This window comes from Crocodylus porosus, unplaced genomic scaffold (assembly GCF_001723895.1).
Source record: "Crocodylus porosus isolate Cpor-Errol unplaced genomic scaffold, CroPor_comp1, whole genome shotgun sequence".
Classification (NCBI taxonomy): Eukaryota; Metazoa; Chordata; order Crocodylia; family Crocodylidae; genus Crocodylus; species Crocodylus porosus.
In genome coordinates, this window is record NW_017728893.1 from 15,416 (window position 1) to 70,758 (window position 55,343).

At 52.0% G+C, this 55,343-nt stretch overlaps 3 protein-coding genes across 4 annotated transcripts; 2 read left to right on the forward strand and 1 right to left on the reverse strand.

Annotated features, from left to right (window-relative positions):
- The first annotated feature begins 6,644 nt into the window (after window positions 1–6,644).
- SMG5 (SMG5, nonsense mediated mRNA decay factor) lies at window positions 6,645–38,579 on the forward strand. Its single transcript, XM_019555372.1, has 21 exons — window positions 6,645–6,768; window positions 8,099–8,222; window positions 9,896–10,052; window positions 12,099–12,188; window positions 13,620–13,709; window positions 15,572–15,650; window positions 16,045–16,170; window positions 17,682–17,750; window positions 18,363–18,571; window positions 19,626–19,763; window positions 22,787–23,497; window positions 26,096–26,265; window positions 27,317–27,392; window positions 27,771–27,946; window positions 28,077–28,235; window positions 29,562–29,621; window positions 30,506–30,665; window positions 31,299–31,389; window positions 32,305–32,379; window positions 32,867–33,005; window positions 34,170–38,579. The coding sequence occupies exons 2-21, from the start codon at window positions 8,124–8,126 to the stop codon at window positions 34,251–34,253; spliced, it is 2,958 nt and encodes a 985-aa protein (XP_019410917.1). The 5' UTR covers window positions 6,645–6,768; window positions 8,099–8,123; the 3' UTR covers window positions 34,254–38,579.
- Window positions 38,580–41,501: 2,922 nt separating this feature from the next.
- Window positions 41,502–47,872, forward strand: PAQR6 (progestin and adipoQ receptor family member 6). The gene is made up of 8 exons (XM_019555384.1): window positions 41,502–42,432; window positions 43,876–44,064; window positions 44,441–44,568; window positions 44,829–45,034; window positions 45,235–45,361; window positions 46,102–46,198; window positions 46,640–46,784; window positions 46,862–47,872. The coding sequence occupies exons 2-8, from the start codon at window positions 44,014–44,016 to the stop codon at window positions 47,131–47,133; spliced, it is 1,026 nt and encodes a 341-aa protein (XP_019410929.1). The 5' UTR covers window positions 41,502–42,432; window positions 43,876–44,013; the 3' UTR covers window positions 47,134–47,872.
- Window positions 47,873–50,458: 2,586 nt separating this feature from the next.
- BGLAP (bone gamma-carboxyglutamate protein) lies at window positions 50,459–52,421 on the reverse strand. 2 transcript variants are annotated; one of them, XM_019555334.1, is made up of 4 exons: window positions 52,303–52,421; window positions 51,233–51,274; window positions 50,974–51,040; window positions 50,459–50,786 (listed from the first exon to the last, which is right to left on the reverse strand). In XM_019555334.1, the coding sequence occupies exons 1-4, from the start codon at window positions 52,361–52,363 to the stop codon at window positions 50,657–50,659; spliced, it is 300 nt and encodes a 99-aa protein (XP_019410879.1). In that variant the 5' UTR covers window positions 52,364–52,421; the 3' UTR covers window positions 50,459–50,656. The 2 variants fall into 2 exon arrangements, with proteins under 2 accessions (XP_019410879.1, XP_019410872.1); XM_019555327.1 differs by having other exon boundaries at window positions 50,459–50,789.
- Window positions 52,422–55,343: the final 2,922 nt, after the last annotated feature.

A 55,343-nucleotide genomic window follows, 5' to 3' on the forward strand; every position in this document is an offset into this window, starting at 1 on the left:
GGGGCTGGGCTGCAGCGGGGAGTCTGGAGGCGGGGGGGGACGAGGCCGTAGAAGAAAGAGGGCTGGGGGTCTGGAGCACAGGGGATGTTGGGGCCGGCCTGTGGAGGATGGATTGGGGGTGGGGGGTCTGGAGACCTGAAGGGATCTGCAGTGGGGGGGAGGGTTTAGGGCTGCAGGGGCCGAATGTGATGGGAAGAGAGAGTCGGGAGAAGGGAAGAGGGGGTCATGGGGTCTTCTGGAGGAGGATCTAGCCAGGGAGTGATGGGGGCTGCAGGTGTGATAAGGAAAGGACTTAAGGGAAAGGGGAGATGGGAAGGAGGTTGAGGGGTCTGGAGGGACCTGGGTGCGGGCTGAGGTGGGGTGTGACAAACAGGCTGGATGGACGAGAGGTCTGTGCAGGGTGGAGGGCTGGGTGTATGGGGATGAGAAGGGTTGCATGGGGGCAGAAGGGGGAGAGTGAGGTGGGGGGAGCTGTCCTCTTGCCCCTCCCTCACTTGCACTGTGGCAAATGGGGCATGCTGCAGAACTGAGCTCTATGCCCCTTTCATCATCAGCCTTCTGAAGAGAGGGAAACAGCTAAATCCTTGTGAGTCTCCAGATGCTGGGGGTCCCCAGGGGCTGGCATGGTGGGAGATTGCTGAGCTTGCATGGTTCTCAAGGGACCATGTCTTCCTCGGTGGCCCGGCAGCACATCGGGGCCGCAGTTCTGGCTGGAGGCCCTGGCACTCCCCCAGCACTGCTCCTGAGCTCTGCTCTGCTTCCCGAGCCTCCCGCTGTTCCATTTTCACTGAAATCTCTGCATTGTGCAGCAAAACTGACGACAGAAGACGTGATTCGGGGAATAATTATGGTTCTGATCAAGGTGCTTTGCTGCGATCCCTGTGAGCAGAGCACTGCCATGTGCTTTGGGTGTCATCCCCCTGCTCTGAAGAACTCCCCTAGGGACAGGGAATCCTCCCTCCTGGGCTCTCTTCCTATCCTAATTTGCTCTGAGACTGTAGCACAGTCATTGTCCCTTTCATCGTTTTCCTCCAGCTAAGAAACATGGATGGTAACCCAGAGTGGCAGGGGTGGGGATAGCTGAGGGCAAGAAGGATTATCTTGCAATCGGACATGGTGACAGAGTTACAACTAGATTCCACTCCTGGTTGTGTTAGTGACATGCGCTGTGACCTTAGGGGGAGGTAAAAGGACTTGTCTGTCTTCCTCTGGGAGATGAAGATAACCATGCCTACCTCTGTAAAGCAGGTTAGGATCTTGACGTAATAACCCAGAGGAGCAGAGACAGGTTAGATTGCTATTCACTCTAATGCCTTTGCCTATCCGTGATTGTGCCAGTCTTTATACAAGTGCATGCCTTTTGCATTCAGGTTAATTATGCTGCATGTCATGAAAAACAGGGTTGGGTGGTTTCTGTGGTAGGCTGCATCAGTGTCCAGGTGATGCCTTGTCTTCATGGCAAGGTATGTGAGGGTCTTGGTGTTGTTTCAGGCTGTGCTGAAGCACCGTTCATCATTAAGGCAAGAGGGAAGTAAGGTTAGAATCGAAATTCCCAGGGCCAAATTAGCTCTGTGGTCACTTGAGTTTTTACAGCAGAGGGATTTCTCTGCTTGGCCTTTACGAATTATTTTTTTACGGTAGAAAGCCAAGGCTGTTAGGCAGCAGACTGATTTTTCTCAAAGAGTTTATAAATGCCTATGTAGCTGAGGGATTGCTTCCCACGTGGCTGGTACATCTGCAAATGCAGCCTGTACCCTAAATGGAGCCCACAGGCACATCACTCCTCTGTTTGACCCTGGAATTGAGTGAAATGTCTAAGTAACTCGCCTTCCATCTTGATGTGCTGCTCCACGTCCATTCTGTACAATGGCTCAGGATGTGGGCAGTGGGGAAAGTTTCTAGAACCTTTTATCTGTGTTGAATTGTCTCTGATTTGTTCTTGCTTGTATAGTAAAATATCTTCTTTAAACTCTATGGGAATGGAATCATCCTTGTGCCACTCTTGTCTAAGCATTGAGGGGGTCATGCACGGAGTTAGGAGCAACCAAGAAGCAAACTTTAATGTCCCAGGGCCCTGTCCTAAGATGATCCATTCCCAGGCCCTTCTGGAGTATGTGCCAGTTGGGTTCTACTGCATTATCATTTACAGTTCAGATCTTCATTTGCCTCCACTAACCCGACTTCACCTGGATGCAAAGTCTGAAGTGGAGCCAAGTAACTACTAGCTTTTCAGCTGCTTCTCGCTTACGCTGTCTCCTTGTCTGCAGTCATTTGGTTGTTCTGCGTTACATTATTTTTTGCATTGGTACCTCAGAGTCTGCAGTTACTCTACCAGGCACATCCTGTTCTAACCAAGACTGCCCCACTCTGTAAAATTTTAAATGAAGAGTGCAAGTAACCTGCCCTGCCACCTTGCCCGCTTCCAAAATGTCAGTGGCACAGAAAGAAGGCATTAGCTCATCCTCCTCTCTGGCCGAGAAGGACTTATTACTGGATTGTTTCCATGTTGCTTGGCGTGATATGCCGTATTTGGTTCTTTTATTAGACTGGCATCTGACTTGCTTCCTCTCTGGTTCTGATGTTCTGGCTGACAGCAGGGCTCCAATCCAGCAGGTGTTATCAGAGAATGAAGCAGAAGACTAATTTCTCATCCCCAAAATGTACTTCAGCCTCCTATCTCGCTCCATGGAAGAGCTCAAACCCTGTTCCAGTCTGTACATGACACGTTTCATGGGAAACGTTTCCTTCTGGCCTCCTTGTTGCTTCCTACCTTCAAATTGCAGGCAACAGTGCTAGTTTGTGCACCCATAAAAACACAGCCAGAAGACCAATGTCCACGAGGACCTGCCTCCTGCCATGACTGAAATTGTATCATATAAACACACCCTAATGATCGATTCCTACCCCTCTGCTCTGGAGGAAAGTGTAAACACACAGCAGGTCCCTAGAAGAAAAAGCAATCCCTAACTTCCCGCTTGGCAGCCAGTTCCACCCTGGTACCTGCCAGCAAGATCCATTCCTTCACCACTTGATGCCATGTTTGCCTCAGTGGCACAGTTAATCTCCAAACAGTCCCCTGTTCCTTCTGCTCAGGAAGGGAAATGTGGTTTGGAGCCCTGGCAGTTCCTGTGCAGCGTTCACGTGAGTTCCTGTTCCTGAGTGCAGCCAACTCCCTTCGCAAGACTGCCGTCGCCTTTTGCTCTCCACTCCCTTGCATTGTCAGATGGAAGCCGAATTGCCCATGTCCATGAGGCATCCATGTGACTGCAGTGAATAAATGGCAGGAGACCTGGGTCAGAATTTGATTGCACAGAACAGCAAATTCACACTTTTAAAAGTGGGTGTAGGGGCTGTCATATCACAGGTGCGGTGGCATCCTACTTCCGGGGGCTGCTTAGCTGTCTGAAAGCAGGTGTTTGCTGCTGCTTGCTTCCTGGCTCGTGAAGTCGGCTTTCCTTTTGAGAAGAGTCACAGTGACCTAATGAGGCTGGCCAACAGACAGCATGGGTAGTTCGTGATTGGCATGCTGTGACAAAAGATGGGCCTTTTTTACCAGTAACTTGGACAGAAGCAAGGGCTCCATGCTTTTGGCCTGCTCCTGCAGGGCAAGGCCTTCAGAGCCATGCACTTACTTCCCCCTTCGCTGCAGGGGAACAAAATGAATCAGCAGTTCCAAGTTCATGTGGTGACACTTGTGCATGTAGCACAAATGTCAGCTCCATGCCAAAGCAGTGCAGTTCAGTTCCCCTCATCATGCTCTTAAAGTAAAGCCTTTTAGGAAGTGATTAGTGGGACAAAACTGAGAGATTACAAATCAAGCCGTCCCTCTTAAGGCTCATCTTTCTAGCACACTGCTTGGGGGCAGACCAGGGGACCAGTGCATGCAACTGCCAAGTTCTATTTTTGACTTTCTCTTTCTGGCTGTGACTGCTGATAAATCTCATAGCACCCAGGCCTCAGTTTCCCTACGTGCATCTGACCTCTCTGCCTCACTGTGAGGCTGGCTTAATTCTTCCAAAGTGCTTGGAGCTCGCTGGGCAAAAGGCATTGCAGTTTTTTTTGACCACTTGCACGTGAGCCGCAACCCTGAGGGAAATAGGAGAAAATAAGGTATTTAAAAAAAAAAAATTGTTACTTCAGTGTAGCCTCCTTCTTTGCCTTGTGGCTGTTTTGATCTCCCCGCCTGTTGTTTGCATTCCCCCACCCCCTTGTTAACTAGTTAAATCCAATGAGAGATTTTTAAAGCAGGGCCAAGGAGGTGATCCTCCCCCTCTATGCAACACTGGTCAGGCCACAGCTGGAGTACTGTGTCCAGTTCTGCGTGCCGCACTTCAGGAGGGATGTGGACAACACTGAGAGGGTCCAGAGAAGGGCCACCCGCATGATCTGGGGACAACAGGGCAGACCCTACAATGAGAGACTGCGGGACCTGAAGCTGTTCAGCCTTCACAAGAGAAGGCTGAGGGGGGACCTGGTGACCGTCTATAAACTCACTAGGGGGGACCAGAAGGGTTTGGGATAGACCTTGTTTCCCCTAGTGCCCCCTGACATGACAAGGAATAACAGCCACAAGTTGTTGGAGAGTAGGTTTAGAGTAGACATCCATAAGAACTACTTCACAGTCAGGGCGGCTAGGATCTGGAACCAGCTTCCAAGGGAAGTGGTGCTGGCTCCTACCCTGGGGGGCTTTAAAAGGAGGCTTGATGCCTACCTAGCTGGGATCATTTGAGCCCAGTTTTTTTCTCCTGCCCAAGCAGGGGGTCAGACTTGAAGATCTACAGGGTCCCTTCTGACCTGACTTCTATGATTCTATGATCTGTTTGGGGGAAAATTGCTCATTTGGAGTATCCTATGGGATGGACCGTGTTGTCTATTCAGCCTCCTTTCCAAGATTGCTTTCCAGTCCAGGGCTCCACTACAAAGTCTTACCTCGTCTGTATCTGAGGCTGGCAGTTGCCTTGCACCGATTGCTGTACTTTGCAAGGAAATTGTTTCTGGTTTCAGCCTCCCCGTTTAAGCCTTTCTCTTTGCATGTCCTCGCTTGCAGGCCATGTGTGCAGTCTGGCATCTGCTTGTGCCTGTTTTGGGAGAAGGTTGGAGAGTTTCAAGATTCGTGTTTTGTTGAAAACCTGATGGGAGGGGTAAAGGGGGAGATTGTGTGCTGTCAGCAATGTGGCAGGATCCTGCTGGAAGCAATTAGTCCTGCTTGGTGTAGACTGGCTCATACTGGTCTCTGATCCATTGCTTACAGTAGTATCACGGTGCTGGAAGGGCCAAGTCCAGATAATTGGTAACCCAAGGAAACCCCCAGATCGCCATGCCAAATCCTCACCCACTGCTATGAGACCTGGTACCTGAAATACCACCAGCACTTTACAGCATGGTGCAGGTAGAAGCAAGTGGGGACCAGAGCTCTGTCAATGCCCAGCTGCTGCACCGAGAAGGAAGCATTAGCTTTGTATGTGCTTAGAAGATCCTAGGAGACAGGGAGGCAAAACCCCAGTCTGTGCGAACTTGACCCAAGGCAAACATGGTTGACAAATGGTGTGATCCTTAATGGAAGGAGCTCCTCCAGCCAGGCCCTTCTGGATTTTCCAGGTACCAGTAAGGAGCACACCTTGTTTGCCTTGAGCTCCATGTACAAAGAAGTTTCTTGGTGAATGGCAGCTACAGCACTACAAATATTGGATGTGGAGTTGCAGGGTAGGGGACAGCAGGTATCTGCTTGGTTGCTAGTTCCTGGTTGCTGGCAAATTGTTGGTGTGTGTGTGTCTGGGAAATGAGCAAAATACACATTTCCCATAACCAATGTTTCTTGCCAGCACTAATGATTCCACCCAGTCCAGGCTCTGTTTTGATTCTTGGACGGCATCTGGAGTCGGGTCAGTCAGCCAGCTTAGCTCATAGCCTGGAACTGCCATATACTTGATATTTTACACACGTGGGCATCCTCCTCTACAAGACCCAGGAGACCTGAACAGTGACTCACAGCCATGGTTTTTGTGCTGCTTGTGCTGTCGAGGGTCCCAGCTCCGTGTTGCAGCTGGCTTTGGTGAAATACTATTGTTTTTCCTAAATTCAGATGTTTTTAAATTATTTTGCCAGAAGCATGAAAATATTTAGCTTTTATAGGGCATCTTTCATCCAGGGATCTCAGGTTCATTAGGGAGTCATTACAACAGGGATGGGGAATCCATGCCAACAGTCATGGAGTAGGTTGACAAAGGAACAGGGGATAAAGGACTTTAGATCAGCAGCCCCCTGTTGTAATCATCAGAAACCAATCTGGCATCAGGATTTCTTATTAATTGCAGAGGTTAAAAGTTCATGGTGCCTTGGTAGAATCCAACATCATTTAAATCTACTGTTGGAGCAACAACTAACATTTTTTTGACTGGTCAGTCAGTGGTACCTAGTGGTTAAGGAAATGAATTACAGTGTTTGCTGTATGGCTTACATAAACCTCCTTCTATTTGCAGAAGCTTTTAAAAATAATAGGCTTGCACAAAAATGGCGGATCCCCTGGTGTGCAGTGGTATAGTGTAGTTCATTAATGATAGCCAGCCGCCTTCTCCGTCTGGAGTCATCAGTGGGAGATCCTGAATCTCATACCAGATGGTCACGTGAAGCATGTCACCCTGAAGCTCTTCTTCCTCTACTATTTTTCAGAGCGGTGGTGGAGGCAGTTCACAGACTGGACCTCATTCTTGGTAACAAGGCAGCTTATCAAGAAGTGTTCAAGCCGGAGAACATCAGCTTAAGAAACAAGTAAGGGTCCTGTGTCCCGTCCCTCCCCTTATTTTTATTATTTTGGCAAAAGTGCCAGTGATAGATCAGGGACTCTGCATTCAATTGCAGTCTAAATGAAGTCATCTCTTTGGTTACAATCTGTTCTTATAACTCTTAAAATACCTACATGCTGAAAATGCTTCATATATTTACAGTGAAATGCATAGTAAGTTTCTAGGAGGAAAGCTTACTGAATCTGTATCTAAAGATCAAAAAAAAGTCGTCAGGGTAACGGAACTGCTCTCGAAAATCATTGTTTATCAGTGATGTCCTTAATGCAGTTTTATTCTGTGAAAGTTTTGCTGGGTGAGAGCACTCAGCTCCCTGCCGTGGATAGTTATTGAGCTGCTTGTTTTGTCATTTCCCTCTCCAAAGAAGTGTTTTCCAGTCAGGCTGTGAAGTGGCTGGTAAAGGTTACCAGGCTGATTAGGGGAGTGCATCCACTGAGCCATTCTTGTGATTATTAGATGTCTGCTTTTAGCCGGAAAGTTTCTTCTACTGCTCTGAGCATGGTGCTTAATAAGGAACCCACATCAGCTTCCTTTTTCCACATCTAGAAGCCTTGTAGCAGACTCTCCTGGCCATACAATTTGCAGTGAATTAGTCGTTCCAGGCCTCCTTCATCCTGATTATATGTGGAGCAGTGTATTGGGGTGAAGTGTGGTTGTTCCCTAACTGATAAGCTGCAAGCAGCCTCATTACCTGTGTGCCCAAATACTTTGCTTCCTGCAGAGGAAACAGGATATATACAGCTTCTTCAGAAGACTGATGTGGCCTTTTTTCCCATCCTGAAGCCTGGAGGGGGCATCACCCACCACCCTCTATTGCAGTTGGACACACAATTATCTCTGCCCTTTGCAGCTGTTGCCTGTCTGAAGTGTAAGCTAAACTGTACTGTCACTACATGGTCCTACTAGCCCTATAGTAGCAGTCAAACTCTCCCTTTTCTCTTCCCATAAGGCTAGAGCCATAGGAGTAGCTGCTGCTAAATGGAACTTTGCCTTCTGTAGTGGTGGGAGGGCATGGCCTCTACCCAGAACCTCTTGAGCATATACTGACAACATTTTATAGAAGCAGGATATTGGCTGCCACGGTTCCTCTGCTTTACCTGTACCAGGTTAGGGTGTTAGGCTTATGCTGTGCCTGTGTAGAGCATAGTCTCATGTAGAGCTTAGATTATGGTTGTATGAAATGGTTTGGATAGGGATGATCCTGTCTCAGGCAGGGGGTGGACTAGATGACCTCTGGAGGTCCCTTCCAGCCTTTCTTCCCTGTGACTTTTAACAGGAGCCTCTCTCCTCTGCTGCAGGTTGCGAGAACTCTGTGTGAAGCTGATGTTCCTGCATCCAGTAGAATATGGGAGGAAAGCAGAAGAACTGCTCTGGAGAAAAGTTTACTACGAAGTTATCCAGCTCATCAAAACCAATAAAAAGGCAAGTAATCCTGCTCAGAGCTGTGGCCTACACGACAACATTCGTCAGCTTCAGCTTTGAAGAGGTCCCATCCTGTACTAGATGTTGCTGTTCTGCCTAAACCCCTGTTCGTACCATACTCCTGATGGCTGATGACACCCCCCCACACACACACACACCTACACACCTTGGTGCATGCCACATTTCTGCTGGAGGTTCTGCTGCTATGTCAGCGAAGCGCTGGGGCTGTTGCTCCATCTTGTAGACTGGCCTCGAGACAGAAATTCTCCAGCTGCCCAATAGGCAGGAATGTGCAAATGGCTGCACTGACGTGGGGACATGACCTAACCATGAGACGAATCCATGAGCTTCTGAATGTTAATCTTACCTTGGACATTGGCTCCCGGTCTCGCCTCAGGCAAATCAGTTATCATGATTTAGCCTCAGAGCTGCAGTGTCTTGAGTCAGGTTGCTTGCTTCTGTTTCCTCGTCTCTAAAATTGGCATAAGATCTTGTGAAGCAGGCATCAGAATCGATATTTATAAGGAGCCGTATAATTCTGCTTAAATTATTCTAGAGGATGGCCAGAAAAGACTCTGGAAATTCAAATTGTAACACCATGCTAGTGATGTTATCAGTTGACTGTAAAGCGAGCCTTGTTCTAATAGGAATTACCAGGCTGATCTTATCTAAAGGACTTTCTACTGTCGACGGAACTGAGATCTCTTGGAATATCTTTCAGCTCAGGAGACTAAGAATCCTCACAAATGCTGGGTGAATGGAGGGCTGCGGGACCTTTGTGAAGCAAAGGGAAGCATTGCAAACAAGTATTCTATTGCTGCCCTTAAATCTTAGTTTCAAGTTCAGAAACCTGAGTTTTGAGGCATTGTGAGCACACAGATTGTCTCGGCAAACCTTGGAGATGGAAATAGAAACTAAGATTTCCCAAGTCTTGGTTCTGTGTTTTAGCTACTGAATCGTCTTTCCCATGCAGTGAAAAACACCTTTAGGAGTGACACAAAATGATAGTGCCAGTTTCTTTGAGTGCGTTACAACAGACACATTACAGTGAGTGTTAGTGAAACTACTCTGAAAGGAATGGTTTCTTTTGGAGCCCTTGTGTGTTGGCGGGGTGCACAAATACATACTTGTTTGGGATTTTGAGAGCACAAATTGCATGGGTATTATGCTTGTCAAAGTACAGGTTCTTACCTGTCCTATATGCTGTCCCACAACTGTAAACCAAATCAGCTGAGTGAGGGAAAAACACTGCTAGTTTTTGGGGGGCAGAATACTTCTAAGGAACAGGTTGCGTGTATTTCCAGAAGCCTATCTTCAGTTGCCACATAAGAATAAGGGCGTTGGTGGCTATCTGCATAATAACCTAATCGGTGCAGAGGGTAGTTTATAGACGTTAGAGATTGTAAAGGCCAGATGGATCATTCAGTCATGCCTGGCTATACCTGTGTTCACTCCCTGATTGACTTCTGCCTCCTTGATGTTTACACCTATCAAGTGCTACTCAATATAGTGCACTAGAGATTAGTTGTTGAGAAAAAGAAAGATGCCTGGCTTGTAGGAGGCTGGCAAAAACAGACCCCTGCTAACTTGGTTTAGCTCTGGCCCAGTGTGTGCTGCCAGCAGGAATTTCAACCTGGACTATATTAACAGGTTCTTATTTTTGTTCCTTGTAGCACATTCACAGTCGCAGCACCCTGGAGTGTGCATACCGGACTCATCTAATCGCTGGCATAGGATTTTACCAACACCTACTTCTCTACATTCAGTCTCACTATCAGCTGGAGCTGCAGTGCTGTATTGATTGGACTCACGTAACCGACCCCTTGATAGGTCAGTGCCTGTCATGCATTAGCTCTTGGTTGATGCAAGAACCATGAGTGGATGACTTTGCCTCACTATTACTTGTGTCTCTTAAGATTCAGGGAATTGTCCCTCCCTGATTAGCTCATTATCTGTTCAAAGCAGAGCTCCCCCTTGGTTCTTATTGTTCTGTTGAACTTCTGGTAATTAATGAAGGAAACATGACAGGGTAGAAAATGCACTTTCTTGGAGTTAAATTGCTCCTAGAAGATCTAGTAAAATGTTCAGTCTCAGCTGATTTGTACAGGGCAGTTTGGAAAGAGCCCTCCTGCCTATGCAGATGACTTTAGTAAGTCTAATTAAAGTGGGCACATAGAGTTTCGGGAGCAGGAAATATGTGAGAAATATTGTAAGAGTAGTTTGCTGCTTACTGGGCAGTCATGATCCACTGGGAGCAGGACAGTGAGTAGGCTTAGGTCCCAGCTGCTGCTACTTAGTTACTGCAAGGAAAGGACTTTTTTTCTTCATTTTGTCTTTCAAAAACAAGACTTGTACCTTTTTTGGGGGCCCACTGTATGTGAGAAAATACACTACTAGGTTGTTTCCAAGGTGCCTGTTAATTGGCTTTTCTGTCTCCTCCCTTGCCTCATGTGCTGCATTTATGCACTTTCTGCGCATATAGAGATCAGGGCCCTGACATACAGTTGAACCCTCTTGGGAAAACCTTTGAAGCCACATTAAACTCTGACGTTCAAGACATGTGGGACCAGTGACAGAAGTAGAGGATCTCAGTCACATTTGTGAGTTCTGAATGGAAGCAGCAAACTTTTTAAAGGAAAGAAAAATAAAAGCAATCTGCTTGGACTTTGTTTCTACATGTCTAGCAGTCAAACCTTTTGGGGTTATGGTCCATTCTTAGCTGCTGGAAGAGTATTAGATCATGATTGGCTTTGAAATGTCAGGGTAAAAGGTATACTGTGAGAGACACGTCTTGGTTCTGCAATGCTAATGCATCCTTGAATTTGTATGTCTTAAATTCTGGCTGGATTTTCAGCTTTGGATCAGCGGTTGGGTGGCTCCCCTCCTTCCTTAAGGTTTTGAGGGTGTTCATGATGCTTGTCATGAAGATGTAATATTATGTAAATACAGTGAAAGCGTAATGTTGCATCAGAAGTGGAAGATGTGGGCTAGTTTTGCAGAAGGGGAGGTGGGGACTTGGGATTGATTTGACAGCAGTGGTGTGCAGAGTTGTGACTCAGCTTGTTGGGCAAATATCACTTGTGCAACATCTTCTAGTAGTCAGGGCACTCCACTGGTCATTTGGGCTGTGGGAGTTGCCTGCACCCTTTCAGCAGAGCTGAGAGGGGAAATTACTGAGAATACAGGTTGAACTCAATGCTTTTAAAAATCATTTCTGTTTAATCCCTGCTATTTCAGTTCATCTTGCTGTGCATGAAAATAGGATCCAGGAGGACTGAGTCTGGACTGGGCATGCTATTTTCTTCCCTACTGGCCCATTTTGTGGCAGTTAAAATTCTCTGCATCTCTCTCCTAAACAGGCATAAAATAGTGTTGCCCCCCAGACTCTCTGGCTCTGGGCAGCCAGTCAGGATTTGGGGAACACTATGTTCTTTGTCTGGCTGGTGGGAAGGTGCTCATTGGAGATGGGACCATGCTTCCCTAATGACAACCTCCAAGGAGTTGAGTCAAGTCACACTTAATTGCTGTAGTTAACTTAGCTCAGCTGTTTGGAAAATGGCAGGAGGAACAGAGGAAGGAGTCAGCAACTGGCTTGTTTCCTCGGGAAGCAGTTCTCCATCTGTGGCTGCTGATGCTTCAGCTACTGGGATGTATTTTGTACCTTGGGAAGCACAGGGGAGAACTACAAAAGGGGAAGGGAGGGTGGCTGCCTGAGTCTGGCATACCCAGGAGCCTTCACTGAACCTTGTAGTAATCTCTCCTACACCACAAAGGCCAGTGGTGCCCTCTGTCTCTCTTGCTGAATGGTAGGCTGCCACTTTACTTGCCAGCTGTCCTTACTCATGGGCATGTTTTAATTTGCTGTTTCTCACATAGGCTGCAAGAAACCCGTGTCTGCCTCAGAGAAGGAGATGGAGTGGGCACAGATGGCATGTCACAGATGTCTGGTTTATCTGGGAGATTTAGGTAAGAGCAGTGTCTTCTTGCAATAGAGTCTTTAATGCACAAAAGACGTTACATACATCATACTGATAACCATGCTCATTAGTTACCGGGTATAATCCCTTGCAGACATTGGTTTGTCTTGCATATGTTTGTCAATGACAAGTTTAAGGTGAAATTCTATCAAATACCTAATTTGTTACAGACCATGGAGGCTTCTAAGGCTGGCTGACAGGGAAGTTGGAGCTCACTTAGAGCTGTATCAAGTGTATCAGCTTTGAATCCTCTCCTATATAACAGCATATGGCTGGTTATCCTTAACATTGCTTTGGCAGTGTAAAGACCCTTAAAATGGACATAGCTTCCATTTACATTCACTTTAAGGCCCTTTTATGCAGCCATGGTAATGTGGAACAATTTATAGGTAAATGAGAATTGGGCCCCATCATACAAAATTCAAATTAATTCTAGGGTGATAGTGATAAAGCTATGACTTCTTAGAAGCAAGCGAGAAGGGGGTGGGTGTTGATGTGTCGATCTGTTTGGTATTAAACACATGCCTGCTTCTCAGTCATGGCCTCAAGAGGTTCATGTGAGTTTCAGTTTTTTGCTTGATTGTATAGCTGTGCATATGAGTGTGGTGAAAATACACATGAGCATGCGTGAAAAGCTGTTCTGTTACTGGTGGAGAGGAGCCCCATAAATATATACATGACAGACTCCAACCTTCAAACAACTAAAAACTGCAGCAGTGTTATCCTGGCAAACGAACCTGCCTGTTATAATGCAGGTGAATAGATGTCTCATGGGGGCAAGTCATATGCCACTGGGTGGAAAAACATGTGCTCACTTCCAAATGGCACCATTGCCAGAAGTCTCAATGAGACTAAATATTATCCAGTCCCAGAGCTGCTCTTTGGTTTTGCCTCCGTCTGCTCTAGATGCATCAAGGCTAATTGTTTGCCCATATCCAGATGCGCAGAGTAGACATTTCTCATCCTGCATTACTGGTCTCCCCTGCTTACTGGAGAGCTGAGAATACAAATGTAGCATATTTTAGGGTAATACTAATTCTCGGCACATGACTCAAGCAGGAATTCCATCCATCCATCTCCAGCCTTGCACAAGCCAACTTAATTGGGCATCTCCTGAAACTCTTACATGTTTCATGCAAAGGAGTGGATTTGAAGATCAGCTGCTGCCTCTTTGTGGTAAACCCCACATGGCTCTGTGCTCTTACTGCAGTCTTTTTCTAGAATAAGTCAGCAAATCCAGTGCTGTTGATTCTCATTTTGAGGGACTTTTAGTATGCTAGGGCAAGCTGCTCCTCTGGTCTGGAGTTCTGCCCCCTCTCAGAGAATACTCCCTGTTCCTCTTTGCATTGGAAATATTTAAAAAAAAATATATGTATTCTCTGCTTTCTGTTGTGAGTAATGTGCATCTGTTACTTTCCAGCTCGCTATCAGAATGAGCTGGCAGGTGTGGACACAGAACTGCTTGCTGAGAGGTTTTACTATCAGGCTCTTTCCGTTGCCCCACAAATTGGTAAGTGAGCTACTGTGAACTATGAGTACAGTTGTTCATCTGTTATTGCCGTAATCTCCTGTGAAAACAGGTAGGAGAAAACAGACTGTCGTGATTGCCCTGTTGAAGTTTGCACTTACATTTATTGCTGTACAGAGTTGTTTTACTCTCCGGTTAGAGTAACTTCCCTTTATAAGAGAGTCTCCTTTTCTCTGTTTGACACAAGAGAGGAAAGTGCCTCTGCATTCACTCCCAGAATGACTCTGAATTGTCAGGTAATCATCCTTGCCATTCTTGTTGCGCACACAAGCTCAAAAACTCACATGTAAGAGGCGATTTCACACTTGTCTGCTTCAGGCAAGATCCAGCTGTTTTTTGCTGTTTGTGCAGAGCATTAATGCTGATGCTGCTCTTCTTGCTGGACTGCCCCCCACACGTTCCATTGTGACTTGCAAGCAGTAAATTCATGTATGTGTTTCAGATCTGGAGTGTTGGTTGGGTTGTCTTCCAGAGTAAGCACACTGAAACCTCTTGAGCATGTCTCTTGATATCCCTATAGCTGTTTTCACCTCTGTAAAACAGAGGTGGTCTGCTGCTTCCCAGGCTGCTTTAAGGAAAGCAAGTGGAGATTCCTAGAAGCATGGGAGCATTGTTTAAAAGCCTTGCCTGGTAGCTTTTAAATAATCAGATCTAATTAACAGTTAGTTGTACTTTAATGTCTGTTGTGCTTTTGAGTCCATGTGCAGAAAGCAGGGATGCAGTAATACAGAACACAGTTAATACAAGGTCAATTAAAGGATCTATGGCCTTTGTAAAAATATGCAGACCCCTGCTGCCAGATGATCCCTGTAAGCCAAATGCAGGCTGTCCAAGCTGATAGGAGATGAAAGACGAGAGCTTGTGCCTAAGTGTGTCTGTCTAACACCCCACAGTCGGCAGGCATGCAGGCAGGGAAAGGACTACCTTCATGGTCAAGGGCAGTTCCCTGTTATTGCTATGTCGTATAACCCCATCCACAAACTTATCAAGATCTATCTTAAAACCAGTCAGGTTTATTCCCTTGCTTCTACTACTGGAAAGCGATTTCAGAACCTTGTTTCTCTGATATTTAAAAACCCACTGGTATCCAGCTTAAATTTAGCTGTGGTCAGCTTAAACCTAGTTTTAGAAAGTCCCAAATGTGGGGCTCAGAAGTGAGAGAGGTAGTTAGCCATGATAGCAAAAGTATCTAGACCTGGACCCAGAGCAGTTGAGAGGTTTACAGAGCAAAATAAAATCCTTGAATTGCACTTGGAAACCAAGTAGACACCAGAGCAGATCATGGAGCACATGCATAACAAACCCCTGGGAGAGGGGCTGTCAAATGGACAGCTGCATTCAGTAAAAGCTTCAGCATCTGAGTGGTTCTTAGAAGTGAGGGACCCCATGTAGCGTGCAGAAAGAAAGTTTTACAAAGGCTGCAGTGACTTTCTTTGCACAGCGCAAGGCTTTCCTTTACTGAGCTCTTGCTACAGCTTACTTCCAAGTCCTTATATAATTGATAAGCATTTAAATAGTGCAGTAAACTTGTGCTGGGCTTTTACAAATGTAGACAAGACTGTGTCCCTTGCGGATCGGTAGGACAAAGGCAGCATGATAGCTTAGGGAAGAGTGAAATGAGAGGATGTGTTTGCAGGGGAAAGGGGAAGCAAGTAATTGGCATGGGAGATACTGGGCCAGTATAAAAAAACTCTAGTCCAGGGAGGTTGAAGGGAACAAGAAATCGGGATCTTCTAAACGTGGCTCCGATATTTTTTTGTAGCAGCTGGCTCTGTGCTGTCTATCATGGGCAGAGATGTAATGAGACCTAGAGGTGAAATAACCCAGTCTGCTTTGCTTGACAGGCATGCCTTTCAACCAACTGGGTACACTGGCAGGGAGTAAATATTACAACGTGGAAGCTACCTATTGCTACTTACGCTGGTGAGTGTCTGCAGTGGGGGTGCTTCATCCTCCCTGCTGCCTCAGCTGCAGAGCCAGGGTTACTTCTTTTTCTTTGACTGTTAGTCTGGCGTGTTTGCACATCAGTTGGTGGGAGGGTGGGTCTGAAGTTTACCTACCCTGATTCAGGGCTGCATCGTGCTATGGAACCATGATGCCACAGACTGAGTAAAAAGAACACAATGTCCAGATTATTTTAAAGGTATAAGATTTCCAAAAGGCACTAAGGTATGTCATTCCTCTCTATATCAGGTGCTTACATACCTTTAAAAATCTGGTCCTAAGAGCTTCAAAGCTGTGGCACAAAATGCAAGTCCTGGGGTAACTGATGAGGTAGGTAAGGTAACTGTGTGTTTGTGAAATACCCGTGTTTTAGCATCCAGTCTGAAGTGTCCTTCGAAGGGGCCTATGGGAACCTGAAGCGGCTGTATGACAAGGCAGCCAAAATGTACCATCAACTGAAGAAATGTGAGACCAGGAAACTGTCTCCAAGCAAAAAACGGTAAGAACTGAGGGAGTGGCACTGGAGTATAGCTCTGGCATGAGATTTCATAGACATTAGGGCTGGAAGGGACCTCGGGAGATCATCGAGTCCAGCCCCCTGCCCAAAGGGCAGGAGGTCAGCTGGAATAGTTTCAGAAGCAGTGCATGGGGTGCAGTTTCACCCTGACTGCCACAAATTCAGCTCAAGTTGGCAGCGATTCACAGTTACTATTTGATCAGTGATTTCTGTCTAGCTCCCATTATTGGCCTCTTTGATGATGGTCCCAGGAAAGAGGCCATGGACTGATTAGGAACATAGATTGAATTCCTTTTTCTTCCTAGGGGCTGGGTGCTGCTTTTGAGGGTTGGTGAATATTAGTGGGGAGGCATGTATGGAAAGCTTGCACTGCTGCACTATATGGCAGCCACCTCTGCAATGTAGCAATTTTCCGTGTCTTAAGTATACCAGGGCTAGCTGCAGTGACTGCTCCATTTATGGGAAATTACAGATAATTATCCTCCATCTGATGGATCCTCATTTGTGATGCATTTAATAGGCAGTGTGAGTAACACCTGCAAGATTAGCCCATCAGTAGGTATTAAACATGGTAATTAGAGTTGCCATCTCCAGATTAGGACTTCCCAGGTCTCTGGAAGCTATAAAGGAAGAGGGGCTGGGGGCAGATCAGAGTGGCTAGACCCTGCATATAGGTTCTTCCCTTTAGCATCCATTGTGCCACTGTGAGATGCTAGATGGACCTGTGGTTTGACCTGTTTTAATCTCTTAAATTTTTGTGTTTGCTGTCTTGTTCCATTCTCCTGGCTTTGGTTGTTACACGTTATGATCTTCCACTCATGGTCTGGGTTACAGCATGTTTCCAAAGCTTGGTTTATTCCTGCATGTCAGCTGCCTGCTTCCAGATAGATTCCTCCTAGTAGATATGCAACATGGCATCTACCCAAACCCAATACATGATGCATTTTCACACGACCAAGACCAGTGGGCAGGTCCTGTGGTATCTGACTTCCATTTTTCAGCTTGAGGGAGAAGCGATTCAGAAACCTTATGAAATAATAGTGGATAATGCTGGTGTCCCTCAGCTGGAATGGCTGAGATTCTTGTGAAGCCAAGCCTCCTTTGCACATCCTTGCAAGGTTAAGAACTTGCTCTTTGCCAGACCAAATAGTCTCATAAGCCTTGACTCACTCTGATGTTTCCGTGAATTTTGCAACCCACATCTTGGTATGTTTCTTGTTTTCAGAGTTAAGCTACCAATTCTGAAATGGGCAGAATACCAAAGCCTCTTTTCCAGAGGAGGTTTCTCCAAGGGCTGAGTCTATTTTGACCATACTTTAGGGTCTCTGTAGGGAAGGTAGAAGACTAGAAATAAATTGATTTACTCTGCTACTCCTACTGAATGTTGATAACTATCTGAGAAATGATTTGCACAGTAATAACAGCATTTCTCTCCTCTTGTGTTTGATGGATGAGATGCTTGCTTCCTTATGATTACATTTTTACCCTGACAGATGCAAAGATATAAAAAGACTGCTGGTGAGCTTTATGTACCTACAGAGTCTTCTGCAGCCCAAAAGCAGGTAAGGTAGTTCTCCATGGTCTCTTGTGTCTGACTCAGTAAGAAAATCCTAAATTGTTCCCTTAAGGGGTTAAATGATTTAACTGGCATCACATATATGGGAAGACAGCAGGTGGAGCACCCAGGAGCTCTTCCTCTCAGGCCCTTTGTTTGCCCTGTTGCCCCCAGCTGTTCTTATCTCTGCTCAGTCCTCTTTTCCTGCCAGGGACAGGAGGAGAGCATTGGCTTCCCAGTCTTGCCCATGTGAAGAACTGCAGAGCAGTTTCTTCCTTTAAGACACCTGTAATCTTATCACTCTTTGTTCAGGGGAAAAAGTAACAGAACCTGTTGTGTGGCATCAATGGGAAGCTTTGTACAACCATGTGGGTTCTCCTGCACTTTCTCTGTCTGACAGGGGACTTCCTGATATCTCCAAATTAACCCTTTACTGCTTGATCCCAAACTATTTTGGATCAGGGCTTAATACACACATTGCTTAATCCCCTTGTCCACTGTAAAGCCCTGCCTGATGCTGGTTGACTCTTCAGGATTTTTTTGTTCATTGAATGGGGGACCTTAACTCACCCTAGGGCGATTGGATGGTGAAGTTGTTCGTTTCCTCCTCTCTGTCCAGCTCTGTGGATTCCGAGCTGACATCTCTTTGCCAGTCGGTGCTGGAGGATTTCAACCTTTGCTTGTTCTATCTGCCCTCTCCCCCCAACCTGAGCTCAGCTAGTGAAGATGAAGAGGAATATGAGAGTGGGTACTCCTTCCTTCCTGACCTGCTCATCTTCCGCATGGTTATTGTCTGCCTTATGAGTGTGCACAGCCTCAAGAGGGCAGGTAACGAATGCATAATTAACTTATCCCATTAGCAAAGCAGCTTGCTGAATTCTAGTTCTGTGACAGAAGGAAGGGGACATGCCCCTTGTGAACTCTGACTGTCTGCAGGGGTACGGGGATCCATTTTACAGAAGATTCATTTAGAGCTGAATACTGGCTGCTAGACATTCATGTTATCTCACTTCATATTTGGCAGAGATGGAAAAGGCCCCTTAGGACAGACTGACTGGTCCCATTGTTAGAATTCCAGCATACAGAGCATCTTCTAGTGTCCAGTACAGTGTGAAACAGTGAGGGTGTCTCCCCTGCTTTCCTTGGGGCGGGGGGTGAGTATGATGGGGGTGGTAGTGGCGGGTATTCCAGTGCATTATAGGACTAGGTTCATAATCTGGACATCTAGGATCAGGTCTCTGTTCCATCATGAGTGTCCTTCATGGGCTTGGGCAAAATCCATAGTTTTTTAGTGTCACCTGTAAAATGTGCACACAGGCGTTGTGTTAAAAGGCCGTGAGGTACTCGGGCATTATGGTTGTGGGGGTCACGTATGTACTTACAAGAAGATCGTCAGGAGACATCCTGATATTCAGCCTCCATTTACTTATTACTCTCAGTTATATACTCAGTTTTGGCATCCTGAACAGCTCTTCTGCCTTGGTGCTGACACCTGCTAGATGCATAGTGATTGGCATGCTTGACACCACTTTGGTTGCCATAGTGATCAGCTTAGTAAAATGATTTCCTGCGCATAAGGTGAGATACAAAGCATCAGTGATGCCTGAGATTCATGGATGAATGAAGATCTTTCGTGAAATAGGACCCCCTGGATGGTGAATGCAGCTTATCAAGAATGTTGTGTCTCTGCCACGCAGCAGGAAGTGCAATAGTATATGGGTCTTAGGCTGACGGCAGGTCCTTCTTGGATGGAGTTAGAGCCCAGAGGGGGCAGGGATTAGTTTTCCCAACTCAGACCGCAAATCAAACTCAAGGAACATCCATTCTGTCGCAGTATCGAGACGACCTGTTCCCTCCTCATCATCTTGCCGTCTCATTGCAGGTTCAAAGCAGTACAGTGCAGCCATTGCATTCACACTGGCCCTCTTTTCTCATCTGATCAATCATGTCAATATTCGTCTGCAAGCAGAGCTGGAGGAAGGGGAGAATCCAGTCCCGGCCTTCCAGAGCGACGGCACAGGTAAGAGAAAGGTTGGTAGCAACTGCTCTGTCTTTGTATGTAGCCACTGCTTCCCTCTCCTAAATGTACTGAGTATGAGATTGACAGTGACAGTACAGGGAAGTTGCTATGTATGTGGAAAACTTAAACTTTTAGATCTTTTATGCGAGGCAGGCATATCTACACAGCTGAGGCTGTATCTTCCCTACCACAATCTTGTACAGGTAAAGCACATCTAGTATGGACATAACTATACCAGCAAAGCCATGCTTTGTACTGTATGGATAGACCACACCCCAGGAGGGGAGCAGGTTACACTGCTGTAGATACAGTTATCACTGTATCTATGCTAAAAGTTCCTTCTCCCACAGCTGGTGTCAGCCACCTCCCATTCCTGACTGACATCACTATGTCATCAGTAGCCTATAATGTCTGCTTGGCCTTGTTCTCAGCCATGGGGAGCTCCCTTCTGTTGCTTTAGATACTCAGTTCTGGGTGACCTTGACAGATGTTGCCAGAGAGGGGGTTGCTGAAGTAAAAAATGGGAAATATCCTCCAGGCTTGGAGGTGGCTGCATGGTTGATGGGAAGGGGGAGGTAGCAGACTGCCTTCTTGCCAGCCTGGAGGTAGCTGCTTAGTAATTCACCGGTGACCTCATATTTTGCATGGCTGTGCCAACATGCACTCCCCAGAACTGCCCCGTATTGTCTTTGCTTTTTCTCCGTTCTCTTCAGACTCCAATTCAGAGTACCTGCATCTTTTATAAACTGTCCGTTGCTTTTGCTCCAGCTGTGCTCACAGACCTTGTCTGTATAGTCCCCATGGCTCTCTCTGCCCCACTTTTTTGTCTCCCTTATGTCATTCTGCTGCCTCTCTGCATTTGTCCTTCCAAACCTCAGTCTCCTTCAATATCTCTTCTCCCTCACGCATACCTTTGAGGTTTATTCCCCTTCTGTTGCTGTTTAGCGCACTCCTTTCTCTCCCCTTGAGATGAGGATTACGGCAGTGTCAACAAGATGCTTTTCCTGTTTCTGTGTTTGCTGCGGCTGTTCAGGGAATATGGGCAAAATCTTTGTTCCCAGAGTTTGCCTATCAAGCAATTTTCAGCAAAGCTGAGGTCACTGAAGATGGAATAAAATGTCTTCAGTCCCCTTTGGAGATTCTGTGCAGTGGAAAAAAGAATTTGCCATTTTCTTGACCCAAATGATGTATTTGGGTAGTTTCATTAAACGGGAGTTTTTCTAGAAAGTGGCCAGGCAGGAAGTGAAGTGCTAAGTATTGATCTAATTGCACATGGGGAACAGCTTAACTTCAGCATATGGGAGAAGCGTTAATTAAATTAGAATGTTATTGTGCTGGGTTTTAATCACTTGCAACAAACCGTTTCACTGACCATCCCAGGTACCTCCCAAATGATTTCCACCTTATACCAGATAGCCGCATCCTCAGAACAACCACATGTTTACCTGCCTCATTCACTTTTGCCAGCTTCAAGTAGCACAAAAAGTATAAAACTCCTTTACAATAAAACCAGTGGAGAACGTTCCACGCTGAATATTCCTTTGAGATCTCTCCTGTATCACTCCACCAACTGTGTCTAATATGCTGTTGTGTTGGTAGAGCTGATACAGATTCTTCCCCTGCCCTTGGTTTTGAATAAGACAAAGGTGAGTTAAGCCTCTTAAGACACTAAGTGATACGGCTGTAATAAAGATTGTGGATTAAACCCATTCAATCCCGGATTAGGAGAAGTGGTCAGGCTTAACCAATTTGTCTGGCACGCGTGTAGTCACACTGCCCCTTGGATACTTGAGCAGAGATCTGAGTTAGGAGTCCATGCAAATGGCTCAGTTAGAACACAAACCCTGGACTCTTTAAGCTGAGATTTGTAAGTGTGTATTAAGAGAACAGTTAGCTTTTGGCCAGTGGCATGAGTTCTTGGCAAAAAAATTTCATGAATCACATTTTTTTGTCTTTCATTCCTTGCATTTTCCCATGGACCTCTACACAGCTTTATCAGCAGAGTTTTTAAATTGAAAACACTAATGAAGTCCACAGTAATCCACTGATGAGTAGTGGACCACTTCCCTTGGCTACCTGGCCCGCAGCTGGGGAATATACTAGTCTAGCTGAATCTCCTGTGGAGGGAGGAGACTGGGGAGAAGGTGGTTTTGTATAGGAATGAATGCCGTGCTGTGCTGGCCTCAGCAGTCCCATCTAGGGTGGCCAAAATTTGGAGTGGGCTTCCAAGGGATGCTTATCCAGCCTTCTTTAAGAGAAGGCTGGATAGGCATCTGGCTTGGGTCATCTGACCCCAGCACTCTTTCCTGCCTAGGCAAGGGGTTGGACTCGATGACCTGTTGAGGTCCCTTCCAACCCTAGCATATATGAATCTAATAACAAAACTGATCCAGCTTAGGCAGCAAGGATGCCAGCTTCCTAGTTCTCTTTCCTTCCTACAAACTATGGCCTTGATTTGCAGGGACTCTGTTCCCACGGCCTGTTCTATCCTTGGCTGTTCTGTAGGTCTTGCTCGGTAAAGGATGTTGATTATCGGTCTCCTAAACCCCAGAAAATAGAACCCAGCTCATTAATTTCCCACTGGCCACCCACTGGCTGATCAGGTAATAGCGAGCACTTTCCCTGACTGACAGGAATTGAGTAGGGTTTGAGCCAGTGTTGCACAGGAGTCTCACTCCATTTGCTGTGATAAATTTCTGCTGCCAGTAACTGAACAGCTCAGGGGATTAGTAAAAGCCAGGGGGAAGAAATCGAGCTGTCTGTAATTAAGTACCAGTGTTTCTGTGGAAGCAGGGCCAGCAGAGGTGCAGGGTTTGCTTGCTTTGTATTAGCACTCATCTAGCTCTGTACAAGTGGCACTGTTCCCCAAGGATGCCATGATGCATCGTGTAATGATAGGCCCTATAAAAACAGCACCTAAGCTGAGGTGCTGACACTTCCCCTGTCTTGGGGTTAGTCGCTTGATGGCATCAGACCTCAGGGCTTTTCTAACCAAGGTTTTTTGTTCTGGCTGTCATCTTCAGATGACCAAGAGCCTCGGGAGCCTGTGAACTCCATTGAGAAGGAAGCAGAGGCTGACTTAGCCAACCATCAGCCCAGCGCCGAGCAACAGAAGAACGACGGCAAGAAAGGCAAGAAGTACTCACGCCTCTCCTGCCTGCGGCGTCGGCGCCACCCCCAGAAGGTGGATGAGAGCGACCTGAGTGAAGGCTTTGACTCGGACTCCAGCCGTGACTCTGCCAAGGGCAGCGATGGCTCTGAGAGCGGCTCAGAGAAGAGTGACGAGGACGCAGAGGCTGCTTTTGATGTAGAAACGGACTCGGACATGAACAGCCAGGAGTCCCGCTCAGACCTGGAGGACATGGAGGATGAGCCGGGTGAGGATGGAGGGAGCCGCACCAGGAGCACAAAAAGCAGGGCCAAGGAGGCCATAAAAAACTGCGTGGAGGGGAGTGGGCTGGGGGACTCTAAAAACCCAGGTAACCCCAAGACTGAGAACCCTGACCCTGCTGCCAACGGGCCAGGGTCTGTGGGCACAAACGAGGCAAGCATAGCCAGCAACCTGCAGGCCATGTCCACCCAGCTCTTCCAGACCAAACGCTGCTTCCGCCTGGCTCCCACCTTCAGCAACGTCCTCCTGAAGCCGACCAGTGGAACAACCGCATTGAAGGAGGGAGTGGGCAGCAAGCCCTGCATCAATGGAGATGTGAACAAGCCCAACTTGGTTGAGCAAGGTAAGAAGCCCATGCTTGGTTAAAAGGGGAGCGTGAAGGGTAATGAAGAGCACAAGGTCCTGGGTCTATCCACAGGATAGTGGGCAAAATGCATTCATGGCCTGATCCAGTCATTGGCACTTCTTTATGTTCTTAAGCCATTCGTTTCAGTGAGTGCTGATTCAGTGCCAGGAAAAGATAACAAATATTGGCACTTGATGTATTTTGCCTGTGTAGGAGAAGAGGAGGAAGGTTAGACTGTAAAGATGATTGATTTAATTCAGTCTGTATGAAACTTAGCTTTGCTAAGGCTGCACACCCAGCTGGAGTTAGAAATGATTACTGTTCTTCTCCTTAAAAAGTCCTATAAAATTCTGCAGTTGAAATCTAGCTTGTGGTCCTGATGGTGGCTGAGGCAGGCTGCGTTCAGGTATTTCTCCCGTAACTGTCAGGACTATGTGAGCTGCATATGTAGAAGTAACGCTTGGGAAAACTTGTTTGCATCAGCAGATGTGACTAAGCCAGGGGCAGAAATGCAGAAGCAATGGGGCAGTGCCTGTGTCCTTCTGGCTTCTGTCTTCAGATGCTCAGCAGATGGCGCTGCCTATTTCTTAAAACCATGGTGGGGTGTGCATTATACAATCAGAGTCATGTTCTGGCATGGAACAGATGAGCTGTACTACATATATAGCCTTTGCATTTCAAGTGCATCTCAGGCTGGTCTGGTTTTGCTTGTCCTGCTTTCCAGCCTCCTCTGTCCTAAGGAGCAAGGAAGCATTTTGCATTGTGTTCCTGCAGCCCCTGTACATGAATGTGCTGCCTTGATATGTACTCATGTGTGTTACTTGCAAATTTAGTTTTAGTTCTCGTTAACTAGCTTGACTCAGCATTGAGTAGCCAGAATTAGATGTAGCTAACAAACATGATCTGATGCCTCATAAGTCTAAGTCTAGACACTCTGACTGGCGTTAACCTACTTTGGAAGGGGCTTCCTTCAGTCCTTCCTGATGGGAGAGAAAGGTCTCTGACATCAGGGTTGTGAGGAGGGGGAGAGATGGGCCTTATCTAGGAGGGCAGTAAAGTACTGGAACAGGTTACTCAGGTGGTGGAATCTCCATACTTGGAAGTTTTTAAGCCCCAGCTAGACAAAGCCTTGGCTGGGATGATCTAGCTGGGCCTGGTCCTGCTTTGATGAAGGTTTGGACTATATGACTTCCTGAGGTCCTATCCAGCCCTCATTTTGTATGATTATCAAACCATTTTTCTTTCCCAGTAAAAAGATGACAAGACTAGAAACATCTGCTGGGTCAATGATTCTTCTGTCCTGGAAGGACATAGAATGGGCATTTAGCTTTGCACTGATGAGGCTCGCTCCCTTGTTGTGGCAGCTGAGGTTCCAGCTGCAGCTGGTGTTGATCTACCTGGTCTCTGCAGGGTCTCTCCTTAAACCCAGTTGCAGGTTTGGAGGTGCCAGGAGCAGCTGACTCGCCCCCTCTTTCCCCCCGGCTCCTTTTCTTGGTTTCTGTGGGGTCACTGGAAAGAATTTGGATTCTGCCAGTTGGACACAGATGCATGAGCAGCCTCTTGCCAAGTGAAGAGGGACTTTGTGGAGGCATCTTGAAAAGTTCCCTGGGGGCCTAATAGCAGGGAGATTTATTTTATATGCAGCTGCCATTCAAAGGTCAAGGGATAAGTCAGGGAGATGCTCTACTGAAAGGGATCCTTAGCAAGAGCAGTGTGACTTTTGGTGGCACAGGGAGGTTTCTAAACCCATGTGCCTGAGTTTGTATCTCCTGCCTGTCACTCTGGACAAGTTTGAACTGGATGTTAATTCCTCTTTGCAAGCGGCAGAACATTTTTCTCCTCCGCTGCTTATTCCTGGCTCCTGCCAGGTAACTTTAAGCTGCGTGTTTTGCTCTCAAAAAGCAGATTTCAGCTTGACAATGTGGTGTTGGCTGTGGAATGATTGGACAGTTTCTGTTCCACCTAGGACAGTGTGAAGCACCATTACATGTACTGGGTAGGGACAAACAAAGGGTCTCTGTACCCAGGGCTCAAATGTATGCCTATGGGTTCCAGAAGAGAATGGTATTCCTTGATGGTTGAACTGAGACCTGTGTGGTAAAGCGTTTTGGGACCCATCATCACTGAGGTGCCAACAACATGCCGGGTGCTGTACAAGAGGGAGGAAGTTATAAGCCTCGCCCTGTCTTCTCTGTCACTTTGCCGTTACCAGCCTCACATATCTGGGCATCTTAGGGTAGAATATAGCAGTTTCCTTTTTCTCGGGGACAGGGCATGTTGGTAGCTTGCTCTGGAAGTTGGGAGTAGATTCCAGATTTCTCAGTTTTCTCAGTTGCTCTTACTTGATATTACTGCATCACCTTGGATCACTGAAGTGGGACACCTTGGTGCTGGGTGCTGTATAGACAACACAGAGAGAGTTCCTGCAGGCACAGGCATTTGGAAGTGCCATGAGATGACACCAGTCTGCAGGGAATGAGAAATCATTAAAGTTATTTTCCTTCTTGTTCCCATACAGTTTCCTCAAGCACATACCAGCATGGTTCTCTGCTTGTGGTCTAATCCCTTAAACCCTGCTGTGCTTTGTATTTTCAGATGACATGTCTGACTCGGAGGAGAGCATCATCAGTAACAAATCCTGCAGGAATGAGAAGTCGCTTGAGGAGAAGCTGGAGATCCTCACCAATGAGGGATTGCTTCCTACTGTCAAGGTGTTCCTGGACTGGCTGCGAACAAACACCGACCTCATCATCATGTGTGCCCAGGTGTGGGGCCTTGGTTTAGATGGAGGATGTTCATGTCAGCCTGGGTGATGAAATGCACTCAGGCCTCTAGTTTCAGCTAGATGCAGCGTCACTTCCTGTACCAAAGTAGTGCTTTGTATGGCTAAACAGATCCCTTCCGTTTAGAAACTGCAGCTTGGTAATCTCTGTGCATACTGTACTTTCATGCTTACAAAAAAATCTCTTCCCCCCCCCCCAAAAAAAAAAAACACAAAAAAACGAATAAACAAACAAACCCAACAGCTGCTGGAAATTACAGGGCACATTATTTGCAAGAAATACAGTAAGGTCAGTTGCTTCTTGTTACCTGGCAAAAGTAAAATCTGCGGGCACAGGGAGCTGAACAATGAGCAGGCTGGACTCCCTGCTGCTGCTGTTACTACTAGGAAATATCTATTTCAGTTTGTTCTGCCTCTCGAAAACAAAGCACATGTTTTATTCTGTGGCATGTTGGATGTGAGACAGTACGGTAATCAAATTGGTGTGTTCCATTTACAAGAGTGGGGAATCTACAGAGCTTAAATGTACCATTTGTAATAGCATTGGTCTTTTGTAAGCCTGTCCCTTAAATAAGCGTGGAGGGAACAGGGGAGTTAGGCTCAGGACAAAACTCCGACCTCAAAAGCTCCTGATGGAACAGACCCACATTTAGACAGGGACCATTTCTCACAATTGCTGTTTAGCCTTTTGTCCATTTCGACAACTTGCCAAAAAATTGCGGGCGAGCAATGGCAAAGGGTTGCTGTGGAGAGAGGCAGCTGCGGAACCTCCTGCTTGGGATAAGAGCCTGGGGGTGTGGGCTTCTGACAGACTGTCCTGCCTTTGCCCCTTTCCCACTGTGACCTTGAGGGAGTCCAGTCCACCCCAGCCCTCCACTTGGGCTTCCCCGATCTCTGCTTTTGAAGTTAACGATTTCCGAAACTCTCGGAGGTTTTTGGCAGGTGTTTCAGAAGCTCAGTGTGGCCTCATAGTTTATATCTGTTTTGGCTTGAAAGTCTGCCTGGCCTGATCTATTCCGCAACCTTTTTTCCAGAGCTCCCAAAGTCTATGGAACAGGCTGTCTGTGCTCTTGAACCTCCTGCCTTCTGCTGCACAACTGCAAGAACCAGGTACTGAGGAACACACTGCATATTTTCTCCCACCGTTATCCTCTCCCCCCCAACCCCGAAAATGTCTCCTGTCCAGCCTCATCTCATTCAGGCTTTCTGCATTTGATCGCCTTTCCAGTTCAGTAGTTGCTTCGCGTGCTTTGGTTAGCTGGCAGGGTAGAATTCAGCTTGTTAAATTGGCATACTTGGCCATCTAGCATGTATTGATGGGTTAAAACCTTCTTAGAGCCTGGCATCTTGCGATGGAAATCGGGTGTGATCAGTGAGCTTCAGATTAGGCCTGCGAATGGCATAAAGCCTGTCCTGAAGTGGCAGATTGTATCTGATTTGTTATAGCCGCTCACTATGTCTTGCTGCCTTTCTCTCTATCAAACCCAGGGCTGGCCCTGTGTAATGAGGTTAAGGACTTGCTGAGTGGCTCTGAGCTCCCAGACCTGAGCACCCACTTGCTGCTCCCAGAGGATGTGGCCCTTCGCAACCTACCCCCTCTGAAGAACGCGCACAAAAGGTTTAACTTTGAGCAGGACAGACCCTTCCTCTCGCCGGTGGAGGAGGTAAGCGTGGGTGGCCCTGCCTCGGGGTTCAGGCTTTGGCCAGGTTGTCTCAGCCAGAGGTCATGCTGCTGTGGCGTGCCCCCTGTGGCTCCCCCCACCTCCCCATTTAACAGGGTCTTGTCCCCTGCAGTCTGTGGTTCGGATTTGCTGCGTCCGGAGTTTCGGCCACTTCATCACCCGCTTGCAAGGCAGCATCCTGCAATTCAACTCGGAGCTCGGGATCTTCATTAGCATTGCCCAGTCAGAGCAGGATAACTTGCTGCACCAAGCTGAGGCCCAGTTCCACATGGTGAGTCAGAAGAAGCTAATTCTCTGGGCGGCCACCTGAGCCCAGGGTTAACTTCCTTTCCAGTTAGTAGGTATCTACATGTCATCCTGTTCCTCTCACTTGAGTTCTTGACAGGACCTTAATACATTTCCTTTTGTGACGCAGTGCCATGTTATTAGTGACTTAGTTTCATGGCTAAGTCATCATGCACTGAGAAGCCCATCCTACCTGCCTGCTCCTTGAAATTCAGCAGTGTATGTGCCTTTTAATGGCCTGTGCATGCACTAGTATGCACACAGCAGAGCACCTGTGTATGGCAGCTACCTTTCCTCATTTCCACCCAGCTCCTGTGCCTAGTGTGAGGGAAGGTTGGCTACATTCCTGTCTGCAGGAACAACAATGCAGCTAGGTCTGTTACTGTCCAGACTTGCTTGCTTTTAAGAGGATAATTTGCACCCCCCTGGAGCACTGCCTGAAAAGTCCCAAATAGTTGGTGGGTTAATAAATCTGCCTCGTGCTTCTCAAGAGAGATGCAGAATGTACAGCCCTGGAGCTTGCAGCACAGCAGTTCTGTACTGCCCCTCCAGCCCACTTTCATTTCAAGACAGGGGACTCTCTTAGCAGGGAGGTGGAAGTCCTAGAACTATCTCTTAGGTCTATGGACAAAAAGGCCAGTAAAGCTGATCAGGGTGGTGGTAGTCTTTTGCATTGTGGATGCCTTTCTGGTTTGGAGGCTGAGGCATGTGACTTGTCAGGAGAGGCTGAGGGAACTGGCTTATTTAGTCTGCAGAAGAAAAGGGATTGATAGCAGCCATCAGCTCCCTGAAGGGGAGTTGCAAAGAGAATGGAGCTGAACTGTTCTTAGTGGTGGCAAATGGCAGAATAAGGATCAGTGGTCTCAGGATGCAGCAAGAGAAGTTTAGGTTGGATGTTAGGACAAACTTTCTCACTAGGAGGGAGGTGAAACACTGGAACAGGCTATCTAGGGAGGTAGTGGAATCTCCATCCTTGGAGGTTTTTTTAAGGCCCAGACAGACAAAGCTTTGGCTGGGATCTAGCTGGGGCTGGTACTGCTTTGACCAGGCGGTTGGACTAGATGTGACCTCCCGAGGGTCCCTTCCATCCCTCATTTTCAATGATTTTTGTCAGGGCTACTGCCCACGAGCCACTAGCCCACAGGAACACCTTTGGCTTGAGTTAAGCCAGTGCCCTACAGGTGAAAGCTTTCATTCCCAACCCCCCAAGCCATTCAGTTCTCTCCCATTTTTCATCTCTTGTGACCCCTGCCACAAGAGCACCTTGTGCTTTTCCTACTCATTTTATTTATAAGCTTATTTTTCTAATTAGGCTGCTGAGGAAGCTCGTCGGAACAGATTAATGAGAGACATGGCTCAGCTACGACTGCAGGTATGGGACCATACTCGTCACTGGTTGCCTGGCCTGGTGACTTCGCGTGGCTAGCCTTATGCATGAGTAAACCTGGTCTGCACATCTTATGCTCAATGCACTTACCTGTGGGAGAAGCGAAACTGTAGAAGAAGTTGTACTGTCTGCATGACTGCAGCTAGAGCAGGGTTTCAGCAGCCAGGATTCCTGGTCTTGTTGCTGACTTGTTCCATGACCCTTTTTTACCCGTCCGGAATGGGGTTAAAGAGATTTGAAAAAGCTTTGTAGGACTCCATAAAGTTGGGTAGCTGCATGTGTAAGGCACTATAAATATGAAGTATCATTATTATTAAATGCTCCTATAAGGAGGCTCTTGCTAGCTGTCCTTCAAAAAGATGCACCAGACCTATCATCTGTTTCTAGCAGCAGACAAAGTAGGTTGTTGCCCGTAAAACCATATGCCTGTCTAAACCAATTACTCCAAGGTTCAACCCTGCCCTGCCTCATATGTCCAGGATACAGATAGGTTTGAATGGCTCATTCTATCAGTTAAGGGGAGAGAAGAAAAATCTGCCCCTGTATCAGTCAGTCTATGGAGTGGGTGCAGGCTCCTCAATAGAGTTCCAGGAAAAATATACATAATTTTATCTATGTGGGTACCAGATGGGATCAACTGTATCACCGTGGAGACTGTTGTTTAAAGGCAGAGGGTTGAACTTCCTGCAGGGTTGGAGGGAGAGAGCTTTTGCCATCCACTGGATGAAAGCTGTCGGGCAAGATTGGGTGGGCATGTCCTGGCTGCATGGTGGGGAGCAGAAGGTATCATCATGGGTCCCTTGCCCTTAGGTTTCCATGCAGACACCAGGAGAAGTTCTTAATCTCGTGCTGTTGCTGTCCTATTTCAGCTGGAGGTTTCTCAGCTGGAGGGGAGTCTGCAGCAGCCCAAAGCTCAGTCTGCCATGTCCCCTTATCTCGTCCCAGACACCCAGGCTCTCTGCCAGCACCTTGGCATCATCAGGCAGTTAGCCAGCAGCGGGCGGTTCATCCTCATCATCCCTCGAACAGGTAAAGCAAGCTGCCTCTTACCACCTGGTGGAGAAACTTGGCTTGCACTGGTCTGAAGGGAGTAAAAGCCAACGGCTTTGACTCCCACTGAGAGATTTTTGACTCCCACTGACAGCCAAAAAGAATTAGCACTGATCCATAGCCAAGGACAGTGTTTGCTGTTGTGGAGTGAACTCCATTGAGATTTGGTTTGGATAGGGATGATCCTTCCTCAGGCAGGTGTTTGGACTAGATGATGTATGGAGGTCCCTTTCAGCCTGATTTCTCTGATGCGATCAGTCATGGCCTTTAGATTCTCAACAGAGGCCTGCCTGTTAGTTCAGAGAGGATTTTCCCTGCCAAAATTGTCCAACGACCTTGTATAAATGCAGAAAATAAATATTGACACCTTGAAAGCTTAGAAAAGGTGCATTCCTATGTGTTTGGATGACAGCTGACATAGCTGATGGTGGGTGAAGCCTGTGTGTCCAACCTGCGTTACCTTGTGTTCGGCCCACACTTAATGCCTGGAAGAAACAGATGGGAGGTCCATGTCTCCGTGGGTGTGCCCCCACTTCCCTCAGGGAAGGGTCTTACCACAGCTGGATCCACCTGGCAAAATGTAGCTCATTTCTCCCTTCCACTTTCTGCTAGTGATTGATGGCTTGGACTTCCTAAAAAAGGAGAATGCAGGTGCACGAGACAGCATCCGGTATTTGGAGGCTGAATTTAAAAAGGGAAACAGGTAAGAGCAGACTGTTCTCTTTCCCCTTGGTTTTAATATAAAACCTTGACACCATGGCTACCACCAGACGTCCAGCCAAGAAACATGGGTGCAGATGCAGCGTGGTGCCCTCTCATGCACTCGTGCAGTTTGCTTGCTCAGGAGTGAAATGCAGCTGCTTCTAGGGTGTGGTGTTGCAGCTGTTAGCTAGCACCTGATTCTACCCAGCATCTTAGGATGGGACTTGAGGAACTGTTTCTCTAACTGAATTGCAAGCGAATATTAAGCAGGCAGAATATAATAACCTCATTGTCTTGGCCAAATTCCCATAAGAATGAAATGGCTGAGCTGCCCACCACACGTGGAGAGTCATTAAAATTAGCTGCTCTACCAGCAATCAGACAGTTGCCACCTCCTGATCAAGAAGGGAGGTGGAAACATCAACCTCCATTATAATGAATCAATAATACACAGATTAATCCTGGTAGGCAAGCCAGCAGGGCTTCCTTAGAGGAAAATTTGAGAGTCATTCTTGTAGCACTCATTGAATCAACAGAAGAGCAGATAGATGAGTCATGTGTTTCTAATTAGGTGAACTGAGGCCCCTGGCTCACATTCATTTAGACGTGCAGTGGGCTCTGAGCCCTGGTCCTCTGTCACAACAGTTGCATCTCCTGTCATTCCACACAAGAGGCACAGTTTTGGGAGTGGGGATCAGATTGCAATCATACCTTACTTGCCACTTCCAGGTGAGCCTGGGATCATGATCCTGAGCTCCTCCTGTCCCAGCAAGTGGAAAGCCAAGTGTTTGCAGGTCCAGGCAGGGGCCAGCAGCCACTGATTGTTGACTTCAGGTTGTTTCCTTTGCTTTTCAATATCAACCTCAGCCCTTTTAACAACGCGTGTGTAGACTCACTGAATCCTGTCTCTTCCCAGGTACATTCGCTGTCAAAAAGATGCTGGGAAAAGCTTTGAGAGGCATAAATTGAAGAGGCAGGATTTAGATGCCTGGTAAGTTTCTGGCCTAGTGCATGGTTTTAGATGTCTTGCCTCTTCACTGCCTGCCTGTGAGGTGGGTTTGGGGATTAGTCTCAGGGGCTGTTGGATTTGATCCTGTTCCGGTTGCTGTCAGATTTCCCAAACAAGGGGCAGTTGTGGTCCCAGGACACCTGGGTTCTATTTCCAGTTGTTTCATAAACTGCCGTGTGTGATGCTGGGCAAACACCTTGCCCTCTGTTTCCTCTGCCTCCATTTTCCTATTTCATTGCAAACTTTCAGAAGTTGAGATCTTCCTTTCACTTCATATTTACAGGTCCTAGCACAATGGGACCATACTTTTAGTTTGGGCTTGTAGGTCTTACTGTAAAATGGGGCTCAGACTGGCTCTACCACCTGCAATTCACTCTGCAGCTGCCTGTACCTCTTCCAGATTTCTAAGCCATCACCCTTTGCACAGATGGCTAGTAACTGAGTTTTATATTTTACTTCACTGTGGCAGGAATCTCTATAAAATATTGGATAGCTGCAAACAGCTGACGGTGTCACAGGGGAATGGAGAAGATGACACCACAGGGATGGTGACCATCATAACTGGCTTTCAGCTGGACAACCCCAGCACCTTCTCTTCTCCAATGCAGGTGAGTACCTTGCAGTAAAATAGCTCTGTTAAAACAGCTGATGAAATCTGTCAAAGTGCCAGGTTAGTAACAGTCTTACAGTATTTTCTGCCTAAGCTCATTCTTGGTAGCTAGCACCTGGATTAAATAAGTCTTTCCCTTTTTCTAGAGCCCCTTTTTCCATTTTGGTAGAGCAAAAGGGCCTTTAGGGAGAGCATGACAGTAATTCACACCACTTTACACCAGTCTGGTAGAGTAAGGGGGCTCAAAGGGGAATGAGAACTTGATCTTATGGTTTATGGACATTTGGCTGAGTTCAAAGCTGCTGAGGTGAGAACTTGGTGTGTTGAGAACCAGGGCCTCTGGCTAACCTTGCTCCTCTGGAAAAGAGTAAACTCTTCCCTCTTTTCCACTTTCTCTTGTTACCAATCTCGCTCTGTTTGGGAAATTTTAAATGCCCAACATTAGTTTGTACTAATGTGGGTGACATGTTTGGGGCAGTTCCACCATAGACAAGATGGGCCAAATAGGGAGAACTAAATATAGTGGGGAAGGAACAAAGGGTTTGAGAAGAGTATCAGGAAAGATTTCCCAGCCCTGAGAACTGTCTGCAGTGGAACTTTCTCCAGGGCACTAGGAAAAGCACCTGATCTGCAGAAATTTAATGCTGGACTGAACAGAGGTCTGGATCCACAGAATCTGGTGGGATCCATGGCCTGTTTTGGGGAGTTGCTAGATTTTTCCATCCCAAACCTGGAGAGTACCATACTGATTCTCGCGACTTACGAAACTCCCTAAAACTTTCCCCTACTGTGGAACTAAAGAAGGTGAAAAGCAGTGAGACTGAGAGAAATGGAGCAGCTCGCTGACGCTGCACAGGGACTCGAGAGCTGGGTTCATTTCTTGGCTGTGCTCTGTATCCTCTGGGTGAGTCCTCCAGTGTCTTTGGACCTCAGTTTCCCCATCTCCACCTTTCAGGGATACTGTGAAGCTACATATGACAGTGCATGTAAGGTGCTTGGATAGGGCCCGATTCAGGTGCTGGTGTTTCCTGTTTTGTTGCATGGGTGCTGGGTGGCTGTTGTGCTGTGGTGACAGCCACCTCAAGTACCCAGACCAGTCCCCTGGCCCAGCCTCCGTGGCAAGGCAGAGCTAACTCTCCACATGTCCTGTTCTTGTTCGCAGTCTGCTTTCCAGGCAGCAGCCAATGCCAGCGTGGAGATCAAGAACGTGCTGGAGTTCTACAAGCAGTGGAAGGAGATGGGTTGACAGGCCAGAGAGCGTGGTGTTGGTGTACCTTTCTCTCCCCCTCTCGGAAAGCACCGTGTCTGAACGAAGGGAGCTAAATCCCGGCGACGCAGACACGAAGCAGCAGCCGCCGCCGCCGCAGCAGCAGCAACCATAACCAAACCAACCGAACCCCGCCCCCCTCCAAATCCAGCTCTGGGCACTCTCGCAAAACACCCGCTAGCTGCCCCCCAACCTGAGCAGATGACTGCTCGCCCCCCCTTGCAGCGCCGACTGCTCTGAGAACAGGGGGGCACCTCGGGTGCAGCCTAGAGAGGGCTGCCCTTCTTGTGGGCAGGGATGGGTGAGAGATGGGCTGCTGTCCATCCCCACCCTCTCAAAGCTTGCTCGGGCATCTGAAATGGGCAGGCAGCTTCTCCTCTGTAACTATTTAAAATGACAAAGAAAGCCCCAACACAGCAGGGAAGGAAAAGCTCCTGGGTTGGAGCCCTCGCTCTGTTGGGAACCTGGTGTAGGAAAGTGAAGGTCATCTTGCTTTTTTTTTTTTTTAATTATTTTTCCTTATTTTTTCCCCCTTCCTCCCCTTCTAAATTCTTAGTTTCTCGCTATTACAAATCCAGTGGAGTTCCTTTTGGCAGTTCTAAACACTTGTCACACCTTAACGAGAAAAAGGAAACGATGATGCTATTCGGGGAAAAAAAAAAGCAAAAGCAAGAAGAAATAGCTCTTTTTATTCAAAATGTTTAGGAACAAGCTTATTTATTTGCCGCTTACCCTGGTGGTGGTGGTGGTGGGGGTAGCCTGTAGAAAGATCTGTCAACTGGCAGCCTTCCTCCATCCCACCGAGGGGTCCTGTGCGTTTTCCTTGCTTCTGTGCCTGTGGCGTGTGTTGTGCGTGGTGACAGACCTGGCGTGGTCTGCTTGAGAGAGCGGAGAAGAAAAGGCCTCTTCCTACCTGCTTGCTGTCTTCCTCCGAAGTGACCCCCTTCCTGGTCTCCCAGCAGCTGGAGGATCCATTACTCTGGAGCTTGCCATGACTCAAGAGGCAGATTAGGAGCAGCAAATATCTCCCCTCTGTGACCGTGGTGGGGTTGTGGGGAAGGGAAGAGGTTCCTAAGCCATCAGCTCTCTCTTCAGCTGGCACTCTTGGTGATGCACTTCAGTATAAAGCAAGAGAGATTTGCAGTGCTCAGGTGATCTCATGCTAGGGAAGGGAAATGCCACGACAGCTGCAATTCGGTTGTCAGGCAGGGCTGGCCTGTGCACCATTCATCCACTCTGCTGCAAAGGAAAGACCAGGCCTAGCCACAGATCGCGTTTCACTGGGTCTGTCACCAACCTCTGTCGGACTCTCACCTCAATACCTGCAACGAGGCCAAGCAGTGGGATAAGTTAAACCAGCTCCTGGCAGTTGGGACCAATGCACTTTAAGCCCAGATGTGTCTCCATCCCTCCACACCAACAGCAGCTGCAAAAGGAGTTAAGAGCTCCCCTCCCTGCACAACAGGCTGAATTTTGTCTCAACTGGCAAAAATACAGACTGGTTTAAGAGAGTCGGCTATGCAGACATCCCAGCATGCCAGCAGGGACAGAATGCCTCGTGGTTTAGACTGGTTTGACTTGCCTCCCTGGCTGTTTCGATTCCTTCGAAGCTGCTGCTCAGGTAGAAGTGCTGAGAGTTCAGGTATAGCTGGAGCCAGCTGCCTAATGCCTTTGAAGCTGTACTTCAAAGTCCTAGCTGTATTTAAGGTGTGGTGGTTCTTTCCTGTCCCACTCCTTGTGCAAAGCAGGGCTGGGAGAGAGAGTGCTGCCCACAGATTCCCTCACTTCAGCTTCTTGTGAAACCCATGGTGCTTTTCGCTTTGGCCAGGCCAAGGCAACAGCATAAGGAAATGCCCTGTGCAAGGACTTTTCTCTCTCTGCCAGGCCAGGGAGGCATCCCCAGGTGGAGCCCAACCCTTAGTGTGTGCCCTTTGCTGGAAGTCACATCACGGTTTTTCTTTTGAGATCTTTGTTTCTCTGTTTTTAGTTTGTGCTTTAATGAATGGAGATCCAAAAAAACAAAAGCCGTATCTCTTACTTGGGATAGCCCCCACCCAACCTTGGCGTAAGCCCAAAGCACTGATGGCTCAACCATTTGTGCCCTATAGATCTGCCTCTCTTTTAACGTGCTGCTGGCCAGGTGGCTGAAATTACACTCCTTGAGTCCCCCCAGCTTGGGTCCTCTCCGAATCTGCCTGGTGAATCTTTCTCTCTGGAGCTCATGTCAGCTGCCCAATTCGTGATGGAGAACCAGCTGGAAGAGGGCAGCAGCCCATCACCTCATGAAAGCAAGACCTCCGAAGCAACTTGTGTAGCAGCCGAGCATGTCTACTGAGAGATTTGCTGCTTTTTCCCCCTCTTCATAGTTACAGGACATGCTGGTTTGGTTTTGCGAAGAAACGGGAATCCTTCAGATCAAGGTGCTGGATCCCTATGCGGGAGTGACTTGCTTTCTTGCTTGCCATGGCTGAGGAGAGCAGTGCACCCAGGAGCAAGCAGAAGGCATTGGCGTGGTGGGTGGCAGCAACTTGCAGGTCAAATGTGAGGGACTGGAATGGAGGAGCTTTGTGACAGCTGACGGGGAGCAGGGATGGAGCTGTGCAAGGAGGAAGGAGACAGTTGAGTCAGGCTGATGTCTTGGCACAGAAAAGACCTGGTCTCTGAGAGCAGATCAGCCATAGAAGCACATGGCTGGGCTAGGCTGGGCTGTCCCACTGCCTGGCATTGGGGGTCATTTAATTTCTCACCGGAGTTTTTAACCTCCCATTTATCCTGCAACTGCACCTGTTGCTCCCTCTTCACACATCCTCAGAGGATCTCAGCGTCCTGGTTTTATCCAAGGTTGGGGGTTGAGCCTGGTCCACGGTCCTGCCTCAGTGCAACTTTTGTGCAGGTTAACTCAGTATTATCACAAGCACCGCAAAGAAGGAAAAAGCCCCCAGCCTTTCTCCAAACAGGAAATCCCGATAACCAGCTGGTGGGGAAATCCATCTGGCTGCCCCCACCTCATCAGCCTTCTCTGCACCAAGGAATTTCCTGTGCTCCAGCCTGGGTAAAGTGGGAACTGAAAAAGGGACACCTCTCCCAGGACTCGGATGGCCTGGTCTGACAAGCAGGCCCTGAGGAAGACAGCCGGTCACTCTCCCTCCCACGAGACGGGTTCTAGTGGCACTTAGCTGGGAGGTCCCACTTGTTAGCAGAGGATGCTTTGATGTCCTGGTCCTGCAGCTCCCATGAGGACCAACCTCTGGATGGAGCAAGAAGGACCTCACGGGCTTGTGCCAGCAGAAGGGTTTGGTCCCTTGATCCCACACCCCAGTGCAGATGCCTGCAAGAAGATGGCTGCTTCTCGCAGGCTGGCGCAGAAGCAGGAGGCACCATACACTTCTTTGGGGATAGATGGGAAACTGTGCTGTCTCCTGGGTCACAGCTCTGCCTGGGGCTTCCTTGCCCCAGGGCCTGCATTTCCACCCTGACACAGATTAACTCCACCCTGTGATGTAGCCGCTGTCTCGAAGTGCAGCATGTGAGCTGTGCAAAGCCAGCTCTGCTCACCCAAATGGTGCTACCTCTGTAGCCCCTTGGAGCCTGCTAAACCAGCTCCGAGCTACATTGTTGGAGAGGGAGGACAGTACCCATGAGCTCAAGAACCATTGTGCTGCCTTGGCTGGGGAGAAAAAGCAAAACCAAGTGCTTCTGTTTTGCTTTTAAGTTAACCATTGTGGATGCTTCTTGGGTTTGGCTTTTCCTTCGTGTCTCCGCTGGGTCGGACTCCTGGAAGCATCGGTTGAGCCCGCATGGAGCCGCGGGGTCGGGCGCAGCAACTGGGGCCGCATTGGCGGCTGTGCCAAGCAACTGCTCTACCCCTCTCTTCTCCCTGGGTCCATCACACCTTCCCACAATTGCCATATCCCACTTGCTGTTCTCCGTTCTCACCCCCTCACCAGCCAGCTCTGTAGGGGGCGGGGGGAAACAGCGGGCTCCGAGACTTGAGACCTGTAGCTTGCCAGGAGACTTGCTGTAGGGGTAGGACCCAACCCCTGGATTGTTGTAGCACAAGCAAGGCCCAGCCTCTGGGTCCCCATCTTGGGAAGGGGGTGAGGAGTAAGCGTACGCTAGGGTGTGCAGCACCAGCCGAGTCCGCCGGAGGCGAGCAGCCTTACAAGGTGATCCGTTATCTGCTGGGATATGTGGGCGGGGGGCCGCAAAGGCAGTGGGGGGCTCAGACCCCTGGTTTCATGGCATGCGTCTGACTGGGTGATTGGAACACAACTGACTGGCTTAATAAAGTACACAATGTTTGTACCTCTTTATCGCTGCCTTCCGTTACTTCCCCCCCACATTTTCTGTGTACCCCCTGTTGTTCCTACACCTGGCAGGCGGTACATCCGGTGTTTCTCAAGGGGCCTCTAAGCATCCCTTTCAAAAACTTCACTCTCCCTTTTACTCCATGGGGGGGGGGGGTGTTTGTGATTTTTTCGCCTCTCTTTTTGTTCTGAATTTTCAAGACTTTTTTCCCTTTTGGCAAAGCTCCAGAGTGGCAAAGGGAGGGGAAGAAACCATCTGAATTCTCAGCAGCGAAGGAAAAAGGTTGAAAAACAAAAACCTTTCAGACCCTTGTTATTAAAAAAAAGAAAAAAAAGATCTTTGTAAAGTGAGAGGCAAGGGAGCTTGTGGGCAAGACCTTTCATTAGACCGACAGCCTGCCAGGGAGAGACCTGGGCAAGCTTTCGAATGTGGGTGAAGAACGCACTGCAGAGATCATAGACGATGCGGGTTGGAAGGGATCTCAGGTCACATCTAGTCCAAGCCCCTGCTCCAAGCAGGACCAGTCCCAACTACATCATCCCAGCCAGGGTTTTGTCTAGCCAAGTCTTAAACACCTCCCAGGATGGAGATTGCACCACGTTGGGTAACCTGTTCCAGTGTTTCATCACCTTCCTAGTGAGGAAGTTTTTTCCTAATACCTAACCTCAACTTCCCTTGCTGCAACATGAAACTGTTACTCCTTGTTCTCTCATTTGCCCTCACTGAGAACAGTCCAGCTCCGTCCTCTTTAGATGGAGGGAGTTAAAGGCTGCTATCAAGTCCCTGCCTTGGTCTCTTCTCCAGACTAAATCAGCCCAGTTCCCCCATCCTCTCCTCACAAGTCATGCCCTCCAGCCCTAAACGATTTTCATTGCCCTCCACTGGACTCTCTCCAATGTGTCCACCTCCTTCTGTAGTGGGGGCCCACAACTGGACACCAGACTCCAGATGTGGCCTCACCAGTGCTGAATAGAGAGAAGAATCACTTCCCTCCACCTGCTGGCAACACTCCTACCAATGCAGCCCAATATGCCATTACCCTTCTTGGCAACAGGGGCACACTGCTGGCTCATTCATTCCTCTTCTTGCCCACTGTCACCCCAGATCCTTTTCTGTAGAGCTCCTGCCCAGCCAGTTGATTCCCAGCCTGTACCAATGCTTGGGATTGCTCTGTCCAAGCACAGGACTTTGCCCTTGTCCTCGTTGAACCTCATAAGATTTCTTTTGGCCCCATCTTCCTCACCTCTTGCTTCTTTTCTGGACCATCCTGCTTGCATCATCACTCCAACACCACTGCAGGTTTTTTTAATGACTTTATTTGCTAGGGAGAGAAGGAAGCAAGGGTTTTTGCCTGGCTCCAGCTGTGAATAACAGGATGACCTATCTCGGAGGATGATCTAAGGGCAGGGAGCAGGAAACACCACCCAGGACAGCCTGGTTAGTTCTGCAAAGGGATGGGACAAGACAGCGGCTGTTTTGTAAGGCAACATGTTGCAGTCGAAATGGAACGAAATCTTCACGCAGCTGAGACTCCAAATTCACACGGCCCACTACCCCTCACATGCACGTTTTACACAGGCTTGTCTTTTCACTGAAGGCTCTTGAAATCAGGATCCCAGCCTGAACCAGCTGAAAAACTCCACTGAATTGCTGTTGTCCGCTTTGAACATCATGCCTTCTGCCAGCCTGGACATCACAGCTGGGGTAGGAATCAGTATGTGCACATGCCCCATCTGTGTGTGGAGGGTGACCTGTCCGGGTGGCATTAGTAGCCCAGTGCACGGGACAGGACGGTGTTGAGCTCCTGTGTTTGCTTCCCATCTTTCCCTTGGACCTGCTGGTGCTCCGCTCAATGCTGGAGGGGTCTGCAGCTGTGCAACAGCTCAACTCCCCAGCTCCTGAGCCAGTTCAGGGACCCTCCATGTTTTATTGAGGTCCTTTCTGCAAGTCCATGGGGGCACAGAGCTGCCTGGCCTAGAGCTTCGCCTCTTCCTAGGTGCTTTGACCTCCACTGGGCACAGGCCCCATGGGTCCTCCATGAACAGCGTTGGACCCGGTCGCATCTCCCCATCCCCTATTCCCTCACCAGTTAAATCCCACCCCCAGCCACGGTGTTAATTAGGATGCTGCTGCATCCTCTGCTCAAATCCTACAGCAAAGGCATCGTCTTGTCTATCTCTCACTGGAGAGACAGACATTCTCCTGTCCGTCTCTGTTGGTGCCTGGTTCTGTCACGGGCACCCGCATCTGTTTCCGCATTGGTGGCAACAGTGAGCCGTCAGGCTCTCGGCCTGGCGCAGGGGTCTCAGCTGGGCAGCCGTGCTCTTGTGAGACAGGCACCAAGTTTTCCCGCTATTCATTTCAGGAAAAATAAGATGGACAGGACCTCAGCCAAGCCATGACCTTGAACTGGGGTGAGCAGAGCAGCCCTCAATGCCACTGAACTCCCCAGTGAGATTTTTCCCCTTGGTGAGCGCAAGCCCTGATGTGCCACGAGACGGGCACTCCCGTACTGGGTATGGGGCCAAACCCCCAGTGTCCCTGCACCTGGGCTCCTGGCGGGGCACCTGCATGGGCAGAGACGGGCGTTATTCTCCCCTTGGCTGGCCCACGGGGCAAAGGGGGCTCGGGCAGGCAGGGAAGTGCAGCCCTCGGGTCCTTTCCAACCACTTCCTTCAGAGGAAGGCAACGTGTCCTGTTTCTCAATGGCCCTGCCAAGGCCTGCACAAAAGAGGCTGTCGGGGAGGGGGTGGGCTCTGCTCCGAGCCTGGGATCCTCAAAGGGGTGGGAGGCATTGGTCTGCGCTTGGCAGGTGCTGGCACCGCTGGGCTCCACTGCTCCATGCCCCTTTCATGATCACCCCCCAACCCAGCCCATGGCCCCAGCCTCAATCTCTTCCTGCCGGAGCTCCTCGCTTGCCCCGAGACCACTTGTCCTCGAGCTAATTGAACCCAAGCCTCATCTGTGGCGGATCCCAGGGATGGATCCTGTGCCCGTGTGTCCCAGAGCCGAGCTGCACTCGGGCATTGCTGTATCAGGGGCTGGCCCCTCATCTCCCCCATGGCAGCGTCTCCAGCTCTCTTAGCAGAGAGGCCGCTGGAGGGGCTGCCCCCAGACCCTGTCTGGCCTGACTTTCCTCACGCGGCCGTGGCTGGCAGGCTCTTCCTTGGCTGCCAGAGGGTTAATGGTCCCTCACTTGTTTTAATCATCTTAATCCAGTGTGGCTCCCCCCAGCCCTGATCCAAACCCCCCAAATGCAAGCGAAGCAGCTGGGTTTAAGCATCCACCTTCTGGGGGGTTAATTAATTGTCCTGAATGAACCCTTTCTCAGCTGGGCAGGGCAGAGGTTGGCTGGGGCTGAGCCACCCCACCATCTTGCAGCCCCCCGGCCCCATGGGCTGAAATCTGTCCGGCCATTGCAGCCGTGCGGGGGGCCGTGGCTGCTCCCCGCTCCTACTCCACCGTGACCCATGGGGCAGCCGAGGCCTTGGCCAGGCCCCGGAGCCGAAGGCAGCTCCCGGCATGGCCTGACGGACAAGGACATGAGCTCGGTGGGCTGAGGGGGAAGGGAGTGGAAGGGCTGCCCAGTACAAAAGCCCCTTCTTCTCCCCGCGCTGTCTCCCGGCTCCAGCGGCATCGGCAGAGAGGCCCTTTCTTCCCCTACCTCCGCCAATGGGCTGGAGCCGGCGGGGCCCGAGCACTTGGCCGCCGTCCACCGGCACTGCCAAGGAATGTGGGAAAGGGGAAAAATAACACAGTGCAGCGAGCGCGGGCGATGCAGCCAGCTCCGGGCGGCGGGAGGACACCGGGAGGCCGTGGCGTGGGCTGGGGACCCCCATCTGCCCCCCAGGTTTGGAGCCCTCCTTCTCTCCCACCTCGGGGTCTCCACGCTTCGTCCTGGGTCTCTGTCTGGCCCGGAGGGAGGGAGGGAGGGAGCAGCCGCCTGTTGCTCGGGGAGGCCGGATGCTGCTGCGCTCTGCCTTTTTCGCGGCCTGCCTCAGTTTCCCCTGGGTGGGATCTTCCCCTGGGTGCGGAGCCACATGGCTATTGGGGTGGGGGTGGGGGTGGCATCAGGGCTCTCCCCTCAGGTGGGGAGGCAGGCAAAGGCAAGGGGGGTTAGCAAGGCAAAGTGACTTGCCTGAGGCCATGCAGGCTGGCCGTGGCAGGGCTGGGGCCAGGCGAGGCCTCTCCTTTCTCAGAGCCTGTCAGCACTGGACCCGGCCCCAAGCGCTGAGGGTGTGGGGGACAGCCAGGGTCAGGGGGCACCCACCACACCGGGGCCAGGCGGGCATCCAGCTGCCACAGCTCTGAGATGGGACCTGTCTCTCCTACCGCCTCCACGCAGCCTTGGGCAAGCCCCTTCATCTCCGCAGTGCTCACGCGCAGCCCCTGGCGTGGCCAGGCTCTGCCCAGAGGTAGAGGGACAGCCCGGGGCTCCCGCCCTCCCCGCCGGCCACGGCTCATCGCTGGGACCCGGCACCTGGTGAAGTTAACTCCACGGCTCTGGGTGGATCCAGCGGGGGGCATCCCCGCTTTCCCCCAGCTCCTCCGACGCCCCTCGCAAACTTATGTAACCGGCTTCTTGGCCGGTGCCTTGTGCCTGAGCCACTGGGCGTCACGTGGGCTGGCCGCTGGCTTCAATGGGGCCTTGTGTGAACTTGACAAAGGGGAGATTGATTTCCAGCCGGGAGGGGGCTGCCACTGGGGGGGTGGCTTGGCTTTGCCCAGCGTTTCCGTGGCGGAGCAGGACCCTGCCAGCCAGGGAGGTGCGGCGGCTGCAGAGGCAGGAGGCTGAGCCCAGGGGTCGCCCCAGGATCGGGGCCCCGCCGCAGGTACGCACCGGGGCACAGGGGCCCATCCCAGCCCCACTCATCTGTGCCCCAAAGACCTTCCAGTCCAAGGCAGGGCAGGCGAGGGGCAGGGATGGCTGGTGTTCCCCCCTCTCTGCTGACTCTTTGTACAGCACCAGCGCAGGGAGGCCCGGTGTTTGCCGGGGGCTGCTGGAAACTGCATAGCCCATCCAGGGACCTGGCATATGCCTCCCCCCACCCCTGAAATCTCCAGCTCCAGGAGTCCTGGGATGATAGGTGCTTTCTTCGTCTGTCTTAAAAGAAGTTTCCAGCCCTCGCGGGGACTCCAAGGCGCCGTGGGGACCGGTCCAGGAGGAAGAGGTCTTAAAAGTTTGTAATTTTTAAGGCGAGCTCAAGATGTTTTGGGGGGCAGACTCGGACCGGAGGCAGCGTCTGGAAAGAAATCGGTAGCTGGGTTGGTTTTCTCTGCCCCCTCTCCCCAGGCCATGGAGCGCCGGCCGTCGTGGCGGTTTGCCTAGCAAGGGGCCACAGCAAAGACCCCGCCGGGGGGGAGCGAGTCCCCAGGGGCTTCAGTCCTGCTCTCCCGCTGACTGCTTTTCATCCCCCTCCCTGGCCCGAAAATGCTGACAATCAAGTTGCCCCAGATCTTCAGGGTTCACCAAGTCCCTCGCGTGAGTATGGGCCCTGCTCAGCCTCGCTGGGGTAGCTGGGCCGCTCGAACCAGCGACTTTCCACCCAGCACGAGCCCCGCCAGGTCTCCCAGCTGAGAATTGCTGGGGCCACATTGTGGCTAAGTGACATTACTGGTTGTGACCCTAAGGGACTTTGCGCGTCTCCAGTTGGCAGATGGGTGGGACCAGGGGTGTTGTGGGGCTGGCAGCGCAGGATCAGGGCCACGGCTGGGGTTGGAATGGGAGGGAAAGACTGAATCAGAGACCTGGCTGGTTCCTGCCTTTGCCATGGACTCACAGGGTCCTCCTGACCCCCTGTGCCTCAGTTTCCCCATGGATAAAAGGTCTTCAATACTGACTTCTCCTCCCCTGCCAGATCTTTTGGGAGGATGGCATCATGTCAGGGTACCGGCACCCCAAGAGCTCGGCCTTGGACTGTATCCTCAGCTCCTTCCAGATGACCAATGAGACCGTCAACATCTGGACCCACTTCCTGCCCACCTGGTGAGGGTGGCACAAGGGAGGGGACTTGCCAGGCCCAGCTCTCATCTGGGGTGGGGGCTCCTTGGGGGGCAGAGGCAGGACTCCTGGGTTGCATCCCGGCTCCCTGGAGGAAGGCTGGTGTCACAACCCTAGGTGGGAAGGGGCTTCTCCGTGCCTCAGTTTCCCTTCCAGGGGTGGAACTGAGTCACCCCAACCTGCGGGTTCGGGGCAGGCGGGTCCGGCGGGCGCGGAGGTCACGCCATGGCTCCGGGATCCCACAGGTACTTCGTGTGGCGGTTCCTGGCACTCTCGTCCTCGCTGGACTTCTGCCAGGATGCCTACCACTGGCCCTTCCTCGTCTACCTGCTGCTGGTCTGCCTGTACCCCTTCACCTCCAGCTGTGCCCACACCTTCAGCACCATGTCCCCCCGCGCCCGCCACATCTGCTACTTCCTCGACTACGGGGCGCTCAGCCTCTACAGCCTGGGTGAGCCGGGACCGAGGGGTTGGGATCCCCTGCCATCAGCTCAGCCCCATCGATGCTAAAGGACCCCCCCACCATGTCCCATCTGCCCCTCTTTGGGGCTGGGAAACCCACTCCCGCGTGTAGTTTCCCTCTGGCAGCTCCCTTGAGGGGCAGGGGCAGGGGCAGGGTCCTGCCTGACTCCTCCCTGGCTTGCGTTGCAGGCTGCGCATTCACGTACAGCGCCTATGCCATGCCGGATGCCTGGGTGAACAGCGCCTTCCACCACTGCTTCGTGCCCGTGGCCGCGCTCAACTCCTTCGTCTGCACCACACTGTCCTGCTACTCCCGGTACGGACCCGGTGGGACTGGGGTCCCGCGGCTTGGGGGTCTCCCAGGGCTCCTTGCCCCGCGGCCCCCGTCTTTGGAGGGGCCAGCAGGTGGGACACCCCCCTCCACCCTTCCCTTCCTTTCCAGCCAGTCATGTGCATTGTCCTGGGCCCGGCTGGGGTCAGCGGAGGGGCCCGGAGGCTTTCGCTCCAGTGCCTCCAGCCAGCAGGATCGTGTCCGGCTGTTTGGGGTCAGCAAGGGGCTGCTTGCTCGTCATGGAGCTGGGACACTCGGACACCTGGGTCCTTTTAGCTTCTCTATCCGGAGCCCCCCCACCCCTTCTCCAGCTCAGCATCCGGCCCCGTGGCCACGTCCCCTGACAGCCCCCAGCCCCGGCCTTTCTGTCTCAATTTAGTGGTGGAAAAGACGTGCTGGCTGGGAAAGGAAGGGGACCCCTCCCCACTATTAAAGCACCGCTGTGGTCTAGAAAGAGCTGAGGGGGCCTGTCCTGCACCCACGGGTCTGCCCCGATCCACCGTCTCGCTGTTGACTGCGATGCTCCCCTCATCGCCTTTTGAGTCCCAGCAAAGCCAGGCCCAGAGGGGGGTCGCATCTGAGCCACCCCCTGCTAGAGGCCAGCTCAGCCTTGCCTGGACCAGCCCAGAGGAGGGTTTAGCAGCCCATGTCTGAATGGGAGATGGAAGAGCATTAGGAGCTGGCTTTCGGGGCCTAAACCCCTTGGCTCCTCTCTGTCCCCGCAGCTTCCTGGAGCTGGAGTTCCCACGGCTCAGCAAGGCGCTGCGCACGACGGCCTTCGTCTACCCCTTTGTCTACGACAACGTCCCGCTCTTCTACCGGGTGAGTCCCCAGCCGGTGGCGCCAGGCTCCCGCATGCCCGGCGGTGTCGGCACGGCCGGGCCGGGATGGAAAGGCCACGGGTCCAGGTGTCTTAACCAGGCCCGGAGGCACCGGGGGAGGTCAGGCCTTGCGTTCGGCGCTGGACGTTTCTACCCTACGGGAGTCGCGGGGTTTACAGGGCAAAGGGCCGGGGAGGAACGCGGGGGTCACTGCACGCGCATGCGAAGCCCCAGATCACGCTGCTGTAGGCATGGGTCGGACCCAGGCGTCCTTTTCCCACCCCCAGGCCTCTGCTCTACCCCCTAGCTCACACTGCCACAGACCTCAATCGGACTCCCTCTCCATAAACCCTGGCCCACACCTTCCAATCCAGGCTACCCCCAGCGCCCCACTCCCTCTCCTTGCTCTAACCACTATGCCCCCTGCCCGCTCTCCCGCCAGCTCCTGTTCTGTTTCGGGGATGACCGCGCCTGGACCGAGGCTGTGGCCGGCTACTGCTACCATCTCTTCTTTGCCCTCCTCACTGGCTTCCTCTTCGCCTCCCACCTGCCAGAGCGCCTGGCACCCGGGCGCTTTGACTACATCGGTGAGGTGGGGGGTGATGCTGGGGGCCACGGGGCATCGTGCCAGGGGCTGGCGCTGATCCCCCCCACCTCTCTGCAGGGCACAGCCACCAGCTGTTCCACATCTGTGCTGTGGTGGGCACCCACTTCCAGCTGGAGGCCGTGCTGGCCGATGTCTGCGGGCGCCAGGCCTGGCTGGGGGCCCGTGCGCCTGCGCCCACCTTTGTCAGCACCTTTGGCACCATGGGGGCAGCTGCCCTGGGCAATGGTGCCATCATCGCTGCCTTCACGGCTGCCCTGCTCCGCGTGCCCACCGCGGCCCCGCTTCTGCAGGGCTCCGTGCCTGATGGGACCCAGCCCAAGGAGCAGTGACGTGGCCCCCAGCCCCTAGGACAGAGCATGGCGTGGGGGCAACTCGCACCCAGGACCAGCGTCCGCACATGGAGCGGAGATGCCAGGTGTCCTGAGGCTGCCTCTCGCTCTGCCCAGCAAAGGAACCCAGGAGTCCCGGCTCGCTTTTTGCTTGGAAAGACCTGGTGTCCTGGCCCCTCTGCGGGCACCGGCCCCAGGAGAGGAACGCAGGCGTCCCGGCTCCCTCTTGGCCAGGTGAACCCCGGGCTGGGGCTCTGCAATCTTAATTCGTCTCTGATCTGCTACGGAGGGGGCGTGGGCAAGAGGGGCAGGGTGGCCTAGTGGTTTCAGCAGGCACTTGAACTCCCCTCATAGCTATGGAGTGTGGCCTAGGATAAGTCTGTTCTGCTGGGCCTCAGTTTTCCTGTCTGTACATGGGGCTAACACCACTCACCCCTCCGGCCTCAACCTGCTGAGTGCTGCAGGCCTTGGCCTGAGCCTGGCAGGGCCCAGAGGCTTGCACAGGTGCTGGGCATCACGCTGGGTCCTGCCAGTGTTGGCACAGCCAGTGTCTGCCACCTGCGCCTATGGCCTCACCCCTCCCGGGGCAGCTGCCTCCATGGCTCACGGGGCCGTGCACTGTCCTGGTCTCCCCACACACCGCCTTGAGGGGTTGGGGTCAGGGTCAGGAAGGGGGCGTGAGAGCAGCAAGTCGAGCGCAGGGGGGGTTGGAGGGGTGGGGAGAGGCCAGGTGGGGTTTGCTGGGTTGGGTTAACCTTAGACGGGGGGAGGTGTGAGTGCATGAGCAGAGCTATATGTGTGTGTGTGTGTGTGTGTGTGTGCGCGCGCGCGCGTGCGCAGAAGTATGTATATGTTCAGGTGTATGTGCAGGCACATCCGTGTGCATATTCATACGTCTGTGTGCACACATGGGGGTGTGTGCATGTCTGTATGTGAGTGCACATTTGTCTGTGGGTACATGTTTGTGTGTGTGGACGTGTGTGTGCATGTGTGTTCACATGCATGTGCACAGAAGTGTACATGTTTACCTTTGTGTTTTCACATGTGTATGTGTGTGCACCTGTTTGTGTATGCACATGCACACAGAGGAGTGTGGCTACACGTGCACATCCATATGTGCATGCACATGTGTGTGCATGTGTTAGAGCCAGAGGGAAGAGCTGGCCAGTGTCAGGGAGGCCATGACCTGGGCAGAGCTCAGCTGGGCACAGCTGGGCCCTGCCCCGGGGTAGCTGCCCAGAGAGCTGGGCCTAGAGGCTGCCCCAGGCCAGTCCCCCACGGCTATCGCTTCCACCCCCTCCCCTCCCTGGTCTGGCCCCAGGGGCAAGTGATGTTGCCCCAAGCCCACAGGTGGGGGGGACAGGACCCACCCTGCAGAGTCCCCGGTGCCTCAGCTCTGCCACCACGGGCAGGGTGGACAGGGGCACAGGAGCAGGCTGGAGCCAGACGGGACGTGGCCAGGGAGGTCGGGCGAGCACAGAGTGGGGCTGGGGGACGTCGCGGAGGGCGATGGCGGGGGCCAAGGCAGGCAGCGCTCCCAGGAGGAGCTGGCCGAGAGGGATTGTGGAAGAGGACGAGGCATGGGAAGGCCACGGGCCTGGTTCTGGCTCCGGCTGGACTCTCCGGTGCCCCCGGCCCTAGTGCAAGGGGCTGTACAGCCTCCCCTTGGTCTCGGGGCGGGGGGGTAGATGGGAGCCAAGGGGGTGCTGGGACTCAGCAGATGGGGGCTTAGGGGCCGGACCCCTGTGGCTCAGGGCACCAGTGGGCTCCAGCTGGCTCGGGGGAGCAGTGCCACGCGGGGAGGACCTGTGGGACTCCTGCCCATGCTCATGGGCTGTGAGGGGTAGAGCTATATGTGTGTGCACGTGTGTGTGGGCCTGTGCATATGTGTGTGTGTGTACACACATGCCTATATGGGTATGTGCATGTGCAGGCATGTGTATGGGTGCAGGTGTGGGCATACGTGTAAGTGTGAGAGAGACAGGACGGCAGACCGGACAGGACAGTCATGAATTCATTCCTCCCTGGGGAGGGGCAGTGTTGGAGGTGGGGGTCAGGCTGGCCCAGGACTCCTGGGCTCTCTGGCCACCTCTGGGGAGGAAGGTGATGGGGTAGTTAGAGCCAGGCACTGGGGAGAAGCCTCCCCTGTGGCCTAAGGGAACCCCCTGCTCCCCTGGCAATGCCTATCCCCACCCCCCCCAAAGGCTGCTTGTATTTATCCCCCTATTTATTGGCAGCAGCAGTGGGTGCAGGGCCTGGACCAGGCAGCACGACCTGGGGGGTCAGGACTGACCCCGTCCTTGCACAGCCCCAAGCTTGATGTTCACCCCCGTCATCCCCAGGGCTCCTGCCCATCAGGGCCCCCCACCCACTAACCTGCCCCGTGCCGGGGCTCATGGGCTGGGGGTCCCCGGGGCCTGAGGGCACTGCAGGCTGGGGGCAGCCGGATGCCCACCCCAGCCCCTCCATGCACTGGGCTGGGAGCTACAGTGCCCCCGCCGCCCCGGCCGTGTGGGCACCGGGATGGCATTACCAATGGGCCTGCTGAGAGCAAGGCCCTAGCCATGGGCCTCCCAGATGTGCCCACATCCAGCTGTGCCAGGGCAGGCGGCTGCAGGGTTTTGAGAGGGGCGGGGGCCGTTGCCCATGTTGGGCTTTTTTTTTATACCACTCCGGAATAAACAGCTTTAAATGGCTCTGTGGAGAAATGGCACTGATGTGGCACTGCTTTGGAGTGTGGATGGGGATGAGGCAGGGCCCCCTTGCCCCAAAGACCGTGGGGGCAGGGACTGCTGTGCACATGCCCAGGCAGCCAGGGCATCATCAGGGCTTTGGCGGGGAGGTGTCAGGCCTCCTGGGTTCTCTGCCCTGCTCCAAGGGGCATGATGCCTAGTGGGCAGAGCAGGGCAAGGGAGGGGCATTGGGTGGCAAGACACCTGGGCTCTTCTGCTATCTCTAAGGGGAGTGTGGCCTAGTGTGCCGAGATGGGGGGGTCAGGGATTGGGGGTCAGACTCCTGGGTTCCCTGCAGGGAAGTATGACCTAGTGGGCAGAGTAGGGAGAGATGGGGGAGTGGGGGGCAGTGTTGAAGGTTAGGACTCCTGGGGTCTCTGCCCTGCTCCAATGGGAGTGTGACCTAGTGGTGAGATGGGGGGAGGGGAGGGAGTGGGTGGCAGGGAGCTGCATGTCCAGCGTGGGGCTCAAACACCCACCTCTGGAGACAGAGGGGACCACGGCCCCATCACCCTCCCCTGATGGGGACCCCATAGCACCCCCGCATCCTCCTTCCTCCCTCCCCCCGTCCCATTCAAGGAGCCAGAGGCCACTCTGTGCCCTGGAGTTTATTGTTCTCCGACACCTGTACAGTGCCGGCGCGGCCGCGCGGGGCAGGACAAGCAGAGCAAGCGCCGTCTGTACAAGCAGGGTTTGGGGCCGGGGGCTTTGAGAGCAGCGAGCACGTGCATCGGATGCGGACCACGACGGATGGGCCTGGTCTCCCTCACCTCCTCCTCTCCCCCACGGCTCTAGATGGGGCCGTAAAATCTCTGGTAGGCCTCATGGAAGCCGATGTGGTCGGCCAGCTCGTCACAGGCGGGGTTGAGCTCGCAGACCTCGCGCTTGCCCTCGAGGGGGTCTCTCACGACGCCGTAGTAGCCACTGGGGGACGGAAGGGCACAGCGTGAGCGGGGCTGGCTGAGGCTGAGGCTGCCTGAATGTGGCCACCTCTGGGGTGGAACCGGGCAGCTGCAGCGCTACGGGAGCCACCAGAGACTGCCTGGAGCCCGTGAGCAGCAGGAAGGCAGGGCCTGGGCTCAGGACACGGACAGGATCGGGGCCTTACCTGTCGAAAACGTAGTTCCGCTTCTGTCTCCGCATCAGCACGGCACTGTCGCGTCTGGACACAAAGGCTGCAGGGGCAGGAGGTGGAGGGTGTCAGAGGAGGGTTGCTCACAGCCCCCCTGCCCTGGCTTTACCCTCTGCTCCGATACCCGCCCGTCAGTCCCCAGCGCCCTGCGAGACACGGCACAGCTCCCACCCCCGCCAGCCGGCGGGACACGGGACCCAGGACTCCAGGGCAAAGCCAAGGGGCAGAGACTCACCTTCGGAGCTGGGGGACTCGTCAGCGCTGGTCGAATGGGAGTCTGGAAGCCAGGGAGAGAAGAGACCGTGAGGAGCCATCCTTTGCCCCATCCCACCTGTGTCCAACTCCTCCCGTGTCTCTGGGCTTATTGCAACCCTGCCACAGAAGCTCATTTTATCCCGGGAAAGCCACCTCCCTGCAGCCAGGCGCTTGGATTTGGAAGAAACAACCCCCACACCTTCCTGTTGTTTTCAAGCCATTCCTTCTTCCTGGGACAGGCTTGTCCCGCATCCCTCTGCCTTCCCTGCAAGCTGGCGGGGGTGGTACTGGAGGATCTCGAGCCTGCCTGGCACTTTGTGTGGGGAGTTTTAGGGGGAGTTTCGACTTCCTGCGGCTAGGATGGGTCAAGGGGCTGGACCAGATCCGGTGTCCTGAGGACCCCCCAGCCCCCAACCCAGCCTGGTTGCTCTGAAAGGGTCAGATCACGGGGAGCCGTTGACCCAGGCATCGGCCACAAGTCCCCGTGGCTGCTTTTCCCCTCCCTAAATTTGGGTTAGGAAAACATTTCAAGCTCCTGGGCGTGCAAACCCCTCAAGGGGACAGGATCCCCCGCCCCATGGCAGGGGGGAGAGGACCAATTCCCAGAGCAGGATCTCAAGCCAAGAAGGTAGGAGCATGACCCTTGTTGCAGCAGTGGGGAAACCGAGGCACACGACTGGGAGGAGCATCAACTCCCCCGTCAGCTGGAGGATGGGGCCCAGGTTCAAGCTCAGGGACCGGCTGATGTCAGAGCCAGACGGCACCAGAGATCCCAGGTGTCCTGACACCGCTCTCCCTGGCTGTAACCACTTGACATGCTCCTTCGGTGTCCTGGCTCCCCTGTCCCCCTGCGCGCCACGCTCCCTTCCCCCAGCTGGGTACAAAACCGGGCATCCCAAATCCCAGACCAACAGCCATGTGTGAACCCAGGTGGCTGAAGCCCCACTCCCTGGCTATAACCACTAGTAGATGCTCCCTCGCCAGCGCTGGGTGCAGAGGGCTGCCATCCTATCTGGCCGCGGGCACACAGCACCCTCCGCTCCCCCTCACCTTTCCGGCAGAGGCACAGGGTGGCCAGGGCCAGCAGGGTCACGAGTGTCAGGGTCCTCATGGTGCTGGCAGATCTTGGCGCCCTCTTCTCTCAGCTGCTGCTTCGATGCTGTCCCCGCTTCTCCACCTGCCATTTATACCCTGCCGAGAGCCCCGGGGAAGGGGCTGTGTCCCCCCCTTATCCTGCCCCCCTGTCCCTTGCTCTGACCACAGGCCGGGAGGGCCCCGGCAGGCTCGGGCCAGGTCTATTTTGGGCTCATCCGCTCGGGCTCCGGGCTGCCAAACCAGGCGGCAATTGTGGCCAGGGCTCCTGGCCCTGTTGAGGGAAACAAGGTCGGGGGGTGGAGGGGATGCAGGGCGGGGGGGGATCAGGGGACAAACAGGACAGGGTAGGCAGCCAGAGACAGGCTGCTTCGGGGTGTCTGCTCTCCCAGCACAGAGTGCAGCCCAAGGGACTTAGAGGCCTTGTTTGAGGCCCCCCCAGATCCCTCCTCACACCTCCACATTTGGGCCTGGACCCAGCGCAGCCCCTAGGGTACTTGAGCCCGAGACCAGAAGGCGGCTTAGAGCAGCCTTTTCCCAGCCCACAGGCTCTGGTTGTCATTACCTTGATGGGATTTGAGCGCTGGTGGGAGAAAGACAGTTCTGGTGATGATTCTGCCCCTGAGATGCTCCATCGCCCCTGGTCACTGCTCCCGAGCCCTCATCCCACACGGCTTCAAGGCACTGAGAGTTAAGAGGCGAGATGCCTGGTCCCACCTGCCCAGGAGCAGTCACCTGGTCATGGGATCCAGCTGTTCAGAGAGGTCCCAGTACCAGAAGCCTGGCTCTGGGGGGCTACCGGCGGCTCTGGCTGGGCTTACGGGGTGGCCCTGGCTGTGGGATCTTTAATGGGGGGACAGTCCAAAATGGCACTGTTGATGATGGTGCAGGTGGAGCTGGACAGAGGATCCTAGGAGCATGGTGCAGGCAGCAAGGAGGGCTTGGGCCTGCAGATCGCGCTCCACAGCACCAAGCCGCAGGGGATGGAGGAGGGTTTGGCATGTGATGGAGGGTGGATGGGGCAGGGCTAGGACCAACCTTCCCATCCCTGCACCTGGTGAGGGACCCAGGGTCATGGCCAGGCCCAGCGATCCCAGACTGCCTCAAGGCCCCTGGACCTGCCCCCTGCAAGCTGGAGTCCTGCTCTTGCTCAGGCAGGACTTGAACCCACAGTTCTGGGGAGCTTGGGCCAAGGACCCAACAGTGCAGATGCAGTGGGGGGCTGCCCTAGGGAACAAGCCAGACCCCCCTTCGCAGCGAGGACAGGTCCCAGCAGGGAGGGGGTGGCCATGAGGCTGTCACAGCCCTTGGGGACTGCGGGGCCCCATGGCAGTGACGTGTTTTGTGGTCCATAATTGCCGTGAGCAGTGGCCACTTCCTGCCAGGGCCACGGGGTTTCCTCTGGCTGGAAGAGCCCTAGGATGTAATTTCTGCCTCGCCATGCGGTGCCCAGCCTGTCATTTCACATGCATTTCCTGAGCCCCCGCGCCCAGGCTGGCCCCTGAGCCTGGAGAGAAGGAATAGGGCAGCTGGGGCTAGAGGCCTTTGAGGCTGTGGCACAGCGCCCGAGATCTCCCTGCCACGTCCCAGGGGCCCGTGTCAGAGGCAGATGGGCTACTCCCCTCTGCAAGAGGGCTTGGCCTAGACCTGGATGCTGACTCCCCCTTGGGGAAAGCTGGAGTAACCCCCCACAACCTGCAATTATCCCCAAGGATCCTCATTCCTAGGCTCCTGCTTAGAGGTGCCCAGGTCTGGAGAGGCCTAGCCCTGGCAAGGCCCTCAAATTGGGCCTTCAAGCATGTCTGCCGAGGGACCTCACAGCTGCTTAAGACTCCTTGGGGGATAAAACTGTTTGGGGTTGGCTGGCATGTGACCCTAGCTGGTTCCTAGGATGGGCAGAGGGTGGATCTGAAACCCCGATCCTGCTGGACCTGAACCAGCTTCTTCCGGGGTCCCAGATAGTAAACAGGGCTCCTTGCCAAAACGAACTCTCTAGGTCCCAATGAGCTGTGCAACAGCACTCAAAACCATCACCCCTCTGCCGAGGACTTGCAGTTCATGGCTGGCTCTGAATAGAAAGTATCTTATTTTGTGCCAGTGCTCTCCAAGCTGGCACTCCTCTTTCTGACCTTAACTGCACCCCGGACTTCCAAACCCTATAAACGCAGCTCTGCCTTGCAAGGCGGAACTGCAGGGAGGAAGAAAGAGCTCTAGCGCCCAATTTAAGCTGACCACAGGCTCCGTCGAACAGACCCATCAACCACAGAGCACGAGCCAAAAGCAAAGGGCTGCCAGCCGGGTTTGCTTAGATTATAATGCAACAAGGGAAAGTTTCCGAACAGAAGGAGGAAAAACCATATCAAGGGAGGTCACAGACCCTGCGACTGCTTCTAACTGCAGCCAGGGAAGCTCCAGTCTATATTCTCAAGGCAAACCTTGCAGTGCTGCAGGGGGGAATCGGATCCCCTTTTACCTGGTAAGTACTTTGGGATTTATTACTCGATGAAGCTAGACCCCAGTGACAGAGTAGTGCTGGCACCTGGTGCAAGGGGTTTACAGCTAATCTAGAACTAATCACACCAGCTTCTCTCCACCCTCCAAGACTGGGGCTCTACAGTGCTAGGTGCTGCACAAACACCCAGAGCAGATGAAGGAAGGCTGCTTCTTCCCCATGGCCACAGATGAAAGGAATCTCTGGGTTTATCTCCTGACAGAGCTAACACTGCGTGGCACCCCTGAAAAGATGTTAACACCCCAGGGTGCTGTGTGACATCTGCTTGAAAATCACTGGGATAAGCTAAGGACTGTGGCCTAGTGCTTAAAGTAGTCTGAGAAACCCCGTCTGTCAATTCACTGCATAGGTGGAAGGAAACAGCCAGACCTGCCCAGCTGCAAGAGGGTCAACTCCTAACTGGGGAGCTGTGTGCAGAGTGGGGGAAAGGAGACTGAAGGAGAACAGCATCATCTGTGCAATAGTTGGGGACAGCTGGGGATGGACC

What these genes read in the sequence shown, in the direction of transcription:
- SMG5 (XM_019555372.1), top strand. Translation starts at nt 8,124, where the DNA reads ATGTTCCTGCATCCAGTAGAATATGGGAGGAAAGCAGAAGAACTGCTC. An exon ending in CTGAGGCCCAGTTCCACATG is followed by an intron (nt 28,236 to 29,561) that starts GTGAGTCAGAAG and finishes TTTTCTAATTAG; the next exon opens with GCTGCTGAGGAAGCTCGTCG. An exon ending in CCTCATCATCCCTCGAACAG is followed by an intron (nt 30,666 to 31,298) that starts GTAAAGCAAGCT and finishes ACTTTCTGCTAG; the next exon opens with TGATTGATGGCTTGGACTTC.
- PAQR6 (XM_019555384.1), top strand. Translation starts at nt 44,014, where the DNA reads ATGCTGACAATCAAGTTGCCCCAGATCTTCAGGGTTCACCAAGTCCCT. An exon ending in ACACTGTCCTGCTACTCCCG is followed by an intron (nt 45,362 to 46,101) that starts GTACGGACCCGG and finishes CTGTCCCCGCAG; the next exon opens with CTTCCTGGAGCTGGAGTTCC. An exon ending in ACGTCCCGCTCTTCTACCGG is followed by an intron (nt 46,199 to 46,639) that starts GTGAGTCCCCAG and finishes CTCTCCCGCCAG; the next exon opens with CTCCTGTTCTGTTTCGGGGA.
- BGLAP (XM_019555327.1), bottom strand. Translation starts at nt 52,363, where the DNA reads ATGAGGACCCTGACACTCGTGACCCTGCTGGCCCTGGCCACCCTGTGC. An exon ending in CCTGTGCCTCTGCCGGAAAG is followed by an intron (nt 51,275 to 52,302) that starts GTGAGGGGGAGC and finishes CCTGGCTTCCAG; the next exon opens with ACTCCCATTCGACCAGCGCT. An exon ending in CGAGTCCCCCAGCTCCGAAG is followed by an intron (nt 51,041 to 51,232) that starts GTGAGTCTCTGC and finishes CTGCCCCTGCAG; the next exon opens with CCTTTGTGTCCAGACGCGAC.